This window comes from Corylus avellana, chromosome ca6 (genome assembly GCF_901000735.1).
Source record: "Corylus avellana chromosome ca6, CavTom2PMs-1.0".
NCBI classification, from domain to species: domain Eukaryota; kingdom Viridiplantae; phylum Streptophyta; class Magnoliopsida; order Fagales; family Betulaceae; genus Corylus; species Corylus avellana.
In genome coordinates this window covers 22,180,212-22,252,300 of record NC_081546.1, presented here as the reverse complement: position 1 = coordinate 22,252,300, position 72,089 = coordinate 22,180,212, and the positions used below count along the sequence as shown (strand labels likewise).

The 72,089-nt window shown below is 35.1% G+C and overlaps 4 protein-coding genes across 10 annotated transcripts in view; 1 reads left to right on the top strand and 3 right to left on the bottom strand.

Annotated features, from left to right (window-relative positions):
• Positions 1 to 15,027, bottom strand: part of LOC132183733 (probable serine/threonine-protein kinase SIS8) — a 17,396-nt gene extending 2,369 nt beyond the window's left edge. For 2 of the 4 annotated variants that reach the window (XM_059597132.1, XM_059597133.1), the window contains exons 1-10: positions 13,751 to 15,027; positions 11,817 to 12,254; positions 7,342 to 7,445; positions 5,405 to 6,675; positions 5,247 to 5,287; positions 3,671 to 3,739; positions 1,976 to 2,076; positions 990 to 1,068; positions 783 to 881; positions 622 to 690 (exon numbers count right to left, since the gene is read on the bottom strand). In XM_059597132.1, coding sequence (XP_059453115.1) covers positions 622 to 690; positions 783 to 881; positions 990 to 1,068; positions 1,976 to 2,076; positions 3,671 to 3,739; positions 5,247 to 5,287; positions 5,405 to 6,675; positions 7,342 to 7,445; positions 11,817 to 12,254; positions 13,751 to 14,248 — 2,769 coding nt within the window. In that variant the 5' untranslated portion in view covers positions 14,249 to 15,027. Of the gene's footprint in view, positions 1 to 621; positions 691 to 782; positions 882 to 989; positions 1,069 to 1,975; positions 2,077 to 3,670; positions 3,740 to 5,246; positions 5,288 to 5,404; positions 6,676 to 7,341; positions 7,446 to 11,816; positions 12,274 to 13,750 lie in introns of those variants that run through there. The other 2 variants (XM_059597134.1, XM_059597135.1) reach the window with 2 other exon arrangements.
• A 30,354-nt stretch (positions 15,028 to 45,381) lies between these two features.
• On the bottom strand, positions 45,382 to 49,053 carry LOC132185877 (histone H1). 3 transcript variants are annotated; one of them, XM_059599678.1, is made up of 4 exons: positions 48,767 to 49,051; positions 47,952 to 48,689; positions 47,148 to 47,234; positions 45,382 to 45,947 (listed from the first exon to the last, which is right to left on the bottom strand). In XM_059599678.1, exons 1-4 carry the CDS (start codon positions 48,920 to 48,922, stop codon positions 45,705 to 45,707), a joined length of 1,224 nt encoding a protein of 407 aa, XP_059455661.1. In that variant the 5' UTR covers positions 48,923 to 49,051; the 3' UTR covers positions 45,382 to 45,704. The 3 variants fall into 3 exon arrangements, with proteins under 3 accessions (XP_059455661.1, XP_059455662.1, XP_059455663.1); XM_059599679.1 differs by having other exon boundaries at positions 47,148 to 47,228; positions 48,767 to 49,050; XM_059599680.1 differs by lacking the exon at positions 47,148 to 47,234 and having other exon boundaries at positions 48,767 to 49,053.
• An 11,305-nt stretch (positions 49,054 to 60,358) lies between these two features.
• LOC132184076 (mitogen-activated protein kinase 9-like) lies at positions 60,359 to 70,372 on the top strand. 2 transcript variants are annotated; one of them, XM_059597561.1, is made up of 11 exons: positions 60,359 to 60,963; positions 62,185 to 62,593; positions 62,670 to 62,797; positions 62,971 to 63,030; positions 65,894 to 66,043; positions 66,326 to 66,481; positions 66,613 to 66,750; positions 66,836 to 66,909; positions 68,891 to 68,992; positions 69,359 to 69,599; positions 69,919 to 70,372. In XM_059597561.1, exons 1-11 carry the CDS (start codon positions 60,607 to 60,609, stop codon positions 69,991 to 69,993), a joined length of 1,890 nt encoding a protein of 629 aa, XP_059453544.1. In that variant the 5' UTR covers positions 60,359 to 60,606; the 3' UTR covers positions 69,994 to 70,372. The 2 variants fall into 2 exon arrangements, with proteins under 2 accessions (XP_059453544.1, XP_059453543.1); XM_059597560.1 differs by having other exon boundaries at positions 60,360 to 60,963; positions 69,916 to 70,372.
• Positions 70,373 to 72,025: 1,653 nt separating this feature from the next.
• Positions 72,026 to 72,089, bottom strand: part of LOC132185377 (pentatricopeptide repeat-containing protein At4g02750) — a 4,659-nt gene continuing 4,595 nt past the window's right edge. Inside the window, exon 2 of the mRNA XM_059599156.1 lies at positions 72,026 to 72,089. This exon is cut by the window's right edge and continues 1,557 nt beyond it. The gene's annotated coding sequence lies outside the window, so the exon portion shown is untranslated.

Sequence of the window (72,089 nt, the reverse complement as noted above, 5' to 3'; positions counted from 1 at the left end):
GCTTTTAATGATATTTCAATTACTTATCAAAAAAGAGAAGAGAATAGGCCTTGTGATTTTATCAGTCATGAATAAAAGAATGCTGTAAACAGTAAGTCCTGATAATCTTGCAGAATGAGTAACTTTTGGAATAGTTCTCTCCTTGTGATTTTGAAAGTTTGAGAGAACATATGCCAAGTTAATTGCAATGCATAGATCAAACTTGGCATCAACTAACAGTCAAAAGAAACACCAATTTTCTCTGCAATTTGTCCTGAGCCATTTGCCACATCAAAAAATATGTGTAGTTCTTTTTTTCCTCTTAATCACCACTAAAGGTCTACCAAATACCTAGGTCATGCAACCAACACCAACAGAACATAAAGCTCAAAACAAAAAAGAAATGAAACAGATGACAATACTATCATGAGAAGCACAAATGTAAGTAGTTCACTATTACTGGAAACATATAGAAGGTGCATAGATACCAGATATGATCATGAAAAGAATATATCCAGCATTGCGACATGAACATAATAGATCAGTAAATCAAAAACATGGAAGACCAAATAAGGTGGATGACCCAAAAGCAAATAAAAGGAAAAAGGGAAAGAAAAGAAAATGAAGTTGTTAATGGCTTACCGTCCCTGCAGTTGACCTTGAAGAGAGAAATGTGCTATTTTTCATCCGTGACAACCCAAAATCGCACACCTGAACAGGCAGAAAATTTTTCATCCTGTTGGGTTAAGCATGGAAGATACATTTAATATATTCAGAATCTCAGTAACAAGATAAGACACCACCTTCACAACCCAATTTTTATCAACAAGAAGATTTGGGGACTTCAAATCACGGTGTACTATTACGGGAGAGCAGTTGTGCAAATAATTCATTCCCCGAGCCTGAAAGTTTCATCATTCAAAAATGATCAATTATCTCCAGCAAAGTCAACAATTATAGTGAGTTGCTGAATGAGAGTGGAATGAACGGCAAGACAGACAGAATCATACAGCATCAAGGGCCATCCTCAACCGCCTTCTTTCATCTAATTGATTGTTAGGCCGGTGAATCAGCCTATACAAACTACCTCTGCCAAAAAAAATAAAAAAATAAAAAAAAAAGATTTGTGCTTTAACATTCCAAATTAACATAACTAATAAGACATGAGAAATAATTTATCAAACAGAAACATACTAGCAATGGAAGCACTTAATCGAGCAGAATCATCATAGCAGAGTAAGCTCTTTGCTCTTATTCAAATGGGAAATTTGATAGAGATTAATTAGATAAGCCTTAATAAGTCTTTTAATTCATAAGGGTTACCACTGTGTTGCTTAAGTCTTTATTTCTGAGGAAATTATATGACTGGATATCTTTTGTAGGTGGTGTCCCTTCTTTTCCTCAGATGGTTTATGCTTTATGGGATTCTCCAACCACATTCTGTGTACTTGCAAGTCTCTTTCATCATTAAATTATTTATCAAAAGATGTACAATCTTCTCTTTTTTGGGGACTGTGATAAAGCAAACATGGAAGAACAACAGCAACAACAACTATATAACTATAAATCTCAAGAAAAATTCCCAAATTGGGGAAATTGCTGAAAATTCAGTCAAAAAAAAAATTATAAGAAAGTTTATTTCAGGACAGTATTTGCATGTCAATCAATAATTTCTAAAAGCCCTACCATACAAGATCCTCTTTTGATGCCTCTCATTGGCTATGTGTTTGTGTGTGTATCGAATTCATGTAAATCAATGCATGAGAAGAAACATTAATCAAACAGAAGGAAAACAAAAAACAAAACAAAACAAAACAAAAAAAAAAAGAGGAATATTCTGAACAATTCCAAACTACCACAGGAAAATTATACTTGATATAGTCTTGTAATAATAAGAGCTTCTTGTGGTAAGTTAACATTATGGCACACATTGACTTCCATAAATCTGCGATTAGGCTATAACATGATTATGATCAGAAGTAGAGTGTTTAAATACCTGGGAAGAAATTCAGTGACAATTGAAAGATTTGGGGCACGTGTTACAGCTCCCATGAAGAGAACAACATTTGGATGCCTGAGTCTTTTCATTATCCGAACCTTGCAATTCAGACCACAAGTACAAAAAAATATTTCAAACTTTACATACTTAGAGATACCAATGACAGCCAAAAGTAGAAAAAGTTAAATCCTAAAGGATGGGATTGAGGCATGTAAATTAGATGGTGGAAGAAGTGGGGTGTAAAACAAAAGAGAGGTAATATTTTTCAATTTAGACCCAAGTAAATGTTCTTCACATACTTAGAAATGTTAAATTTAATCATTTAATTAATATTCTCATACTTTCCCTCACATGTGGATCTACCCCTCAATAAATGAAGCCAAACACTTCAAATATTTAACTGAAATAGAAGGTAATACTCATGTTTATAAATAAAATATAATAAATGATTACGGAATCAAAATTCAAACTCAAGATCGTTGCTCGAATACCATGTTAAATCACCAATTATCCTGAAAATTTAAGTTAATAGGAAATTGTGAATTTTATCATTTGATTAATATTCTAACAACAATGATAGCAAAACGTAGTAAAAGCTTAATTTAAGGAATAGGTTTAGGCATGCATATGAGATGGTGGAAAGAGTTTGGCATGAAAAAAGTAACAGTTACATTTTCCAAATTCTTTATCACAATCTTGACAAATATGTCCTTACATCTCATCCCATAAATTTTGACAAGTCAATCATATGCTCAATAAATAAGGCAATGTGGGGCAAGGACCATTTTTCACAGCACATGCGGCCTTATAAATGATCTCACCACAGAAATAACCCTCATTTGTCTCACTTTATCATGATGTCCTATGTGTTAATCAGAATGGATAACGAATTAACCAGAGTTAATGAGAGGGGTCAAGAATGGCCGTATTAGATACAAATGATGTTGTCGATTTATTGAAGTAACACCTCACTAGCACAAATTAAGCAAATAATTACATCATTTGAAAGCTTCAGGCACAAGCAAGACAAAATTAAAGAACTTCATTTTATTCTCTCTTGAAACAAGATCTAAGAAACCATAGTGATAAATGCACTAATTAAAAAATAAATATAACAAAATAAAGATTAACTCAAGGATGGATATCTCAAAGGATTTATCGTATCCAGATCTGATACAGTCTACAGACATGCAGGATAAGGCAGAATACCTAACCCATAAATAAAGAAATTAATTTTTTTAAGGGACACAACAAGATACAGGTTGGACACGGCATGGATATGGCAAGAATATCAGATATGTTAGGTAAAAAAATGATTTTTTTAAGAAAAAATGAGAGCTGAACATATATTAGAGAATAGAGAGAATAAATTGAATTTATTGTTTAAAAATCACAAGGAAATAAATTGAATGTTTAAAAACCGCAAGGAAATAAATTGAATTTACATTTTCCTATTATTTTAAGGACAATTGACAATTTATCATCATTATATGAGTTTGACGAACTTTCACATGGTTTAATATTCCATATATTGGACCACTATATAGAAGGGATTGTTAGAACCACATGTAAGGGGTAGTGTAGAGAAATATTTAATTGATCATTTCTTACTAACTTAAGCTTTGGGCACAATTGGTGATGCATTAAAAGAAAGTAAGCAAAGAGGGAAAGGAAGGGGCAAACAAATTGTACCTCACTTTTGAATTCCTCAAGTGATTCACCAGAAATATCTTGGTTTAGAAACTTCTTCACAGCCACTTCCTGTAAAAACGAAAGATGACAATAAGATCAAAATAAAAACTTCCCAAAAACAAGAATTTGACACAAAAACAAGCAACAAATCTCAAAACAAACAAGAAGCGGAGAGACATAGCTAGACAGTTGATTATCTAATTCCAAACTATACAAGTAGAGAAACATCCCAAAACAAAGAAGATATTGTTGTTACATTAAGCATTTCAGGAATAGGAAAATGGTGATAATGCTTTGGGCATCAAACATGTAAATAAGGTCTAAGAACATCTCAAATTATTCAATCAGGGGTAAACCTCCCAAAGACTTAATTCAGATTATTAAAGTAATGATTAAGTGATTAAATTTACCTCTTCCTATCAGCTTAAGTTTTTTGGGTAATTGGTAATTTAATACAGATAAACAAACACAATAGAAGGAGATAAAATAAGTAAAGTGTAGTCATCAGATTGATGCATGAATGCAGACATAATACTCTCTTCCCAATTTAAGTTGACAGCTCCTAGTGCAGGGTTGATGTTCAAGGGAACCATTTAAAGTATGCTCATATTGCTGTCATTACAACCAAAATAGAGCTTAATGCATCAACAAGGTCCTTAATTGCATCAGATAATGTTAAGCCCTGACCTGTTTTGGGCCTCATACAACATCCTGTAGAAGTTTTCAGCTCCAAGTGTAAAACCAACCAACATAATGTGCAGACTTGCAAAACATGCATTTGGTTGTAGGCTTTTGCCTAACATCTGAAAGAAACAATGATCAACATTGTTTTGAAAGTACCTAATGATATATTTCACATCATTAGGAGTCCTTTCCAAGTCATTTTATGAACTGTGCAAAAAATGATACTAATGGATTTTGAGCCATATAAACTCTTTATACCTGAAGTAAAACCAACTTCCTTCAGGACCAATATATATTGAAAAAAAGGGAATCTCTCCTACAATTTAAAGAATACCTATTTCTATTTACATATATTTTTTATCATTAAAGAAAAAAATACGTCTTTAATACATGTTCGTAAAAATTTGAAAGACTTTCTGATGCAGTTATGTTAATTAGGTATAATCCCCCACATTGAGGTTCTTTATATGCTTAATTAATTCAGTATATCTGTCTAGCGCAATTTATCATATGCTCTTGAGGTTTCCCTTATTGCCCAGTTTAGTAGGTGGAGCCTTCAGCCGACCTATATCGATCATAGTAAACCCTAAACACTAAATCAAAGGGCCATCCTACATCATTCCCATTGTCTGCAAACTCTTCTCTCTGATCACATCTAAGATATTTTGCAGCTACAACTTTGTCTCACGTTTTTCATGTTGCCATCCATTCACACTTTTTGAAAGGTTCCTAGAAGCCATACAGAGGGTTTCTAGCCACACAGAAACAATTGCAGCACAAGATACTAAACATCTCTGAAACCAAGTCAAAAGGAATAGATTACACCAATAGTAGACACCACAAAAACAACGGATACACCACAGTCATTCAGGGTCAGCAGGAGAAAACTTACAGTTCCATGCCAGTCTCCACGATATACCTCCCCATATGATCCTGTAGAACAAAGGACAACCAAAAAGATGAAATTACACATGTGAAAGCCATCTTAAGTATTCTTCTTTATAAGACAAGAAGTACATGAACTAGATGGCACAATGTACAGGTAAATACCAAGTCCGATACGCTCACCCAAGGTGATCTCCTCCCATTGAATCTCGAGTTCTCCAACTTCATCAAGTGTGACATCAGATTTTGTGCTATCATTACCTGCCGAGCTATCTGATATTCTCTCTCCTTCTGAAATGGCTCCAGAAGCATCGTGCTGTCGGTCACCACTACCCCGTGGCTCATAACCAGCACCATCTGCATCTCCATCACTTTTTGCGCCCTGCTCATACTGCTTACTGACGGCTGCAGTTGTTGCAACCACAGCTGCAGCAGTAGCAGTGGCAGCAGCTGCTACTGGAAGTTCAAAATTGGAGTCGCTACTTGACTTTGCTACAGCAACTACCATTGAAGATGCAACAACAGCTGCTGCAGCTGCCGCAGCAGCAGCAACAGGTACGTTTTTTGTATATTTTACAGGAGTTACTTCAAGCTGTGATGAGATAGGCTGTCTAGTTACTTCCACTGTATCAAGCGGAAGGTTAATCCCTAAGCCTTCCACAGATTTAAGATGCTCCAGTTGACCAGAAGAAATTCTTGCTTTAGAGTGCACTCTGTGGGGAGGCAAAGGAGGCAAAATTCGAGGATCAGCATCATCTTGACCTTTCATTTCTTGGGTTCCAATCCCATGCTTACCTTCATCTTTATCTTCAGTTGGGGACCTGGCCTCAACTGCTGACACATCTAACTGATCAGGATAAATTTCACTAAACAAGTTTGGTGGAGCGACAACACCACTCTCGAGTAGCACATCATGAAGTTTTTGAGCTAATTGTGGATTCTCCTTGGCAGCATCAATCATGTATTGTGAAACATCTTTCACTTTCATTCTACGTACAGCAGGTGAGGTAATACCTTCAGTCCAAGAAGGAGATCTTGTATGCATGTAAGGATAATTAGGCCTGCCAGGAGGCTCCCGCACAGGCACCTTCTCTACATGGGAGGGAGTTCTAAAATCGTCTAAGCATGACTTGTGCTCTTCATCACTTGAAGTTGGCCTGGTTATATTTGCAGAAGTGAAATCACTTCTGTCATCACATTCTTTTCCTAAAGCAGCTAAATTGCTGAACCGAGGCCTCTTGTCCAATGTCCCAAAGTCTGAATGTTCTTCAAATGAACTTCCAACCCCACTGCTTGAAGAGGCCATATGAGAGGAGTCGATATCTCTAGACAAAGGGCTTGCAGAAATGAACGACTCATCATATTCTATATGTGACCCAGCTGCATCAGATGGAATAAGTGTACCGGGATCTGCCATTAGGTCAACGATATACTCCCTGAAAGTCACGTTATCCGCATCTTAAAAACAGACAAGGCTTTGCAACCGCAAATTAAAAAAAGGAAAAATGTAAATTTAGTCCATGTGGTTTACCTGATTTGCACTTAGGTCCATGTGGTTTCAAAATGAATTCAGAGGTCTCTGAGGTATGCCCAAAAAAAAAAAAATTACTCCCTACAGTCAAATTTCCATTCATTGACTTAGCAAATTTTGATAGTGTGACATGTCAAAATCCATTAAAATTGTGACACGTGTCCTATTTAAGTCAATGTCACACTAATGAAATATGTTAAGTCAGTGAACGAAATTTGACTCTAAGGAGTAAACTTTTTTTTTGCATAACTCAGGGACCACTAAATTCATTTTGATACTAGAGGGAGTTAATTGTAAATCAAGTAAACCAAAAGAACTGATTTTGCATTTTTCCCTTTAAAAAAATTACCAAGATAAATGAGGCAATTTTCTGCTCTGACATCAATTTCAAAAACATTTGACAATAATGAAAATAAAAATGCAACATATGCAAATGCAATCCTAGGACACCAACTATAAGCACATCATATATGCATAGCAAAATCATGTTTCAGAAAACAGAAAATAAATAACTAAACTCTGAATCATCCAGCTGACTTGACTGCATTGCAAAACATAAACTTATAATTACCTTCCATCATCAATCTTTACAAAGTTCATTGCCGCAGCATCAGACCCCGTGTACTGCTGTCCTTTAACCAATCGGCATGGGAAACCCACACTATCAGCCAAAACCTACATAAGCAAACAAAATTTTGTAGAAAAGAACTACTAGTGGAAGACCAGAATTCCTCACTACAAGGAAAACTGATAAAACAAGAGTTAGTTAAAGACAGAGCCATATAACGCAAGATAATCAAAGAACATAATACGAAGAAAGACAAAGCTGTTGATTTTTACTGCAATATTGTAAAGCTGTCAAAAGAAAACTGGAAACATAAAAAATCTAATGGTTGAAGACGGCTGACTCACAGGTGACAGAGCAGCTTCTAAAAATATACCTGTTGAACACCTTGATAACATGATAACCTGGGTACTTATCACAATGCAGTTGTTGAGAACAGTTAATGTGGAGGCGCTAACTACCCTTCAATATCATAGTATTCTACTAGATATTAGACCAGTCAAATTCTAACGTACCAGAGAGGGTACACAGGACAGTGTTAGCCTAAAATGCGCCATCAAACTAACTATTCACCTTTACCTTCTGAAAGAGATGCTTTAAATTTCACTAGAAGTGAGAAAGAAAATTACCCAAGAACAGTTTTTCTGTCCCTATATATTGTGAAAGTGAAACGCCATATAGGAGGGCTGAGAGATAAAACTAATATTATCATCCAGAAAAGGAACCTTACAGCAGCTTTTATGAATCTCATGCTGGTATCAGCATGGTATGTACCATTATGTCATCTAGGAGTGTACAGGCGATGCAGTTATTAATTGCCAACAACTGCTATCCGCATAACAGCTAATACTGCAAATAACCACAACCGGTTAACTAGATAACTGCCTAGGCCAATTGCAATTACCGGTTCTAAGGATTGACGAAAGCAGTTAATAACCGGGTAACCGGTAACCGGTTTTAAAATATATATTAAATTATCCCCATTATTTTCATAGTCTCATGAACTCGTTTTAGGCTCTTTGTATATATGCTTTATCTTCGTAGTAGATGCTACTTTAGTTAGCTAAGCACGAAAGGGGGAAAAAAGATATATGGATATGTCATATGACAGGTTTTTACTTTTTACCGTTTGAAAAAGAAGTTGTTGAAGCATGAAAACAGAAACAAACTTCTTGAAGTCAGATCACTCCATGAGCCTGTTAATAAGGGGATTTTATTGTGCTTTTCAGTGTATGTATATATATATAAGTAATGTTTATATATCAAAAGCGTAGAGAGGCACAACCCTAATACACAGGGAGTATACAAGAGAAACGCCTAGCTAGAAGAAAAGAAAAGAACAAGGAAATCGAGATAGCTAATCACTAAGGGAGCGAGCCAAGCTGTTGTCCACGTGTAAAGAGTGTAGAAAAAGAAGGCCGTGAGTTCCTCCAAGGATCTCTCAGAATCCTCAAAGCATCTCTCGTTCCTTTCTAACCATAAACACCACACGATGCATAGAGGAACCATTTTCCAAACAACAACACTCTAAGAACGACCTCCCGACCACCAACAAGCAAACAAGCCCGCCACCTTGCTAGGCATGACCCATGATAATCCAAACCGACTGAATATAGCATACCATAAAGAATGAGCAATCTCACAGTGAAGAAGAAGATGATCAATAGTCTCCCCATCTGATTTGCACAAGCAACATTTATTGATCATAATAAAATTCCTTTTTCTAAGATTATCAATAGTGAGGATCTTCCCTAACAGCGTTGTCCAAGTAAAGAAAGCCACTCTCGAAGGTGCTTTGGTACGCCAAATACTCTTCCAAGAAAAGGAACTAGCCTCTTTACTTACCGAAATATTATAGAAAGATATAACGTTGAACTTCCCTTTGCTAGACGGAACCCACCAAATTTTATTCTCCCCTTCCCTTCTCATTCTATGAGAATACAACAAAGTATAGAATGAGGCTAGCATATCCAATTCACAATCATGGACCAACCGAAACAAGCTAAAATTCCATTGAAGGGTCCCACCCGTGAAGTCAAAATTGTCAGCAATAGCCGCATCTTTTGCACTAGCTATATTGTATAGGCCTGGAAAAGCTTCCTTGAGAGTCGTTTCTCCACACCAAACATCATCCCAAAATCTGATTTTAGACCCATCACTTGGATCGAGTCTAGTATGGCTAGAAAACAACCGCCACGCCTACTAATATACCTCCAAATTCCCACCCCATGAGGCCCAAGAGTATCAACAGAGTGCCAACCACCCCAATTAGAACCATACTTGGCATCTACGACAATTCTCCACCAAGCCTCTCTCTCATGCACATAACGCCACAGCCACTTCCTTAACAAAGCATGATTGAACACTCTCAACTTGTTGATCCATAGACCACCTTCAGAGATAGGAGAACACACCTTGTCCCAGTTAACCAAGTGATACTTAAACTCTTCGTTTAAACCACCACACAGAAAACCACACTGGAGCTTCTCTATACGCTTGGCCACAAAAGCAAGTATAGGGAAAAGGGGCAAGAAGTAAGTAGGAAGATTAGAAAGAATGCTCTTTATCAGAGTAACCCTACCTCCCTTGGAAAGATGCAACCTTTTCCAACTAGCCAACCTACACTCAACCTTTTCCAAAATATCATCCCTAATGCTTTTGGCCTTAAAACGAGAGCCCAAGGGGAGCCCCAAATATTTCATAGGCAAAGAAGCCGTTCCACAACCCAAAACACCAGCCAATTCTCCCACATTAACCACATCACCGACCGGGACCAAAGCTGATTTAGCCATATTCACCTTTAGACCAAAAACAGCGTCAAAACAAACAAGTAAAGCTTTAATGGAACGAATTAAAGCTTTACTTGTAAAGCTTCCAGTGTACATATTTTATTCAAGAGTTTGGGTCTGATCCTCTAGTTTTTTAACCCACTATTTTCATTTGGTCTCACAAACTTGCATTAGGTTCTTTGTTTATATGCTAATTCGGGAACTTCAGATCCTCCCGGAAGTCAAAGTTAATCTTAGATTTTCATATTCGTAAGGTTTCAAACTTGTGACTTGTAATATATGGTTAGAATCAAATTTGCTTTGCACATTAATTTTAAAGCTTACTTACATCTAACTGCGAACATAATGGTTCTAGGATAAGGCTACTTTGATTGCACAGGCTTGAATTTGATCAAAAGAATGACAGCATATTTGGGTGAAAACATTTTGAAAAATGTCCATCGAATGAGGCTTTTCTTTTGAAAAAAAAATAATAATAATAATTTTGGATTTTTATGAAAAGTAGTTAGCAATTAATAACCGGGCCTTCAATAACTGCATAACCATCGGTTGTGGTTTACCGCTAACCGGCCTAACAGTTGCGGTTGCTTATTTAAACCGCAACCGGCCTAACAGTTGCGGTTGCATTTATTTAAAAATTGATAATTGCCTAAAGTGGTTGTAGTTGCAATTAGGAGGGAATAACTACAACCGCTTGTACACCCCATTGTCATCCGTAGACATAGCAAGGGCTCATACTAGGATATTTCTACAAATCTTATCATTTTAAAAAAAGACTAAAATAGGGAGAACAAATTTTGGTGTGCTACAAATGAGTCAGAATTATTCAGTGAGGTAACCTCCAAAAAGATTCGCTCAGCAAAAGTGGTGAACAATGGTAAGTGGATGTAAAATCACTTGTGATCACCAGTTGCCTCAAAGCCATCTCTAACATGATTCATTTTTGAATGTATCTCTAAAAGAGGTACTGATATACTCTGAACCATGACACTTTTCTGGTGAGTACCTAAACAAATCTTATTGAAAGTATTATAGAGGCTCACCAATTTAGAAGCTACGCAAGCGTAGACTTATAACAATTAATCATATAAAATGGTTTCAACCAGAGGTTGCACACAGCAAATACACTCAAAAGTGACGCACTTGTCATTCTGAATACTTAGAGTTAAAGGTCATGAGCCCTGTCCAAAACTACGAAAGTGGTTTGGACAATCGTAACCATCAGACCTATAACAGGGCCTCCATAAGAAAAATCATCAGAGACTCAGCATTCTGAAGTGAACAAAAGAAGTGTGGGAATAAATTAGCAGGTGTATAAAGAAGAATGTGATCATGCAATTGCATATACCTCACACTTATTTAAATTCTTCTCGATTTAAATGCTTCTCAAACTACCTACACTAGCATTTCGAATCTGAGATACGTCCATCCAAAACAATGAAAACACCATTGTACATAACCAAGTGCCCCACACAAATTAGATCAAAAGCAGCCACGAACTTGGTATGATTATATTGCCAATGAGTGCAGTTGAAGGAAACCATGACTGAGCATCTTGCATAGACAATTTTGGCAAAAACACCAATACGAATTTCAAATGTGGTAGTCAAAGACTCCCACATAACATCAAAAGTGGCAGTCCCCTAGCAAATTGGGTTTTAAACCATAAAGGAAAAAAAGTCGAGCAGATACCTTGAACAGTAATGCACGGTGACGAGCCAATCCAATTGTCAGAGAACCAAGCGGCAAAACCATGCTACCAAGTGTTGCTTTCAACCTGTAACTGAGACTTTTCCATTCTCTCGACATGTTGTCAGGATCCCCAACTGGTCCACCCATATAGTCAGCAACTAAAATAGCAAGCGTTCGCACCAAATTACTACCTACAAAAACTAGAGAATTGGACCTTGATTCGACTGCCAGCTCTAGAGCCCTCTGTTCAAGTTTCAACAAATTAGCATCAGCGGCCCTATTGACTAAAACTGCTTCCCAGGTGATTGTGTCTGACACTGGTGTTCCTTGCAAATCAACAAGGGAAGGCATTCGTTCTGAGGTTGACTCAGTCATAACTCCATACAGGTCATAGAAACCATCCAAGATCTTGTCATCATAGCTAAGAGAATTGTAATTCTGTGAAGCATGCATAAATCTAGGATATGAGATAGGTTAGAAGGGAATAAACATATGACAAAGATTAGAAAAAAAGTTAAACAGAAGCAATCTTGTATAATAATATCAATCACCAATTAGTCTAAAAATAGATATATCAAGCACTCAGAAAATTTAGAAAATGGTTTTAAGGCTTTAATACAAAATAATATTGTATGCTTCACTTTACCCCATGTTATGCTGAAATATGACCTAATCAGGAAGGGAACAATTGGATTTTTAGTAAGTATGCTTTCAGAAAGAAGATAAATTCTTCTTTACTTATCAAAAAACAAGAAAGAAGATACACGAAGACACAAAGAAGTAAAATTAACCTTGTGATGCTACTTTTCAATTGTGAAACAAAGCAAGATGTGAGAAGCAGGGCTACTTGCCAGTTGTTCTCCATTGACAATGGAATATCAATATAAAGAACTAGTGGTGGAACATAGATTTCCAGATTTCAAGAACTTGTCATCTTCAATTGCAATTAGAATAAGAGAAACCTTGGAATGAAAAATGGAATTACAATTACAAAAACTAAAAAGCATGTGATCCAAAAAAGAATATATAGATGTACATACATATATGTATGTATAATATTTAAATATAAAATGAAGAAAAGACTATGTTACAGTTATTATGCCTTAAATGCTGAAAACGTTCACCAAGAAGCACAACAACATCCTAAGCATACAGCAAAACAAGTAGTAGAAGCCAATCTACTAGATATTGGTATACAGATATATAGTTCTGCCTATTCTGCCTAAGCTAACATTCTGTCACTGCAGAGAAGCTTTGATGGTAACTCTCAACAACATTGCTTGCGCTATCAGAATGCAACTAACATCAATTTGGATGATGTTCCTGACTTTCATCTCAGGTAATAGGATTAAAGGACAAGGATCACAGGAGCTATGAGGGTGCTAATGACACCTTCCTAGAATTCATTTCTATTTTCTGTTGACAGCTCCTCAAGTCTCATGCTTAAATATTATTATTAAATGAAAAGAAATGCAATTTAGTAGACTACTATATGACTACCGTACAATTGAGATGATATAACATTAAAAACTAGCCATTGATTTACTTTTTTACAAACTTCTGTTGATCCAAAGGCTGATTTTTACTATGACATCATCTCAGCTGTATCCAATCTTATAAAAGTCTACTAAATAGCATTACTCTTAAATGAAATACCATCCAATTCATGAACAATCAAATTCAAACTAAAGGAAGCATCATATGGATTTATTATTAGAAACAGAATTAAACTTGTTTTATCCATACATATTTTCTAGTATCATTTTATATACGACAAGAAGTTGACTATACCACAAAAAATTAACAAAATTATATAATTCATGGTTGGATGACAAGCATAGGTGCCCCTCCAAATGCTTACAATGTGTTGTGATCATAAGAATTCTGACTAACAACAAACTGAAATTAGTAAGCAGAAGAAGGGACAAACTTACCCAGTATCTATAGGCAACAACTTCAGCTGGAGTATTATCAAGAGCACAAGAGCCCAAACTGATCTGCTTTACAGCCTCTATCTGAACTGCCTCAGGATCCTCCTTGGCACTCAACTCCAAAGCCAGTTGTATCTGATACTCCTCCTCTACATCAGGATCCCTCGAGTTGCTAGAACCTGAATCACGCCTGGTCGCATCCATAACAACATCTAAACCACTAGTACTAGCCGAATCAGACGGTTCCATGTTCTCCCCTCTTACCACATTCGAAGAAGGTGGTGGACTGGGGCTGCGTCTACTAGTAACTTGATTCAACCAACCCGAAATCCCCGAAAGCCCAGAGAGGGGTTTATGCTCAGAATTATAATGGGACCGAGAGAGCAAAAGCCTATCAGGGGACGACCCTTCATTGGGCTTACTCCCCTTTGATGAAGTAGACCCTTCTGCATGTTCTGATTGATTGGACATGATATGAAGCTTCTTAAGAAAGTTCTTCATACTCTTTCACAAAAGCTAAAGTTTTGAAGGCTAAAGAAGTAAAAATCTGGCCATAAACCTCTCCATTGTCTTGGAGCAAGCATGAAATCACAACCGCTATTCCACCACAAAAGTAAAGTTGAAACTAATCCAAAAAGGCCCTCTTGCCCAACATCCCTTACACCCCACAAGGGGCACGTAACCAACTCTCAAATCCAAAAGCCACAGCAACCATCACAAGCAATAATACCCAGTAAAGCTTGCACAATACCAAGACGACCCAGATGCTTGAATTGAAAGCTAACACCCTCCTTTTCGCAGAACGGCGAAGACCAACTCTTGGAAGGCAATACAGAAACAAGTATCAAACAAAGAAGGCGGATAACTCAAAATACACCAATATCAGCACTTTGATCTATTACGACCTTCAAGAAGCAGAATAATAGGAATAAATGAATACCCAGATTGAGAAAACTGGATCTTACTTGATTTTGGAGAAGAAGAAGAAGAAGAGTACATAGAAAAGAGAGAAGCGTCTCTTGGGGAAGTTTGAAAAGGAGGCAGGTAACACAGGCAGAGACAGCAAAGACCGGCAAGTGGGAGAGTAGGACCTCATAGAAAATAATGACCCACTTGAGTTGAGACGCTGAAGGATTTCACGGCCCCAGGCAAAGGTTAAACTGGTGGGAAACACAACCAACTGGCTCTCGCTCTCTCTCTCTCATCTCAAAATCCAAGTGTGATGCCATGAGTTGTGGGCGAATTGCACAGAAATGGAATATTAAAATCAGCAACTTGGGAAAAATTCATTCTTTGCAACCCATATTTTGCTATTTCAAGCAAATTTTATTTTGTCCCATCTCATAAATCACCTCTTTGTAACTAGACGACAAAATTGTTTCAACTGGGAAGGGTTAAAACTTCGCTTCGGCTCCAACGGCTCATACCAATTGCTGCTATCCACTCGCCCTATAAACTCTCTTTAATAGTGGAGACTTCCATTCAATTTTCCCATTGAAAAAGCTGCGTCTTTTACGGCAACACCACAATTATTTTTTGTTTCTTAACGTAATTACTACGACCAATGTTACAAGCTGTCGCCTGAGCATTATGATTTATGGGGGACAGATATAAAATAAAAATACAATTTTTAGTATTCTTTTTAATTTTAAATTGTCTGCTTTATAATTTTTTAAAAAAATATATAAATTCTCAAATCATGTAAATTTAGATCGTTTTTTCTTATTAAAAATATGATATATTAGTAAAAATTGAGTATATTTTCATCAGATTTGCGCGCTTTATGTCGTAAAAAAGATTTGAGCAAAAAACTGTACTTTAATTTGAAGAAAAAATGTCTTTTTCGAAAGTTAAAAAAATAAATAAATAAATTTTTAACAAAAAAATTTTTCTGACTGTCTCAGTAACATTGCTCATTTTTTTTCAAATAGTTCAATGCAAGAAACGTCCTAAATTCAAATAATTTAAGAATCTACAATCTCTTTTAAAGTTATGAAAAATATTGATCCGATTTTATATTCCCTAAAAAGTAAACATAAAATTAGATTTGGATCCTCTTATCAATTACAAGATTATTCAGGCTTGAATCCTCATATATATATATATATTAAACAAAAAAAAAAAAAAAAGTAGATTATCTGTGTTGGCATAAGGGTAAACCTCAATTAATAAGCATTTGAACCATCTTTCACATCCAAACATTAATTTCGAACAATAATACGGAGAGCATATTCATCTACCATTTAAGACAGCCGCAGAAAACAGTACTCTTATTTGACCCTATCAAATTAATATTAATGCACATCTATAAAACAAGTTATAGGAATTATTGATTCAATAGAAAGCCGATTACAATAATAATAATAATGGATACGAGTTTGCTAGTATTTGGCTTAGGTACTGTAGTGTTTTATTTTCTAAAACTGGGGTTATCTTTCAACCAAGTTTCGAAAAGTGTCATGTATCTCTTAATATGTAAAAAATACTTTCTTTTTTTTAATCACATGCTTTTTAAATAGCATTTATTAAATAAAATTAAAAAAAAAAATGTGTTTTTCACATTCTCAAAGAACGCATGATTCTTTTAAATACTGGATTAAATGAATTCTTGCAACCCATATATCATTTTCGATAGAGATCTTCTAAAATTAAATTGCTAGAATTTTACTAAAATTTGGACAATATAAGAAATGGAGGCCGCAAAACTTACCTACTCAAAACGGATAGAACTCGTACTCTTGTCCGAGATAAATGAGTCGCCAAAACGCTCTTTATTGCCACCTAGCTAATTTTGAGAATCCCCATCCGTCAAGTTTTAGGTGTGTGTAGAACACAGAAGATTATTAGAGTGTAAATTTTACTAAAATTCGAACAACTTAAAAAGGGAGGCCGCAAAACTTACCTGGTCGGAACAAATAAAACTTATACTCTTGTCGGAAATAAATGAGACCTCACAACCCTCTTCGCTGCCTCCTAATTTTAAGAATTCGCTTCTGTCGAGTTTTAGGAGTAACAAGAATTCAAATATAAAAGATAAAACAAAACAAAAATAAAAAAGCAAGAAAAATAAAAATAAAAAGTTGCAATTAATGCTATTTTGTTGTTGACCATTGGTTGGATATGTTGGAGCTATCATGCTTGTATCTGGAAACACGAATCCTTCCAAATAAATGACAACGACTTTTTTTTTCTTTTATTAATTTTTAATAAATTGACAGTGACTTAAGATACACCTTTTCGAAGCCTTACTAGTTCTGATTCACTGAAAAAATGATTAGTTAGGGCATATTTTCATAAATTCTTGAATCCTTAAAACCAAATTTAAAGTTAAGGCCAATATTTCTGGAATATCCAAATTAGGATGACAAGAAGAAAAGGTATTGAGGATGAAAAAGAATACCAATTGGTATACTTTTTCCTTTTGTCCTATTAAGATGCCCTAATCAACAGGGATCATGGGGAGCTTTCTCAGCCTCTTGAAGCTACTTTTTTTTTCTTTTTCTATTATTTTCTTTTAATAATCACAATATTTTTGTGACTTTTCCCTAATTGATAGTGATGATAGGAAACTTCTCTGCCTATCAAAAAAAAAAATTAAAATATTTTTAATGGAAAACTTTGATTTTCTAGAATTGCAATGAAGGACTCAAAGTTTGGGAAAGTCAAATCAAAATGAAGAGATGATCTATACTTGAAGCAATGCCAAAAATATTAAAAGTAATTAAGTCTTCTTGCTATATATATGCTGGTAATTAATTTCAAATATTATTTTTTATTAACACATTTATCTTGAAAATTTTCCAAATAAATTTACCATATATATATATATATATAAACATATCTGTATGTTCTATTTTTTTGGCAAACCGTAAGTGTGGGCATTCCTCCTACATGAGCACAGTCTTACATTCGCACACACAAGAAGGATGGTCGATATCCGAATGACATAGTCAAGGAAAGATGTGTATGCTACTCATCTTTCATATATTGTTTTGCTTATATATGTATGATAATTTATTTGTGATTAACAGTTGTATGATGCACTAATAATTAATGTAACATACAGGAGAGGAAGGAGGAGCGTATACCCACTGACCTTGTAGCATCGTTGAGCATGGCAAAGGGGATGGTACGGTGAGCGCCAAACGACGCATACGCCCAAGCGATTGGAAATAAGCCTGAGTACGCTGGTAGGGTTCTGAAAGTTGGACCGAATGTTCTACCTGTGCAGGGCATCATACACTCATACTATACATCGTCATAGGCATAGTCACAGAACACCGGGCACTCCGCGGTCTCACAAGAACTTCTTGACAGAGCACTTGAGGCAGAGAGGGCACATCACAAGGCACAGATGGATGCGATGTTGGCCGCAAAGTAGGCGCAAACAGATGCGCGATTGGCCGCAGAGCGGGAGCGAACAACTGTGCGGAAACTTTGCAAGTGGTAGAGCAAGTGGCTGCACAGATGATTGTGAAAGATGCGCAATTGGCTAAAAAGGTGGCTCAAATAGCGGCGCATCTTGCGAAAAAAGGAAGCTCTGATGACAGCAATGTTTGAGGCCCGTTTTCGCCAGCTCGAGGAAATGATGCGGTCGAGCTCCGCGTCTGAGGTGACTCAATACAAGGGAGCGCCAGACAGAGCTTCCCCACCCTTTGCGATTGTGAGATCGTCGGTCATAGTGGATCAGGTAATGACATTTTTTAATGGTCAACGTGGTTTTAGAACTGTCCCTATATATATGTGCACTTCTAAATTTAAAATTTGGATATATTGTAGTAATTCTCATTAATAATGTTGCAAATCCGGTTAAATTTGGTTTATATCATGGTTGGTTTGGTGATGGATGTGGGTTAGAGCTTTGCATTTGAAGTGTTTTGTATCATGAGATGGACCACTATGATCCTTGTAGAATGTGACGTCCATTTGATTTGATCACGAAAATATGTTGGGGGTGTAGATATAAATTTGAATTTGTTGAGTATGATGACCTTTGTTTACATAATGACGTTGCTCAATGATTAAGACTTGATAATATTCTAGAATATTGTTTGGTGATTGTTTGTTTTATCATTTGCAGCTAGCAGCTATGGAGAGGATGCTATTGATATCGATGATGACTTGGATTGAACAAATGGTTGACCATTCACACTTGGTGTACATAAGTTATTTTGTTGATATAATTGTATTTGTGATAGTTTTCTAGATGTAATTAGGTATATATGATAATAGAGATAGTTTTATTGGTGTATATGTCTTTATTTGTGGTTGGTGTATAGTTTTTGTGGTTGGCCATTCGCACTTGGTGTATATGTCTTTATTTGTGATAACAGAGATAGTTTTATTGTGTCTTGAAGCTGGTTTTGGTTGATAGTTTGTTAGATGCACATCGAACTTGTATGTTTGTGATCGATGTTCATGGATATGTATTATGTTATTTGCATGGATCGATAGATAGTTCTGTTATAGTACATATGTAAATTGTATATGAGGTTAAATCCAAAATTCGGATAGAGCCCCAAAAAAATTCAAAATATATATAGGGGGAAAGCAAAAAAACAAATTTAAAAATAACCATTATTTGTGACATGTCAAGTTATGACACGTCACAATTTACTGACGTGTCATAAAATTTACTGACGTGTCATAGTGTTTGACACTTCAGTAAATTTTTGACGTGCCATTCTTGACATGTCAACCATTACTGATGTGTTAGTAGTAGCACGTCAGCAAAAATTTTGACATGGCAGGAGTGCCACGTTAAAATTTTTTTTAACGTGTCAGTACTGCCACATAAGAAATTTTATTGACGTGTTAAATTGCCACGTCAATAATTTGTTGACGTGGCAAATTTGACACGTCAATAAATTTTCTGACACGTCAAAAATTTTTGACGTGTCAAAAAATAACACGTCAATAAATTTTTTTGGCGTGCCACTTTTTGACTCGTCAAAAATTATTAACATGTTAAAGAGTGACACGTCAAAAAACCACCATTTTTGACACTCATAATTTTAACGCCTGGCACACATCAATAATGGCACGTCAATAAAGTTTAGTGACGTGTCAGACCACCTAACACGTCAAAAATAATCCGTAAAAAAAAAAAAAAAAAAATCATTTTTTGTAGTGAAATGAAATGGTTGTACAACTTGCTCACAAAAAAAAAAAAAAAAAAAAAATTAAAAGAAACCATTATTAAGATGAAGGGTGCGTTTGTGATTGAGATTTTGTAAGAATAATCTGTATTTTTAAAAGATATTGTAAAACGTAAGGCGTTTGATATTGCGATTTAAAAAGCATTTAATTTAATATAGGAAAAAAAAATTGCAATTTCAATAAGCAGGCTAGGAGGTGCTTATTTGAAAAAGTGCGAATTCAAACCAAAATCATGAATTCGCATAACAAATATTTAATAAAAAAATATTTTTTAACATGTTCTACCAAACGCCTTTATGATTTTAAAAACGCTATTTTTAAAATCGCACTTATTAAAACCGAAATTTCAAACGGACCCTAAGAAAAAAAAAAAAAAAACAAAAAATGCCTCATGTGTTTTACCGCCTAGTTTTTTCTTTTTCATTTTCCATCAGATTTTTGTTCTTCTTTTATTTCTTGGGTTTTTTTTTTTTTTTTTTTTGCTGGGGGGTATTTTTGTTTGAGAAGATTGGTTTGACCCGTTTTTGCAATTAAAAAGTGGATTCTCTGGGTTGTCTATATGTGAGGAATATGCTAAAAAGTGTTTTTTGCCCTGAAGATTCTTCACTATCTATCTCTTTTTTTCTTTGTTATTTTGAAGTTTTTTCTTTCTTCTTATTAAGGAAAATTCTATCATTTTTCAACACCCAAAATGGGAAAGAAGAGCAATAATATGATTATATAATGGCTTCTCATTTGTCAAAATTCTTTTCTTTTGAAATTTTTTTTTATATCTATTTTTAAATAAAAAGCATTAAAAACAACTCAAAATACCCAAAACTGTTTTTACATTTATATAATTTCAAACTAAAAATAAAATAAAAAATAAAAAAATACCCAACAAACATAACTAATACAAAATAAGGCTTCTTGTTTTCCACGTGGACTAGACCAACCCTTCTTCTCATCATATTTTCACCAAATCCTCTCAATCACGTCACAAGGAAACAATAAATATTAATAGTTTTATATATGCAAAAGAATATAATAATAATAATATGCTCTTAATAATTATAAGATAACCTGCAGAGGAAGGAAGAGATATATAAGAACGAGGAGAGGTGGAGGTGGAGGTGGAGGTCAGGAGGTGCATGCAACATATACTATAATGGGGTCCATTAAGTAAAAAGTAAAATTCTCTCTGTTTCTTTCTATCCTTGTGCTCTAATCATTCAGATAGGAGACGGTGGGTTCAAGGTTAAAGGTTTAGTTTATTGGTTTCTTCTGAAAAGCACAGTATAGGAAAATTATTACGGGCACTTTGCCTAGCCGATAGGATGGCTCTTCGAAGTAAGGAAGGTTCGTGTCTAACTATTTCATTACTTTTTAAAAAAAAATTAAAAAAAAAAAAAATTATTTAAAAAAAAAAATTGGTCTTTATTAAAGTACTACAATGTTTTGAGGAGCGATAAAATTGGTCATTAGATGATTTAGCGGAAGACCAAGTATATAACAACAATCAAAAGCGTACGTACGCGTCTTTTGACCAAAAAATAAAACAAGCTCATAGGCTAAAAGAAATATAAAATTCTACGGAGTATTTGAAAAAAAATTATTTGATTTAAGAATAATTCAAATGAGTCTTTTTTTATTATTATTACAAACTTATATATATAAAAGACAAATACTTTTAAAGAAAGTAAACCTAATCCTAGTAGTAGTAGTAAACCTAATCCTAATAAGGAAAAGAAAATAATTAAAGTAAATTCAATCCTAATAAGGAAATGAAATAAAGTTCTAATAAATAAATAAGATCTTAATAAAATAAAGGGTTAAATACTCCATACCCCCCTGGGGTTTCACAACTTTATTTTTTCCCCCCTGGGGTTTCATTTTTATCACAGGAGGTCCCTGTGGTTTTGATAAGTGACCAAATTAGTCCATCCGTTAGTTGACCGTTAGTTGACTGTACGGACTGACACGTGGACCAATCAGACGTCGACACGTGGCACATATATTAATTTTTTTAATTAAAAAAAATATTTTTTTTTAAAAAAATTTAAAAAAAAAAAAAAAAAAAAAACCGAAAACTCCTGGCCAATTCTAATTGCTGGCACAATTCCGCTCAGTCTGTTTTTTCTTTTTTTTTCTATTTTTTAATTTAAAAAAAAACATTTTTTTAATTAAAAAATAAAAAAAAATTAATATATATGCCACGTGTCGACGTCTGATTGGTCCACGTGTCAGTCTAACGGTCAACTAACGGATGGACTAATTTGGTCATTTATCAAAACCACAGGGACCTCCTGTGATAAAAATGAAACCCCAGGGAGGAAAAAATAAAGTTGGGAAACCCCAGGGGGTTTTGGAGTATTTAACCCTAAAATAAAATCCTAATAGAAAATAGAAAATTAAATATAATTGACAATCAGTTTGAATCGTGACAAATCTTTCTTTTGTACTTCCATTGTCTGAGAATGTGTAAAATTCTAATCAAACTGCGTTGCCCTAATATTATTTTTGATATTTTTCTTATTTTCGTTTTCACTAAAAATATAAGTAAATGCCATTCTACATTATTGGACTTTATATAAATTTATAAAATTAGTGTTTATGTCTATCTACCATCACTCGTAATGAAAGAAAGAAAAGAAACAAAGGGTATTGATGGAGAAAAATCCCTCGAAGGGTGATGGAGGGATTCTCCAGCAACCCACCCCATAGAGGTGGCTCGTAGGGAACCCTCACCCTACAGAGATGGTCGTGGGTCTCTAGGGTAGGGAGTCTCTTGCAATCCACCCTTACACAAAAGAGGGTGGATCACGGGAGACCCCCACCCTGTAAAGGCGGTCACAAGTGTGGAGGGTCCCTCCATCCTCGCAACTACTTCCATTAGGCAAGCCTGTCCTACCCTGCAAAGGCGGTGCCAAGAGGACCCCTCCATCCTCGCAACCACTTCCATTAGGCAAGCCTGTCCTACCCCGCAAAGGCGGTGGCAAGATGACCCCTCCATCCTCGCAACCACTTCCATTAAGCAAGTTTGTCCCACATCTGCAAGGTGGTCGACAACTCCAACTCTAAGCTCTCCTCCAACCTTGACGTCCTCTCTCTTGACTTCTCCAATCTCAACAATAACAACAATCCCAACTACGACCTTTCTCTAGGCAAAACTTGTGATTTTTTTATGGTATCAGCTCCATTGAAGAGCTTTTTGACTTCACCCTTACCTTGGAAGCCGAGGAAGAGGACGACAAGGTTGTAGAAGAGCTAAGAGTTGGAGTCGTTGACCACAAGACACAAGTGGGATTGTCCTACTCAGCAAAGGTGGTTACGGGGTGAGGGTCCTCGTGACCAGGGCTGGCCCAACCGCTAGGCGAGTTAGGCCGGCACCTAGAGCCCCAGATTTCTAAGCCTCAAAAAAAAAAATTTAAGGCCCAAAATATTTTTTAATAAGGCCAAAAAATTTTGCATAAAGGCCCTTAACATGCTTTAAGAAAAATACTATTATTTGTTTATAATATCAAGGTCCCAACATTCTTTCTTGAGGCCTTCAATATGCTTTAAAAAATAATATTATTTTTTTTTATAATATGGAGGCCTTCTGCACAGCGGCCACGAGGCCCTCAATAGTCAACATGTTTTAAAAAATATATATATTATTTGTTTATAATAGCGAGGCCTCTATAAAATAAGAATGAAAAAAAAAATCTGAGAATCCCACAGGGGTAACTATCATCTCTCTCTAATGCTTTTCCTTAAGATGTTATGCTAGCTTGTGTTTTACAATAGCATAGTTGCTAGAATCTATAAGTATAAGTCTTAATCTTGTTATAAGCATTTCCTTTCCATTAGACTTGTTATTGTTGCATAAAGATGTTGTTTTGAGTTAGGAAGTGTTAGAGAGCCTTTTGTAGCCATGGAACCCATTTAGAACTGCTTAGGAGAACATGGGACCAAATGAGATTGTACCTAAACCCTCTAGTCGAACGCTCGGCCTAGAGCCCGAGCGCTCGCCCAGAAGCAATTCAGGGGAATGCCATTTTGGCCAGTCGTTTAGTAGCCAATGTTTTCATGTTCTAGGTTCATTTTAGCTTGAACTTAGGACCAATATTAGGCTTTCCACAAATTTGGAGAAAACCGGACCCTTTGGAGGAATTTTCGGAGGACTTATACAACCCGAGTGAGTACGAACTCACATGATACTAGCCATTACTTTTTTCGGATTGCACAACTATTTTTGTGTACCAAATATGCATTGTACAACTATTATGAAATACATTTTAGTTGCATTATGAATTCTATTATTTGTGAAAATGTGCTACTAAACAAGATAAAGAGACGATGAAATTTGTAATAGCATGTATGTAAAATACGAATAAAACTAATTGCATCGTATGACATGGAACACCGGTACATGTAGGAATGTGTGTGTGATATATAAGCCTTGGATTCAATGGTTATTTCGTGACCAACGTAGCCTTAACGAGCGGGTCACTATAGGAGGTACATCATTAGTAGCGTGGGCCACCCAAGGTTGGACTCGATCGAGCTGTTAGTGTTATGGAAATAGTCGGGGCACCGGCACTATCTTACAGGTCTCTCAAGACAGCGCCAACCTTGCTGAAAAATGGTAATATCTTAGGTAGACCATACAGTTGAACTTTCATTGATTCACATAATTATAGGATGTACTATACCTATACTGCATTCATGAATGACTGTCATGTGTAAAATGTTGTATACTTTATCAAATGGAGTTCATCACTAAATGGCATAACTACCATCTGCATTTTTTCTCACTAAGTCTTTAGACTAACCCATTTATTTTCCCCCCTCCATTATGTATAATTGCGCGGTTTAGTTAGCATAGAGGATGATGGATACATACAGCCAGCTAGTGGTGGCCAATGACTTGATTCAGGTCATTTTTTATGACATGGACCCGGTTTGGCTCAAGTCCATGTGGGACGATGGAGGATCCATTCAGGCGGAGATAATTGAGATTGTCATTATGCTAGCACTACTTAAGATTAGGCGTTGATCATGTTATTTTCAAACAATTATTTTGGGTTTGCCATATATTTGATGATCGGTCCTTGACCAGCACATTGAGGATCTATTTATGATATGATGTTTATAATTATGGTATTTAGTTATTGCTTTCTTATTCTTGTGGTTGAAAGTCTTCATTTGTATTCTCTCTCTTAGGAGAGGTTACGATCCCTGAGTCTTGTTTCGTAAGGGACATGGCTGGGAGACGAACCATAGAATCAATTACAAGTTAATTGATTTTCGCGGAGCGTTTCACTAAGTCCCCCAAGACCCACCCTAGGGTGGGTCGTGGGGATCCCCACCCCGCAAAGGTGGGGGCGATCCCTCAAAACCCACCTAATGGAAGAGAGGAAGGGTCATAAAAGACTCCCCCCCCCCCCAAAATGGGAAAAGATGGGGACCTCCAAAAATCAAGGTGGGATGGGGTTTTGAGATTCGGAAAGCTTTAATAAAGCTTTATTAGCAAAACAATGTTTGAGAATCCTTTAGAATCCTTAAGCTCTATTTGCCAATATTTTCAAAGCCAAGTACTTTCAGCATGGTATGATTCTTGATGTTAAGTTGGGTAGTGACCGTCTCATATATGGCAAAGTATTTGGTCTGGGTGAGAATTCTTTAAGGCGGGACTACAGTTGATACTAACTAACGTAGTGGAAGACTAAATAACAACAATTATAAGCGTTTGTGTCTTCTGACAAAAAGATAAAAACAAGCCCATAGGCTTAAAAGAAAAATAACTCTGCAGAGTATTTGAGAAAAATTCTCTAACTTAATAACAATTCAATTGGGTGAGTTTTACATTATAAGCCAGCCAATTTATAGAAGATAAATACTTGTAAGAAGTAAACCTAATTCTAGTAGTGAAAGTAAATAGAATCTCAGTACGGAAAGTAAACATAATCGTAGTAGGGAAAGGAAATAAATTCTTAATTCAAAAAAAAAAAAAATCTTCTTTGGCTTTAGTGGAGGACACATTCTACATCACTCCCTATTGATTCCATCAATAATACTGATGTGCCAATTGGAGAGCCAGAGCAAATGGAGAGTTTACCATAAGAAAAGCCTACCATTTATAATAGGAGATTCTAGTTACAGATAAAGGTGAGTGTTCAAGTACAGGCCAGCGAAAGAGTTCTATGGAAAAAGATTTGGCAGATGAATATTCTTAATGTTGTGAAGGTGTTTATATGGAGAGCATGTCACAATGCCTTGGCTACTAAAGCAAATATTTTTAGAAGAAAAGTTACTGAGGATCCATTATGTGCCTTATGCGAAGTAAAGGCGGAGACTACGGGGCCTATTTTGTGGGGCTGTCCAAGGACAAAGGTTATATGGAGTATGTGCAGTAGCAAGATCCAAAAATGGTGTATTGAGCATGAGAAATTTGTGTTCATTTTTTAGGAGCTTCTTCGGCATTTGGACAAGGATGATATGGAGCATATGGTGGTGGTTGTAGTGACCCAAATAATTAAATAAGGTCAAGTAGCTTAGTTAGATGGTTAATTTAGGTTTTGGGTCACTAGGAACGGCTAGGAGGGCATTTTGGGGAATTTGAACTTTCTGACCATACGTACGCATGGGGACCACGCGGACGTACGCATGGGGGAACAACCCGGACGTACACTGACTTTTGGTTGACCACTGCTTAATGCTCATACATACGATGCAACCTTTGGTCTACTGGTTAAACAGTACGCAGACGTATACCCCAATAGTACCATACGTACGTTGCTTTTCAAAACAGTCCTGCAGCTCTCACAACTTTTTCCCACCTATAAATACCCTACCCCTTCGACCCTTATGCTCCATTTTCGCCATTGAACCCTCTAGAAATATTGTGTGAGTGATCTTGTGAGTTTGTGAGTTCTTGAAGGAGAAGAGGTTGTTTCTTGGAGGCTTTACTTCAAGGAGGCAACCTTCTATGCTTAAGCTTTCTCTTTAGTTGTTATATTGTTTCTCTAGACTAGCTTAGTTGTTAGTTTGAGCCTTTAGCTAGGTTATGTCTTTCATCTTTGTTTAAGTTTGGTTTAACGATTCATCTTTGTTGAGAGGATTTTCTTGTGCATGCAAGTACTATTTTGAGATATGAGTTCATAGAAATCCTTTTGGTAGCTTTAAAACCAGTTTGAGAGGATAGGAGGATGTTTGGAACAAATGAGGTTCTACCTGAACCTTCTAAGCGGACGTACGGCCAGGAGCCCGGACGTACGGCTAAAAGCATTCCAGGGAACGCCATTTTGACCAGTTGTCCGTAGCCTCTATTTCCATGTTCTAAGTTCGTTTTAGTTGGACTTACGACTAATAGAAGGTTTTCCATAGATTTGGAGAATCTGGATTGTTCTGAGGAGTACTCGGAGAAATTGTTCGACTCAGGTGAGTTTTAACTCACATAATGCTCGCCATTTATTTTCCCACATCGCACGATTATTTTGTGTACCAAAACATGCATATTTACAACTCTCACAATATACACTTTGTTACACATGAACTCTGTCATTTGTAAAAATGTGCTACTTAGTAAGATAATGACATTGAGATTTGTAAAAGCATGCATGTAAAATACAAACAAGACTAATTACATCGTATGACATAGTACACCGGTACATGCGGGATAACGGCCATGGGCTTACTATATATGTTAACTTTATAGTCAAATGTGTGTATTGTTATATGGGCTTTGGATCTAATGGTTGTTTCGTAATCGGCATAGCCTTAACAGGCGATCACTACAAGGTGTACATCATTAGTCACATGGGCAACTCGAGGTCATACTCAGTCGGCCTGCTAGTGTTATGGACGGTAGTGTACAATGGTCGGAGCACCGGAATTGTATTACAAGTCCCTTAGAACTGCGCCAACCCTGCTAAAAATGAGTAAAATCTCAAGTAGACTATACTGTTGAACTATCACTATTACTTATAATTATAAGTATGTATTATATCTATATTGTATCCACGGATAATTGTCACACCTAAACTGTTGCATTCTCAACCAAATAGAGTTCATCATTAAATGGCATGGGTATTGTGTGCATTATTACTCACTAAGTCTTCAAAGACTTACCCCTTTATTTTTTTTTTCCTTTATTATATATAAATTGTGCGGTCTAGCTAGCATAGAGTGAGATGCCTATGAACTAGACTTAGGTGATTTCTCAGGACTTGATTAGAGTCGTTTTTTGAAAATATGGATCCAGTGTGGCTGAAGTTCATATGGGATGATGGAGGAACCACATGGGCAGATATGACAGAGATCGTTATCGCTTTGGGATTACACAAGGTTAGGCGTTAATTTTATTACCTTATTTCCAGACATTTATATTTTGGGATGTAATATTTTGATGGTCAATCTTTAACCAGCACATTGGATAATTATTTATATTATGATGTTTCATCGTTACTCTGGTGATTGTATGTGTGGAATTTAGTTGTTGCTTTCTATTCCTGTAGTTAAAAAGTCTTTCGCCGTATTCTCTCGGTTAAGAGAAATAATGATCCCTAAGTCTCGTGAGTGATGTAGGCTGGGAGACGAGCCATAGAGTCAATTACCAGTTAATTGATTTCCACAGGGTGTTATAGTGGTGGCTAGGAACATGTGGTTAGGAAGGAAGGCCATGGTCCATGGGAATCCTGTTAGCCCTTCAACCACAGTGATAAGTCATGCCTTTGACTCTTTGCAGTCTTTTCGAGACACCAATGTGCGACAACATTTAGTGGTATGAGCAGCTGATAAGTACCAAATGTAGCACATTCAAGCCCCTTAACTCACATATGTTAATTCCTTAGCATTGTTATTTGTTTGATTTTGTGTTGTTTTAGTGTTTTTAGGTTTTTAGTAAAGATGCAAGAAATTCCATTGATTTTGGGCTCTACTCCCATGCACACACAGCATGACCCACGTTCATTTTGCTCTAGTCATATGCATCAATTGAATGACTGTCCTACTGCTGGAAAATTTTATGATATTCCTAATAAGCAGGTCAATGCAGCATTCTCAAGCCGGGTAATGATCCATATTCCAATACTTACAACTCGGGGTTCAATATAACCCTATCCTACAAGGATTCGTACTATTGTGAGTGGTATATTATTATTGATATATTTTTGTTTTAAAAATACCACATTAGCAACTAATACTAGTGTTCTCCAATGGCAAGCACCTATGGACAACTCTGCTAAGATCAATTGGGATGCGGTAGTGGATAAAAATAAAAAGGAAGATGGGTATTGGTGTTATAATCAGGGATAAGATGGGAGAGGATTCGTACTATTGTGAGTGGTATATTATTATTGATATATTTTTGCTTTAAAAATACCACATTAGCAAATAGTACTAGTGTTCTCCTATGGCATGCACCTATGGACAACTCTGTTAAGATCAATTGGGATGCGGTAGTGGATAAAAATAAAAAGGAAGATGGGTATTGGTGTTATAATCAGCGATAGGATGGGAGAGGTGTTGGCCACTTTGTCAACACCAAATAATTACATCATTGATCCTAATCTTGTAGAAGCCACGACAGCATTGAGGGCATCAACTTTTAGTTGTAAAATGGGGTATTCAAAGGTAGTCCTGGAAGGTGATGCTCTTCAAGATGTACATGCATTGAGAAAATATATTCTTGTGGTTAAAGATGGAAGAAATTGGGTGTAACAGCCCGTTCCAAGTGATATGATATTGTTCGCTTTGGGCCTCAGCTCGCATAATTTTTGTTATTGGGTTTACCCCCAAAGGCCTCATATCATTTAAAGAGAACATGCTCCTTATAAGCACATTTTATTTTCCTCACCAAAACAATGTGGGACCCCACAATTTCCCCTCTTGGGACCCAGCGTCCTTCTAGCGACCCTCATGGGCTTGTGCACATCCCCATCTCAGGTTGAGCGCCGACTCTAATACTATTTGTAATGACCCAGAAAAAAGCGCTAGCTATATCGGCACTATCACCCCAAAATGACTACTCAATTTGAAGTTTCATTAGAATTCCTTATAAAACCCAATTTCACATAGTAATGTCAAGCTAGGTGGTACTGGAGCACTGTATAATGTGGCCCTCACAAGCGGAGACGGGGGGGGGGGGCATTTCCTGAAAAAAAAAAAAAAAAAAAAAAAAAAAAAAAAAAAAAAAGTTAAAAATTAATTAATTATATGGTACAATCTATTTCCTTCATGGCTTGAATATTCACATGAGAAAGATGCAGCCTTTTGTCTACCTTGTTTGATCTTTAATAAGCCATCTAGGCATTTTACACAATGTGTATTAACTATAGATGGATTCAGGAATTGGAAGAAAGTTAGAAATGGAAAAGATTGTGCTCTTCTCAATCATATAGGAAAAGATCCTACTTCATTTCACAGAGTTGCTGAGAAATCATGTGAAGATTTGAAGAACCAATCTCAACATATACAGAATATGTTTGAAAAGCTTACTTCTGAACAAATTGCAAACAATCGACTGTAGTTGAAAGCCTCAATTGATGTTGTTCGAGTGCTTGCATTTCAAGGTGTTGCTTTTAGAGGTCGAGATGAAAGTGTGAGTTCTACAAATCGTGGAAATTTTCTTGAGATATTGGGTTTGACGATTTCATATAATGAACAGCTTGCTGAAGTGATCGCTAAAGCTCCCAAAAATGCCACTTACACATCACCAACGGTACAAAAACAAATTTTACATGTTTTTTCAACCAAAGTAAAGGAAATAATTCGTAATGAAATTGGTGATGCAAAGTTTTGCGTAATTGTTGATGAAGCTCATGATGAGTCAATGAAGGAGCAAATGGCTATAGTTTAAAGATTTGTTGATAAGAATGGCTTTGTGCGAGAACGCTTTTTTGGACTTGTTCATGTCTCTGACACTGCGGCATTAACCTTAAAAAAAGGTATATATTCTGTATTGTCTAAACATCAACTAGACATTCAAAATATTCGAGGGCAGGGATATGATAGCGCAAGTAATATGTGAGGGGGGTGGAATGGGTTGCAAGCTTTGGCTTCAAATGATTGTCCATATGCCTACTGCATTTATTGTTTCGCACATCATTTGCAATTGGCATTAGTGGCGGCATCAAAAGAAGTCATTTCTGTTAATCAATTTTTTACCAAATTGAATGTTGTTGTCAATTTTGTTTGTGCCTCATGCAATCGGTATGAAGAATTGCGGGTTGCCCAAGCTGCTGAAAATGCTGACATGATTGCAATTGATGAGATTAAGAGTGGAAAGGAACTTAATCAAATTAGTACGCTACAACGACCTGGAGATACGCATTGGAGTTCTCACTTGAGATTAGTTTCTAACTTGATCAAAATTTATAGTTCAGCTTGTGAAGTTATTGTTAAAATTATTGATGTGGGAACTTCTTCTTCCCAACGAGCAGAAGTTGATTCAGTTCATCAAGTAATGACTTCATTTGAATTTGTATTAATCTTACATCTCATGAAAAAAACTATGCAGATCACCGATCATCTATGTCAAGCATTGCAATCCAAATCTTAAGACATTTTAAGTGCCATGCATCTTGTTTCATCCACTAAATGGTGTATTCAACAATATAGAGATGATAAATGGGAAGTTTTACTTACCAAAGTGAAGTTGTTTTGCAATAAACGCAACATAGATGTTCCAGATATGAATGCCGACTATGTTGAGAGAAGAGGTCGAGCTCGCAATCAACAAGCTGACTTTACAATTGAGCATCATTATCGTGTAGATATTTTTTGTGCTGCAATAGAATCTCAATTGCAATAATTAAATTGCCAGTTTAGTGAGCATGCAGTGGAGTTGCTTATTCTAGGCTCGGCACTTGATCCTTGAGCTGCACATGAGTCTTTTAGAATTGATAATATTTGTCAGTTGGTAAATAAGTTTTATCCGCAAGACTTTACCGATCTTGAAAAAGAACAGTTGAAAATAGAACTTCACCATTATGAGCATAATATAGTTCAAGATTCAAGTTTCCAAGGATTGTTAAATATTTCTAAATTGTGCCAATGGTTGGTTAGAACCGGAAAATCAACTATCTACCAACTTGTTTTTCGAGTTGTTGTGCTTCTGCTTACTCTTCCTGTTTCTACCGCAACTACAGAACGAGCATTTTCAGCCATGTATATCATCAAAACTAGGCTTCGCAACAAAATTGAAGATGAGTTTCTGACGGATTCTCAGATGTTGTACATCGAAAAAGAAATTGCTGTGACACTTAGTAGAGATTAAATCATAGATAATTTTCGGGATATGCAAACACGACGGGTTCCATTTTGATAGGTGTTCGAGCTAAAATTTGAAATGTTTTATGACACAACTATCTATGTATCTTTTTCTTTGTATGTTTATCTTTTTATTAAAACTGAATTGAAGTTAATTTTTTTTGTATACATTACTTTATGTATTTTGAATTTATAACTCGGTCCACCCATCAAATTTTCTAAATCCGTCCCTGCTCACAAGGATGTTAGGAGTTTAAGAATGAGAGTTTGTAACATCCTAGTCTCATATTAGGAAGATGAGGAGTAACCCACATAGAGTGAGTGATTTATAAAGATAGTCATAAATACTAAGTCCCACATTACCTAGTTATTAAGTGAAGCTGAGCTTTATAAAGAATTTTAGGGAAGATCCACATTAACTAGTCATTTTGAAATGATAGCACAAATGTAGTTAGCGCTTTCCCTAAATCGTTACATTAGAGCAGGTATGGACATCTCATTGAAGAAACTAGAGGGGTTTTGAATGTTTGCATAAATGGAAGGTTAATCACGTCAGGCGAAATCTAAAAGGCGCGGCACACTGTCTTGCGAAAGAAGTGTTATCTATTAATGAAGAACATGGTCAGATTCAAGAAGTCCCCCAATGTATTTCGGATATTATCTTTGTAGAGCGTTGCGCTTAATTTGTTTTGCTAATAATATTGTCACTCGATTTCTCTAAAAAAAAAAAAAAAAAAAAAAAAAAGCCTAACAACCAATTTTAGCACTTTCTAAAACCAAAGAAGTATTTTAATAAACATAAAAGTCACATGAGCCATTTATATTTAACCCTTTTAATAATATAAAGTATAAACCATCTATATGACATTATCTGCATTGGTGTCTTTTCAGCTAATGTAATGCATGGACCACCCCTATATAAATTGTAAGTCCATTAAAATATTATCCCCGATTTGTATAGTCAAGATCACTTAATAATAATCCAGTGCAACTTTATTTTACTTTATTTATTTGTTTTGGTGCCTGATTATCGTTAATTGCCAAAAAAAAAAAAAGTCTTAATTGATTTTTAAGACGGACAGATTTTTTTTCAGCATTTCTTAAGGGAAAGTACTATATATTTTTGTTTATATATCTTCCTCTGAGAGATTATGGGAGCGTTTTTTTAATCCATCTTTAACAATATTGGTTGATTTGCTTTTTTTTTTTTTTTTTTTTGACATGTCCGTACAAGAGGGGGGAGGGAGATTCGAACTAGTGACCTCCACTTCATTAAGTGTGGTTCCAGCCAATTGAGCTATCTCTTGGGGACAATATTGGTTGATTTGCTAGGTCGTAGTAAATAACAAGAAAGTGATTGACTGATGAATAATCTATCTTTAACCATACTTATTACTTAACTATTTCAATCGTTTTCCCCAGCCATTCCAATTACTTGTTTTATTAGAAATACCTATAATATATATTGGGATGAGAAAGAAAAGATACAGTCCTCCGCCTGTGTTGCTGTGTCTTGATTTTATTTGCTATCTTTTATTTTTTTTTCTTGTATTTTATTGGTCTTTGTGTTTCTTTTTTGGGTTAAATACTCTTGTCCTTTAGAGTTTCAACACTTTATTTTTTCTCCTTAGGGTTTTATTTTTATCACATTAGGTACTTGTGGCTTTCATAAAGACCAAAATATATAGTACATCCGTTAAAATTCCGTTCAAAACTTAACGAAACGCCACGTTAGCACCAATGAAATGTCGTCATGTGTCATATAATTAATTAATTTTTTTAAAAAAATTATATATATTTAAATTTTTTTTTTAAAAAAAAAAATTACTATTGGCTACCGCAGCCACCCCCCTTTGGCCATGGGGGTGGCCATCTGGCCAGTCCACCCCCACAGCCGGATTGGGCTGGCTGGGCCACAGCCCAAAGAGCCCAAGGGGTGGCCGAAACCACCGCCGCTCCTTGGCGGTGGCTCCATCTGGCCGTGGGAGTGGCGAGCCACCCCCAATGGGGCTAGATAGGGGCCACCCCCATGGCCAAAAGGAGGGGGGAGGGGGGGTGGTTAGAATGGCCAAGAGCCACCACCAATTTTTTTTTTTCTTTATATATATATAAGTTTTTTAATCCTTTTAATTTTTTTTAAAAAAATATTTTTGAAAAAAATTAATTATATGACACGTGGCGACATTTGATTGGTGCTAACGTGGTGTTTTGTTAAATTTTGGACGAAATTTTAACGGAAGTACCATTTTGGTCTTTATGAAAACCACATGTACCTCTTGTGATAAAAATGAAACCCTAAGAGAGGAAAAAAAAATAAAGTGTTGAAACTTTAGGGAGCAAAACAGTATTTAACCCTTCTTTTTTTTGGATAGCTTTTTGTACTAACCTCTTTTTCTTTTTTGACAAAATTTTTCCTCTCTCTACCGGCTACTAATGGTCAAGTTTGATTTTTTCTATCGATTATTAATGATTGTGTCAGTAACTTTTATGGGTTTTATTCTGTTTACGAAACATTACCATATTTAACTACCTTCATTAGCTATATCAATTTCTTTGATAGGTGGGGGTGCACATTAATTTGGGTAAATTATGAGGTTTGATGGTGTTTTGTGTTTAACGCAATATAAGATGTCAAATCAACATGCAGATAAGAATGAAAGAAAAACACCATCTATTAACTTTAATGTCCAATAAAAAGAGGAAAAGAAGTCAACCTTGGATTCACATTAACGAAAGCAAAAGCACCCATTCCCCCTGTGACCAAAAATCAACTATATATAAAAATGAAAATGGCCACAATTACGTACACATTCCATGACCAATCTCACCCATTTATGTAATTATATATTCCATTCTCTTAAAAGATGTGCAATTAAATTAATATATCTTTACCAATTTATTGGTGATCCATATATTTTATGTCCAAGTTGAAAGGAAGTTGTCCCTTCCCCTATCCTTTGTATTCTTTAGAGATAAATAAATAGATCAAACGTTGAAAGGAAGATGAACTTCAACCCTTCAAACTTGAAGGGTTTAAAGACTCACTAAAATTACAAAAACAAAAAAAGAAAGGAAATAAACAACCTTTTTCACATTCAACGCACATGCCTAGTGCCTACCATTACACAGAAAGAGAAAAAAGATAAATAACTCAAATTTATCCTATGACATAATACCCATGTTAGAGTTAGAGATATTTAAAGTATTAATTTAAAAACAAAATATGTCACGCACTTCATTCAGTCACGCGTTACCTTATTTGGTCTATGAACTGCTGCATTTGCCTCTCTTTTGACATAGATCACCCTCACTATTCAACACGCGATTGTCGTCTTCGATCAATTACTCATAACTGCTCCAATTATTCTCATCATTCCATAATTTTAGGACTACACGGAGAGCATCACCTTCATGTTTCACCTTTTGTGGTCCCAATTCCCTAATGAAGACAACATCTCTTAAAGCAAGCCGCAATGGCTTCAACAACAACTGAATTAGTTATCTTTTTTCTTTTTCTTTTTTTCTTTTTTTTTTTTTTAAAGTTGATAACGTTGTCAAGACCTCTTCCATATGATCTCTCACAATCATACCAATACCTATCTGCTTATTGCCCTTGTCCACAATTGCATCACAATTGACCTTCACAAAATCGCATGTAGGAGCGTTCCATATATGCATCACTCCAATACTATCCTCATCTCTCCTTGCATACATACTTGTATTCGCACTTTTGAAATCCTCAATGGATTCACTTGTCTTCCTCACAATTTAGGTAGGGTAACCAAAAATTCCACCATGAATCAAGGTGTTCCTTCTAAACCATAAATTCCTTGTCACTAGTGTCATTAGATCAAAATTCTCATTGTTCAATGCATTATGAAGAACCTCCACAACGTGAAAAAACTCCTCATTCTCTATGCACATTCCAAAGTCTCTTCCAAATAATTTTTTGTCTCTCTGCATAGGAGCATTCTCATTTTCCATCCTTTAGAATCTGTTTGGTATTGGGTTTAAGAAATAGAGTTTTTAAGTCAAAAAACGCTTTTTGACAAAAGCTTTATTTTTAAGCTTTTATCAAAAGTGGGTTTTGGTCATTTTTACAATAAAAAGGAAAAAAGAAAAATTACTTTTGGAATTTTTTTACCAAATAGGCCAACTTTTTTACCAATTACTCAAGTACTAAAAATACTTTTTAAGCTATCTAACGCAATCTCAAACATACCTTTAATATCGCTTTTTGTAGATGATAATCACTTCTCACTGTATATTCAAAATTTTTTGTACATCTCCATACCTGCCTACCACTGCTTTCAAGAGTTAAGTGGAATATGGGAAATGATTTTTGCATTATTCTCTGGTATCCTTGTCAATCAGATCAGCCACCTTTGCCTCTTCATTTAGCATACTCCCTAACAAGTGGAGAATGTATGGAGATGGTTTAGCTAACCATCTACCCTTCCATATATTTAAAATATTACATACTTTTATAGAAATGTCACTCAATTTGTGTCTTAGATAGTTGAACATGCTTTTTAAAAAGTGTTTAGATATAATCTAAATGTAAGAAATGTCTTATATCTTGAGTTATTTGTTAATAATTTTGAAAAAAAAAAAAAAAAAATTAAACCGTTACGTGACTTATACTTTTACACACTAGATCCGGATCTCAAATAATTTGATATTCATATTATTAGTAATTCAAACAGTAAATCTGATAGAACATTTATGGAACTCACTTACCCCCACCGAGTAGAGAATGAACCAGTTAGTTGTTTTAAGAGGATAAAATTGTCTAAAAATAAAATAAAATGACAATTTTACCGTCCTCGAGTGAACTAATTGGCTCATTTCCATTTCAATCAAGTGAGTGGACTGTCCAAAACTTGTTAAGACAGGTAAAACTATCCCACAATTTTATTTTGTAAGTCAAACAGTAAAATTGCTGGGATATTTGTATCCCAAACAAAAGGAAGCACCTCTATTATTTGTTATTTAATATAGCACCAAGAGAAAATCTAATTAGTTTAATTATTAATTAATGTATTATTATCATAGCAAACACCAATAAGAATAAATTAATAAGGGAAAACGTCAAGGTCCGGAGTTAGTTGGCGTCCGATTACTATACATGGGGCGGCTTCGCTTGTCCGTAAGCTTTCGCCTTTCTGAGCGAAAAAAGTAATGTTGTTGTTGCTCGAAAAGCGTGGGGTTTCCCTTTCTTAGTTAATTACGTTAAACAGATTGGGGGGACATATTTCTGTCCCACGCGCTTCGCGACCAGCCAATAAGAAAAAGGATACTACAGGCACTGGAATGTGATTGGAGCGTGGGAAAGCGCGTTGATGTTATTGGAGTTGGACCTCCGGGCACCTAAATCTGGGGCCACCACTACCCAACCAAAAAGGAAATAAAAGTGGAATTGCCCATTGCTCAGATTGTGATTGGACCGTGACAAAGCGCGTGGCCTAGAATTGGTCTTATTTGTGGATGACTGATGGGCCACAATATATTTCTTTATGTTTCTTCTGTTGATTTTTCTTTTTCTTAATTTAAAAAGAAGATATGTCCCATACATTTCTGATTGGATTAGTTTTATATTTTTTAAATATCTCAATTTTTTATTTTTGTGTAATGCCACATTTTGGGGGCGGCCGAAACCCACCCCATAGGCTTAGGAATAGTTTGGCCACGACCTTGTTTCTTTGTTTTTTTACTTTTTAAAAAAAATTATTTTAGTTCATAGGCCCGGGAATAGTTCGGCCACCACCTTGTTTCTTTGTTTTTTACTTTTTTTTAAAAAAAAAATTGTTTTGAAACTCAAGTGGATAAAAAAAAAGTCCACAATACTGATGTTGCAGTCTCAACTAATAATTAAATCAGTTTTTGTCAATAATAAAAAGAATCCAACATAATTTTCTCTAAAGTTAATGGTAAAAGAACTTCTACTTGAAGAGTAACATAAAAACAGTGGAATTCAACACCTTCTCCTTGAAGTGGGAAAAAAAAATAGTAATGGTTTGACTACATTTACTATTTGATGGAGGATAGCAATGAGTGATAGCAAGGATGGGGAATGTTTTTACATCACATGGTAAAAGATAATGAGGATCCCTTTTGACTTTATTGAAACAAGAATGAGAATGCAAGTGTGATGCTGTAGGAAGTAACTTTTTGCTTAGACAAAGAGCAAATTCCACAAGGGAAGTTCGAAAGAATCAAGGGAATCTCTAGCTACAGCTCTTTTTTTATTGCTATAACTTTAGTTGTTGCTTGCTACTTGTTGTTAGGCCTAGTCCAAAGCCCAACCAGGGGCTTTTACTTGTTCTTTTAAGGTCTACTTGTTGTGTACTTGGCACAGTGATGGGTTAATGACTTGAGGGGAACAACCATTTTGAGCAACAAGTCTTTTTCTTCACCTACCTACCACTGACCCATAGCAGTGTTGACATCACTCATCCCTTTTGCATCGCTACTGAACAGACAGTTTCGTCACCTATAGAAGATTATAATATTAACTGTACTAATTAAAAGTTCCGTTGCATCGATGTATCTTTTTGTTTTTATGCATAAATTTTTCGCATTGATTATCTTTATGTATATTTTTCTATAAAGCTTCTTTGTAGCATACACCAATTTGAATTTGGGTTTGGGTTGAGATCCGAATATGTTTTCGTTTTGTTTGTTAAATTTTTGGTTTGAGTTGAGATCTGAATATGTTTCCGTTTTGTTTGTTAAATTTCTGATTGAAATGTTCCTCATTTGAATTTTTAAATACTAAAGAAATAATTAAGCATCGAATATGATATTAGACTATTGGACTTGATTGAATTAAATGTTGAGTGAAATGTTCATAATTATATGAGTTTTATTTAATTGAAATATAATAGGCGACATAATTATCTATGATTTAAACATGCATGATGCACGCAATGTTCTGTGTGTGATTGTGTCACTATATTTAAAGAAGTGTGATAGATTTTTCTTTTTTTATTTTTTTTTTACAACCTATAATTAAAAATACGATGAAACTACATTTAAGTTTTTAAATTAAATTATAATGGAGAATCCCGTGCTATGCGTGGGTTATGAGCTAGTTTTAATAATGACCCAAAGAAAATTCTAAGTTCATGGGAAATCATAAATTTAGACAAAAATACTCAATTATGGGGGAAATAATAATTAAAATAAAAACAAATAATAGAGGCTTTAAAATAAGGGCTTAAAACACTTATAATTTTAGGATTCTTGGATTCAAATGCACAGTTCAAACGCCTCAAATACCATCCACATCAGAGTGTGATAATTAATGATCCATATTAACAACCTAATATGGGTCGACTGTAATAGCAGTACATGAACCGTTTAAATAGTGACAGTTTCCATGCGAAAATAATACGTCTAAATCATTCCTCTCCCCCGGCCACTAAGCAGCCAAGAGAAGAAGTTTTGGAATTAAGGAGGAAGGATCAGAACACTATGTCCTAACTCTTATTTTGTGCTAATCTATGTGTCTAGGTGTATACTTTCTGTATGAGTGTGTTTAGAGTATTAACTTCAAAGTTTTTTGATGTAAAGGCTGAGTATTCTATTAAAAGAAAGGGATAAATCAATGAGAAGTAGAATAGTAGATGGAAACCTTGAAATACGCATATATAACAACACAAGCAAAAATTAGGCCAATCCATCTGAGGGAAGCCCCCAGAATGAATCTAAGTGCTCGAAGAGTTTTAAATGATAACAGTGCATGGGCAAGTAACTCAATAAATGATAACGTGGGCTCTTTATCTTACTTTGCGTCTGAACTTTCTGGACCTGAATATTGTGATGAGTGGATTGGAATCACCAGATGGGCTATCTTCCACTCTTCTCCTTCCTTCACCATGCCTTGCTTCTGCATGTGAAAACCAATAAAGTATATCATGCATGACGAAGATAGCCAGCCAACATAGAGAAACAGATATTTGATCATACAAAACCTATTTCCATAAATTCTCAGCTGTCATATGAAAGCTTGTACTCAATGGCAAGAACATTGATTGCATTATGAAAGGCATCCATTCATCACTATGGCTTACAGTATTCAACTAACTCTGATTTTCAACTTCTGAAGTAAAGCGAGGATGGTTCACTTAGCAGGGTTTGGAAGTGCAAAAAATCTTAAATTGCCTTTCCTACAGTAATGCCCTCCAATTTGAAAAGGTTGACATCATTCGTTACTCCCAAATCCCAATATCCTATCTAAATATGGATCCTTTCCAGGTTGAAATTGTGACCCAGAAAGCCAGATGCATCACAAACCCAACGATGAGGATAACTTTTTGGGTTTCAAAGAGAAACACAAATGAACATGTTGAACTGACAAATCCAACATACATTAATCCTGATTTCATTTAGCTAAAATTGAGCAGATCAGAACATCTCAGCCACTGCCAAAGTAAGAGTGCAAGTAATTTTCTTGTTAAAAACTTTACCTTTTTAGGTGGATTCATATTCCTTTTCAATCCAAACACTTGGTTAACACACCGAACAGAAAGTAGACCCCATTCATGACTTGCTAATCCAGTCAGTAATAAACTTACAGCTCTAATGTATTTTCACTCTGTCAAGAATAAACTTTTGCCAACAGAAAAATATAAGAGAATACAAACTGTACGCCTGCAGCATGGGAGCCCAATATGCAATATTGTATCATAAGATTCATAACCTCACATGCAAACAACATCATCATTGCATAGTGAGAAATTTAAGATCAGGGGGCACAAGAAACTTACTCATTTGTAAAAGCACATATGGTGTCAAAAGGTCGATAGTTGCTGTTGCTCAGTAGGATAGCCATGAAACCAGTTCTGGTGAAGACACAATTGAGGTTCCAAGAGTGTTAGACATTATGGTTGCATGGTAAGCAAATATCTTGCTCATATGGTTCTACAGAGAACAAAAAACTTCCAGTCAATATTCAGAGCTTATTTTCAAATTGATATTAAGGGGAGAATAGGGGGAGGGGGTGTTACAATGCAGATAGACTCGATGAAGCATCAAAATACATGAAAATTTATATGTTAAATAACCTTGAAGGCTTAACCAGATTAGGTGGCATTTCACCACATGATATGGTAGCTTCAGTCCGTAATGCAACTGTGTGCATGAATTTCACAGCTTTCAAAGGGAACCTGCACAGCATTAAGGTGTAAAAGTTTACACATAAACCATCTCCATTATTAAATCCCATAATGGCTTGTCGTCCATGTGATGTTACTTTGAGTGTTGCAACTACTCCACTCTGAACAAGCACATCTTTAGAGATCAAAATTAGATATGCAAGCATATCAAACCATCAAATCTATAGACTTTATTTTCCAGGGACATCAAATCTCTTTGTACGCAAGGAGTGATGAGAAATACATATATTCCTCAACTGGCTAAGCCTTTAGATACAGAAAGTATTAACTCAATGCTGCCATATGGTGAGTTCCGGCCAACTCCCAGATGTTTCTCAATGTGCATGATGCTCACAAAAAAAAAAAAAAAAAAATCATCCAGTCACATGACAAGCATGACGTGTATATCTACACCACAGCCAAATGGAAAACTAAATATAATTGGTGCTCTGGAGCATAACAAGCATGTTTCCCGATTTTTGTTTCTAAAATTAAGAAATCATCTCTGGATGTTCACTTTGCAGTAACTCTTCAATTCATGAACTACTTGTGCATCTTTAACAAAGGAAACAACATAAAAGTCAACTTTGTTGTGCACTCCAAATTTGATATCATCCTAATCCTCTCTGCAGCAAAGCAATATAGACAATTGTGTCCATTTGCAAAAGGAACCAATGATTCAAGGTCTAACCAGTAGGATATTATAGATGACATAATGATTCAAGGTCTAACCAGTGATGGAAGGCAGTGTTGCACTTTTTCCTCGAACATTTAAGTGACGCCTAGATTTAAGTTCAAAAATACAAGGGAACAACTACTCATAAATCAAAGTCCATACGGATGAAATTCGTAAGCTTAACTCATCTCATAAAACCGGTTCAATAAGAGAGGGTTGTCAATTCCTTATAAACATGTTCAAGATCTTGTCCACAAGTAATGTGAGATCATTTTTCAACACCCTCCCTCACGTGCAGGCTTTTCTTGATCCTTGTCACAGGGTAAGTAGTGTGGCCACATTCGTCACGTGGTAAGCTCTAATACCATGTAAGATTGCAAAGAAAAACTTGCTTTTGGGTGGAATACCTTCTTCTACTTTCTTATTGAACTTAAATAGAAAAGAGATACAAGTATAGTTGATCACATCAAGCTAACAAAATAAGCATTGATGTGATAAGGTAGCTATCTACAATCATTGATACAATAGGAGATTAATTACAGTCAACCACAAGAGATGTAGTGTAATGCAAACAGATTGCTTAATAGTTACCTGTTTGCATTACAAGATAGAAACAAGAGTTGCGCAATAGGAGTAGGAAGCTTATGGCAGCTGGTGACTATGCTCAAGAGCTTCAGTGACTGGGCTCGAGCCCACTCGGGATGTAAACTAGCCATTACTAGCTAGTCGTTGCTAGCGCTCGAGCTTTCTCGTGAGTACACTCGAGCGCATTGTTGAATTGTTACTGAAACAATGGACAGTTGATCTCCTTCCTTCATGGACAGTTAAACTTTTAGGATAACTGATAATTTTGACATGGTATCAGAGCCAAAAGGTCTTGAGAATTGGGATCGAACCTTGACTCTGTCAAATTACCTTCATTTAAATTAAACATTCCATGTGTTGGGCATCACCTATTAAAAAGGAGTTTGAGCCCACATGTGAGAATGAGTATTAAACTAATAATTAAATAATTAAATTTACCTCTTCTTATATGTTTAAACTTTTCGAATAACAGGTAGTTTAACACATATATACATCATTAGAAAAATTATTTATAAAAAATAAAAATAAAAAATAATAAAAAAAAAAAGAACCGCATGCAGGACTCCACAAAATCAATCTAGGAAACAAGCATATATCATGAAATGAATTGCATTTGATGAAAAAGAAAAAGAATAGGTCAAACTCGTACTGAAACATGCATGTGGATACTGGGTGATTCCGTTCCGAGTATGCACATGTTTCAGTACGAGTTTGAAACCTTTGTTAGAGCAAGCACATCTTCTAACCAACAATCAAATATCTGGACGACGCTCGTGTTCCGTTGCAGCGTCGCAGTTTTGTTTTTCTTTTGAGCCGTCCTCTTCAGAGCCCATTTATTTTGACCCATCTGTCCATTCATACTTCAACCAAGCCCAGCCCATCATCTTCCATCGCTTCCATCAATGTGTAGTTTATAGGTGATGCTAAACATCACGCTAATTTATTATTTTAAAATAATAAAATTTTAATATTTTATTATTTTAATTATTAAAGAAAAAAAAAAAAAAGAAGCATGGCGTGCATGACTACGCCAGCGTTCTTAATATCATGACCCGTAGTTTATATATACGGGAAAAGGGGAAAATAGAATTATAAAGAAAAGGTTCTCAAGAAATAGCTCAACCGGGTAGGGACCACGCCTCATAAAGCGAATGTCAATAGTTCGAATCCCTTTCCTCCCTCTTGTATGGATATGTCAAAAAAAAAAAAAAATACAAAGAAAATAAAAAACAAACGAGACAGTCATCCTTCAAAAGTTTGAGAATAGATCAAATAAATGACAGACCCATCAAAGTAATAGGTATAGCCAAAAAAAAAAAAAAAAAAAAACATTAAAGGTAGACAAAGTTCCGTAAATTAAACATAGCGGACCGCTAGACGGTCATGCCCCTTTCCTTTCCTTGCTGGTCCGCAGTTTATATATATGATTGAAGATGTTCGACAGTTTTTTGGCCAAGAGATATACATCAACTCTACTGATCTTGATCATCAATACTAGCTCATGAACAAATCTTCTTTGAATGAGACACGAGCTCCTCCATTTGTTCAAAGAAATAGAAAAAGAGCTACTATTGGTTACTCCATTTTACTCGGGAATTCCTTGATTTTTTGATCAAGTAAGAGAACAAAACATGTTGACATTGAAGTTAAGTGTTTCACAACTTTCCGAAACCACATTTGATTCGAGCCGATATGGCACTTAACGGCCGTGCATGAACTCATTTGTTATTTTTACATACCACAGTAAATTCCGAGCTAAATTTTATACCACAAGATACTTATTGCAAACTAGCATAACCAGAAGGACTAAGGACTGATTTTGCAATTTTTTTTCCTTAAATAAACAAGCATCCATGCTAAGATCATGTTGTTGAATTTATGTTCGAGGAAAAGAACGAGGATTAAAGTGTAGACCACAAGAAATTAGGAAAAGAGAAATAGTTGCTGGCAATGCCAAATACAACTAATTCCACTTCTTAAATTCAGAGCATACTTTCCCTGCTCAAGAGTGCTTCATATTTCGCATTCATGGTATCAAAACCATCCACATTTAAACCCCCACAACATTGTTAGACAAAAAAATATCTCTAGTCATGGAAATCTTGGATTATCTTCTACAATGGGAAAATAAGAGCAACATTGATAGAGAGAAGGAGATTGAATAGTAAAGATTTGCATCCTATAGTTGAAACTAGCAATACCATAGGACTGCTTTAATTTTTTTTTTTCCCGGAGGGAAAAGGAAAAAAAATAAGAGAAATGGTAGGAGTCAATATTTTTCCCATATTTTGCCCAACTCATCGTACAAATTGATCATTAGATTTGTGAACTTATGTGAACCCCACATAAATCAATGGTATACCCCACAAATCTAATGATTAATCTATTGAATTTATAAAAAAAAAATGAGCTAAATATAGAAGACTTATTAACCTTTAACATTTCTCAAAAAATAAATAAATAAATTGTCAAAAAACATAATCAGAAGAAAACTAGTACAAGTGCAAACCAAATGAATTCTCAAGCACTTGGCTAAATACAGGTATACTTCATAATAATGAAGTCAAACTCCATAATTGGAAGATGATGGCTCAAGTACAACTCCTTATGAAACAAGTAACCTCAAGCAACATGATGAAAACTATGTCATGTACCAATAAATTGGGTAGCATGCAAAAAAAAACTAATTACTTTACAAGTCAAACACAATTATGCTTCTTTTGGGAGTGGGGGGGATAAACATATAATAGCCAAATCTTAGAACAAACAATTGTGAGACTTAAAACTTTCTGTTTTGGGGGGACCAAATAAAGTTACAACACTTGAAAGAACAGAACACATTTTGCAGAGGCATTGAAGAAGGGCATGTCTGCCCATTTTACAACTACCAAAAAAACAAAAAGAAAGAAAGGGAGCGTCATGGTCATTCCGAAGTTAAAAAACAACAACATTAATGGACATGGTCCATCTTCACCATCAATGACAAATTAGTTTTGCTACTTCCTATTCCCTTTACAGATCATTTCCCTCTTGTTCTATGTTAAAACACTTAAAAGAAAAAAAAAAGGGACAGCTTATTGAATCCTCACAATGAGGCTCAATCTTGATCCTCGCAAACAAGGTCATGATTTTCACAGAATTCTTACTAATAATGGGGCGAAGGCTGTTGTTGGGGCTGCTGTTGCAGTTGTTGGGGATGTTGCAGCTGCTGGGGCTGTTGCAGCTGCTGGGGCTGTTGCAGCTGTTGGGGCTCAACTTGTAATGGTGCAGTAATAATGTCCATTGATGCAAGCCCTTCTAACTCTTCGATAGCTGCCACTACACTGATTGCGCTTTCGTTCGTAATCTGGGGCTTCAGCACACCAACAACTTCCTTGACTTTAGATTGCTGCAAATAAAATTGAAATACCATAATCACAAGTCTATAAGAAACTAAAATAAAAGTGCAGCAACGATAGGAGTAATGCTAGTTAGTAAATTGCTATATGACTATTATATACAACTAAGATGATGTGATAATGAAAATCAGTATTTATTTCTTTATTTAAGGGGAAACTTCAAAAACCCTCATAAACTTCTACTCGTAAGTTTAAAAATTCTCAATTAAGGATGTTAAACTTTCAATTTCTTTCAATTATTTCATTCCATTAGGATTTTCTTAAATTTTTGTCAAAATGCCCAAAATACCCCATTTTAATAAAAAAAATAAATAAATAAAATAAAAAAATAAAAAAAAATTGCAAAAAGACGCTCTTATATTAAAAAATAAAATAAAATAAATGCTTAAATCTTTACAATTTTTTATTTTATTTTTTTATAATAAAAATTTAGGACATTTTGAAAATTTTGAGATGATTTAACGGAAAATTCTAACGGAATATAATAATTGAAATAAATTAAAAGTTCGATACCTTTAATTGAGAGTTTTTAAACTTCGGGGTACTTTCAAAACGCATAAAAATTCATGAGAGTTTTGTAAAATTTCCCCCTTTTTTTAAACAAATACTTTAGTAAAAATAAATAAATAAATTGCAAAGATGTTCTTTTATTATAAAATAAAATAAAATAAAAGCTTAAATCTTTACAATTTTTTATTTTATTTTTTTATAATAAAAATTTAGGACATTTTGAAAATTTTGAGATGATTTAACGGAAACTTCTAACGGAATATAGTAATTGAAAAAAATTAAAAGTTCGATACCTTTAATTGAGAGTTTTTAAACTTCAGGGTACTTTCAAAACGCATGAAAATTTAAGAGAGTTTTGTGAAATTTTCCTTTTTTTAAACAAATACCAATCCAATGACTGATTTTCCTTCCACATCATCTTTTAAGTATAGCAGTCTACCAAAGAAAAATGCTAAGGGTCAATAAATTTATCATATTTGACCCATATTCTCTTACAAATTCAATAAATCAATCATTAAATTTGTAAAATTTACCATCGACTTATGTGGGTAGTCTACATAAATCCACAAATCTAATGAATGATTTGTAAAATGAGATTGACAAAATATGAAAAAAAATACCGACCCTAACATTTCTCGTCTACCAAATAGACTCACTCCAACGAGAATACTTTAACTTACAATATATTCAAGTTTCCTCTTCAGATCTACATAGGCAATCGGTTGCATTTCTGGTACTGCAGGCATGGCAAATGCCGCACTCTTTTCCTCAAAATGGTAAAAGCCCAAGTGAGAATAAACTAAATACAAGCAATTCAACAGAAAATAAATAAATAAAACGAAGATATAAAAATAAATAAATCAAGTCTTATTCCAAGCATAAACTTCACAAAATGAAAAGTAGTCTAACCAAAAAATTACTGTAAACAACTCAAGACATAAATTCATTCTCTATATACTTAAATTAGTCTAAAATTCAATCTTTTTTCATTTATTAGGTTCCATTTGATTCAAGGTAAAAGTAAAACGTTTTTCTTTGGTTTATAGTTTAACCCAAGTTAAAAAAATTTATCGTTAAAAAATTATAATTTGAATATATAGAAAAATATGATTTTTCGTTTTTTTATTTTAAATTATAATTTGAATATATAGAAGAAAGACATGATTTTTTAAAAGGAAAGTAAAGGTGCAAGTACCAAAATGATTTTGAAAGCCAATACTTCAACTTGCGTTGAAACAAGAGAGAATAAGGAAAAGAAACATATACACCCCCAAAATAAATCAAGTTTAAAGAACCCAATAAGGAAAAAGCTTTTTCCTTTATCATCAGAATTCGATATAAATAAAGTTGTCGGAAGTGTCAGAATAAAGGAAAACACTACCAGAGCAAACCCAAATCGAATACTATTCATGGGGTAATTTGTGCGACCAAATATCAAACATTAGTTTTGATGAAGTAAACCCTAGTCGAGAACAGGGGATTACCTTTTTGGGCCGGCCGACAGGCCTTCCGGTGGACTTCTTGGGTTTCAGGGGGACGCCAACAACATCAGCAACAACAGCCCCCGGAGCTGCCGCGTCCTTCTTGGGCCGGCCCCTAGGCTTCGGCAGATCTGCTACCGGCGCTACAGCTGGGAAATTGTTGGGAGCGAAAGGAATAACCATGGTCTGGAGCTGGGCCTTCGGAGGGCGCCCACGGCCTCTCTTCAGCCCATGAGGGCCCATCACAGCCGTCACTGACTTGGGCTTCGGAGTCCTCTTCGTCAACCTAGGCTTGACTCCCACGGCTCCAGGTGGACGCCCTCGGCCCCTCTTGGCGGGCCCCGCCTGCCCCACCGGCCCGCTCTTCCGCGGACGACCCGGGCCCCTCTTGGCCACCACCGGCTGCGCATTGGGCTCATCAACAAGCCCAAGAGCGACGAGAACCGGCTGGGCATTGGGCTCCAGATTGGGAGTGGGAGTGGGCTTGGGCTTGGGAGGACGTCCCCTGCCCCGGCCCGGCCCAGGAAGAGGAGCGGAAGAAGGCGCATCAGATCTAGGGAGCTTGTAGGATTTCTTGACCATGACGAGAAGACCGGCGTTCTTCAAGCGCTTGAGGTGGTGAGTCAACAAGGCCGAGTGGGTGGGCGGGAGGCCCGAGTAGACTCGCTCTATGTACTTGGCTATGGCCCTCTTGCTGGAGCCGTTCTTCTCCTTTAGAGCCGTTACCGCCGCGAAAATCATCTGCCACCCACACAGAAACAGAAAGGAAATTAGAAAAGGAATCATGGTTAGATGTAAGGGGGAGTAGTAATTGGTACCTCGGCGTAAGGCGGGTGGTTTGTTTGGTGAGGTATGTGGTTGTCAGCTTCAGTGACGGCGGTTGGGGGGATGGGTGTGGCGGTGGTGGTGGTGGCGGCGGTGGTGGAGGCGAGCATGTGCGGCTGAGGAAACGTCGCCGCCAGAACCGGGTCCATAGATTTAGAGAGAGAGAGAGAGAGAGATAGAGACGACAGAGCGGAGTGGGTGCTGAGGTGGGACTGTGAATGGGGAATTGGGAAGGGTTGTGGGGAGAAAATGGGGAACGGTGGTGTGCTTTACTGCCATATGATGATGATTGGGATGGGGTCAAATCGAACCGCTGAGGATGAGCACCCTCTTTTGATGACGTGGTCTTTACCTGTCTTTTTTATATATAATTAATATATAGTGTTTGTATTTGCCTTCTTACTTTTATTTAATCAATTAGGGATGCTTCTTGCTTTTTAACAAAATAATAATAATAATAAAAAATAGTATTAACATTTACTTCAAAAACAAAATAATCAAAAAAATTCAAAGAATATTTTTTTACTTTTTAGTTTTTTTAAAAAAAAAGTGTTATGCTAAGACATAAAAATAAAAGTATTTTTTTTTTATAAAAACATCTTAGACTTTAAAATAATTAAAAAGCATAATAATAAAAACAAATGTTATAATTAGGCAATGGGGTTTTAGATAATTATCCCCCCTCTCTATCAGACAACAGATAAAAAGGAGGGAAGATGAGGGGAAGACAATAGGCATCAAGCTAGTGGAGGATTTGAGCATTATTTTGACCATTCAACTCCATATGATCATACTTATCCATAGCTACTAAAACCTTTTGAAAAATATTTGATTATATTATAATTTATAAGCCATTAATTAGTCCAATGAAATACCTTAAGAGAATTAGATGCCCCATTTACACTGTAATCTAGGGAACAGCTTTGTTAGGGCTATTACACTACCTTTTTCTTTTTTTAATTGTTACGACTATTATACTTTTTACTACAAATATGTCTATAAACAGACATGACAGTTTATAATTAATTAAATCATTAAGCAAAAAGAAAAATTGGCTTACCAATTTAATTAGGAGTGTTTTAGAGGTAACATAACTTTTGCCACCAAAGCATTTACAAATTGAGGCAGCAATTTATAATTAGTGAAATGATTAAAAAAAAATTTAATTTCTCAACTTAATTTTCTTTTATTTTTTTAAAAAAAATTGAGATGTCAATCATATTCTCTTAATTATTTTACCAATTATAAACTATCATATTAGTTTATAAATAAACTTTGTAATAAAAGTTTATCATTTCATGAATTTATGGATTGTCACATCAATTTATATGTAAATTGTAGTACTCTAAACAATTTTTTTTTTTTTAATAAAATGATTAAGAGTGCAAGATTGGCGTGTCAACCACCAATAAATTAATTTAACAAATTAAATTGTTTGCTTAATCATTTTACCAAGTATTAACCACCACACAGTTTCTAAAAAAATTATATGAAAAATTATAGCGCCTGTAGCAACACTCTTTCATTAAGTATAAACTAACACCCTGGTTTATAAGAGAATTAGAGTAATGGTATATACTACTTTTTAATCTTATTAATTATTATCCTCCTAGTGAGCTTTTCAAACCTTTTTTTTTTTTTTTGACATGTCTGCACAAGAGAAAGAGGGGGATTCGAATTAGTAACTTTCGCTTCATTAAGCGCGGTCCCAGTCGATTGAATTACCTAGACGTTTTGGCTCCCAAAACTTGGAAAGGGTTTCTAACAAAAACTAAAATAGAGAAAGAAAAAAGAGCTTAATAATGGTTGTATTGTGAGTTTTCTCTAACTTTTAAAGAAAAGTTAGAAATAAAAAGTTACAAAGAATGCTCTCAGTTAAAATTATCACATTAGCATTATGAAATAATAATTTATAGCATTACTCATAAAATTATAATAAAAGTTGTTAAAAAATATTCATAATATACTTAAAAAAAATATAAGTCAATAATATAAATACCAGAACATATTCAAAATATATTCTCAATATATTCTAATAAAAGTTATGGCTCTCGATTTTTATTTTTTATTTTTGGAAATTGTTGGCATGCTTATAAAAGGTATATCTCATTTGACTAGTGGTAGTACACACAAGCAACTTCTAGAGTTGCTTTTGGAAGAGTCAACATGCAACGAATTCTTTTTAAAAATTCATAAATTTGTAAAACCATGACCATTTCTGGCTTTGTAGTCCTTTCCAGAATCTCAAAATTTGCACCACAAAATGGAAAGAAAAAGTAGAGAGAAGGAACCATGTGGCTGCAAAAAGTTCAAACTCTTAGATATATTAATAGCCTAATTGGAATTGTGTTTGAGTTGCTTAAAAATACTTTTAACATTTAAAAAGTTTGTTTAAAAAAAAAAATATTTGTTTGGTAAAAAAATTAAAAGTGCTTTTAAGGGTTAAAAAAACCTAAAAATTACCAAAACGCACTTTTGACAAAAGCTTAAAAATAAAGCTTTTGCCCAAAAACTCTTTTTAAATTAAAAGCTCTATTTCTCAAATGCAATCCCAAACAGGCTCTAAAATCCTAACCCAAGTACCTTAATTAGTAGGGGTGTCAATGCGGACGGTTAAAAACCGCCCGCTACCCGCTATAATCGCTAACTGCTAACCACTTAACCGTATTAACCGCTAACCGTCTAACCGCTATAACCGCCTAGCGGTTAGTGGTTAGCGGTTATTGGGTTTACTAACTGTAACCGCTCCGCCTTTTTATATAATATATTTTTATAATTATAATTATAAAACTATTTATACATATAACATAATCACTTGATCATTAAATCACAATTTTTTTAAAAAATAATTAAATCACAATTTGAGTATTAATATATTATTGCTATAATTTATATGATTATATCATATAATCACTTGATCATTAAATCACAATTTTTTTTAAAAATAATTAAATCTCAATTTGAGTATTAATATATTATTACTATAAATCTATATAAGTCTACATATGCATATGAATAAGTCTATATATGTTATAAGTCTATATAAGTCTACATATGCATATGAATAATATAAATGTATAATATAAATACTTAATCATATGATTCAATGACAATTCAAATACTTTATTCAAGACTTTAAGTGAATCATATTATTAATGTACAATGATGATATGATCCGTATAATATCAAATTAAGTAATTGACATTGGATTAAACAATGACCAATGTGTTACTTATAAACACAATTTAAGTATTAATGTATTATCATTATATGTTGTGACAGTTGTTTGAATTATGAACTTTTTTTTATATGTTGTGCTGAATTTTTTTTTTTAAAAAAAAAGTTAACCGGTTATGATTTAATATTTAAGGAAATTTTTTTAAAGTACAAGTAAATGTAAATTTTGGGTCAAATATTTTTGATTTTTCAATATGGACTCTTTTTATAGCAATTGGGCCCAAGAAGACACTAAAAAAAAAAGGCCCAAAAAACCCAAAAAAAAAAGCCTAAAAAGGCCCGGAAAGCCCTAAAGAAAGCCCAAAAAGGCCCAAAAAAAAAGCTCAATTTTGAAAAAGCGGTTAGCGGGCGATTATCTATTTCACTAACCGTTAACCGGCAGTTAGCGGTTGCGGTTAGTAAAATCTACTAACCGTTAAGGCGGTTACGGTTAGCGGTTATTGGTAATAACCGCTAACCGTAACCGCCTTGACACGCCTATTAATTAGGCTCCACTTGTATAACTTTTTATGGGAAAAAAATTCTTTCAAATTGAGGAAGAACAAGTTCATCCAATTCCATCCATAAAAATAGGAGAATGTTAGGTGTTTTCCTCATTTTTTTCTAGTGTTTTTTTGGTCCTAAGTAGTTTTTTTTTTTCTGTTTTTTAAAAGAAAAAAAAAGAAAGTGACCATTATTTCTCACTTGGTTTTTAGAAAATAATATACACCTAAGACTAGGAGTACACCAGAAGAGTACCTAGCATTTCTCATAAAAATAATATATTTTTAATAGCATATGATTTTTTTATAAAATATTTTTCTACTTTATCCCTTCTATTAATAAAGCAGACATATTTTTTCTCCAAACTAGGTTGGAAGAAGTATTTCCAAACTGGTCATTAGAAATGACATGTGTCTTTTGTATGTGAGAAACACATGTTTTTTCTAATTATAAGAACAAAGTTGAAAAAAATTTTATTCAAAAAACATGTTTCTCATATGTTATGAAAAATGGCACATGTCATTTTTATAGATAAGTTAGAAGAAAACTCTGTCCAAAAAAGCATATGATTTTTATATGCTCAAAAACACATTATTTTTATAGACGAAATTGAAATAAGTTCTTCTAACATAATTTAAAGGAATTCTTTATCCATTTGTAGAAGAGTACAAGATTTATTATTATTATTACTATTATAAAACTACTCCAAGTGAAAAGTTATCCAGGCACTAGTGGAAGAAAAAGAAAACAACTGCATAACCCTTCTAGAATTTGGAGAAAAGATTTAAAAAGTTAAAAAAGGAAAAAAATGTATGGAGAACATTAACACGCACCCAACTTTTGCATAGAAAAAGAGAGTAACAAATTGACCTTTCACTCTCTCCAAAATCTAAATCAAAGTAAAAATAATTTTGAAATTAATTAATTATTATTTTTTTTTTTTTTTGGGATGGGGAATTTTGAACTTGAGTTACCACTAGGAAGAATGGCACATGTATAAGACAGTCTACTTAACTCGCCAATCCTTTCATTTTCTTTGCTTGTCCATTTCACTTTTACCTCCCGGCTATCACAACTTGGAGTATAAGAGCTTTTGTATTATAAAGATTTTGTTAAAAAAATAATAGTAAATCATTTAAGAAATTATTTTAATAGAGTATATAATGATTTTAGATAAGCTATATATATAATTTTTTGGGGTAATTACCTCCCCATCAACTACAATACATTGTAACTTTGCCCTATGAACTAACAACTCTACTGCCCGACCCTATCAAACTACCATTTTGTGCCCAAAAATCCCCTTTCTGTTAGTCAAAGGCGTTAACTCAGACGATCAACCCGTCACGTGCGTCACACATGCCATCTTGAAATTTTTTATCACACTTTTGCCCACAGTAGGGTTATAAGTTGATGAGGGCAAAGTGACAATGCATTGTAGTTGATGGGGGTAAAGTGACAATGTGTTGTAGTTGATAGGGAGAAATGATCGGATATAAAATTTCAAGATGGCATGTGGGGCGCACGTGATGGGTTGACCGTCTGAGTCAACGCCTTTGATTGAAAGAATGGGGTTTTGGGCACAAAATAGTAGTTTGATAGGGTCAAGCAGTAGGGTTGTAAGTTCATTGGGGCAAAGTGACAATGCGTTGTAGTTGATGGGGAAAAAGGTAATTACCCCTGATGTTTTTGAAAAGTTAGTAACTAAAATAAAATAAAAAGGTGAAATTTTTAACTAAAAATTAAATAGAAAATGAAGCTGATATGAATGCTCTAAAATAGTTACTAAATTGATTTATAGGTTTCTTTTGTTCCTAATTAGACTTCTTTTTGGCAAGCCACAAGGGTTAAATCTTATGAATTCGTTTCCTTTCATGTAGTAGGTGGCAGATGAGCCTCTTTCATGAAGTTCTAAATGGCTGTCAACTAAGTGATTTGGGTTTCAAAGGCTCAATACTTACTTGGTGCAACAATAGAACCGACCACAATTTTACAAAAGAGAGGCTAAATACGACGATTGCAAACAACCGGTGGTGCGAGAAGTTTGGGATATTGGCAACCAAGAGTTTCGATCATTGCCTGCTACCAATTAATTTTGGGAGTGGGTCCGCTGATTACTGTTGGATCACGGATCAGCCATACTAGACCCAACAAAACAATCATTCGGCTCATAATACAAGCTCAGTTACTTACACCTACTTACCGAACTTAAGTTTGGTAATTTAATATCTACTTAAGTTCGGTATGTAGCATTCGGTTCAAAGACTCGGTTTACCGAGTCTAGCATATACTCCCGACGATTATCCTTGGGAGGCTTTATTCGCTTACGTGGCATTCTCCTATTATTCATCAATACAATATATGACACGTTGATCCTCGGGAGGACCACTATGCCAGATAAGCAGCTACTATCTGATGCCTATAAAAGGAGGTCTCATTTCAGTTTTTGGTAACCTCTCTTTCCTTAATCAGATATTCTCAACTCTCTTCATCTCATTTACAATCTTCAAAGTTTATATATTCTCCTAAACATAGTGATTGATTTAGGCATCGGAGCTATTTCCCGTCGGCAAACACCGGCAGCTTTGATCATTTTCTTACTATTTTGTAGTTAGGTGATCCTTCGGACATCACAACATTCACAGGGTTCATGTTACATCATCATTCGGAAAAAACTGTGTTTAAATAATTACTGAAGCAAAAAAATTTTATTTAAATTTGTAGCTAGCTGGATGGTAAATGATGCTTGTTCAAATTTAATCAAAACTGCATGGAGAGCTAAAGGAAGTAGAGACAAGCAGAAAAAATATTAAAGAGGGATTGGCAGAATGCAAACAACAACTAATGATATAGAGTAGTAAAATTGGAGGAAAGGAGAAGATGGTTGCTGTAAAAAAGAAATTAAAATGGGTTGAAAAGGCCTAAGGGAGCGAAGATCCAGAGATGATCAAGAAACTAAAAAATGTACAGATGGAGGTTGATGAAATCCTAGAAAAAGTAGAAATAAAGTGGAAACAACGGACAAAGGCGCACTAGTTTCAAAATGGTGGTCGAAATACAAAATTCTTCAATATTTGCGCTAATTAGAGGAGGAAGAAAAATCATATAGGTAAGGTGGAAGATGAGGGGGGTCGTTTGTTTACAACGCTCGATGATATTAGTAGAAAGTTCATTGATTTTTACCACCAACTCTTCTCCACTTCTAACCCTAGGGGAGTTGATGCTTGCGTCGAAGCTTTGGAGACATGGGTCTCCCTTGATATGAATGAGCAATTGATAAAGGAGTTTATTGCGAAGGAAGTGAGTTATGCATTATCATAGTTGTCTTCATCAAAACCCCTTGGACCTGATGGCTTTTCGGCTTGCTTTTGCGAAAAACATTGGTCTATTGTTGGTGACGAGGTCTTTGCTACGGTTCTTAGTTGTTTGAATTTGGGGAGGGCGATTGATGCAATCAACAACCCATATATTGTTTTGATTCCAGAAGTCAAACATCCATCATAGGTTACATATTTTTTCCTATGAGTTCGTGCAATGTGGTGTATAAATTGCGGTCAAAAGTCATAGGGAATCGACTCAAAAAAAAAAAAAAATCCCGTAGATTATCTCACCAACTCAAAGCGTGTTTATCTTTGGTCGACTGATTACAAATAATATTATAGCGGCATACGAGACTTTTCATACGATGAATACTCATTTGAAGGACAAAGTCGGGTACATGGCTTTGAAGTTGGATATGATGAGTAAGGCATATGATCGGGTTGAATAGTGTTTTTTGAAAGAGGTGATGAGGAAGGTGGGTTTTAATAGGCACTATATCAACTTGGTGATAAAATAATGCATTAGTTCTATGTCATATTCAATCTTGATCAATGGGGAGCCACAAGGAAAAATTATACCGACCTAAGGATTAAGACAATGAGATCCAATTTCTCCCTATTTATTTATCATTTGTACTGAGCCGTTAAGTGCATTGTTGCAGAAGGTGAAGCAAGATTAGGCACTTATAGGGGTTCCGATTGCGCTTGGGAGAGTGAAACTAAACTGCTTATTTTTTGCAGATGATATTCTCTTTTTTGCAAGGCGAATACAGCATAATGGGGTCGGCTCCAAGATGTGCTTGGAATCTATGAGCATGCATCGGGACAACTTTTGAATAAGGAGAAAACATACATCTTCTTCAGCAAAAATACTAGTGTTGCCAACCGTCATAGAATAATTGCAATCTTTGGTGTACAACCTACCCACTAATTTGACAAATATTTGGGCTTGCCAGCGATGGTTGGTAGATCACGAATGCGTACATTCAATACTGTACGCATATTGAATATGCGTACTCAATGACTCAATGAAAGGTCGTTGACTTCACAAATATCTAGATCTTCCCTCCTTTTGAAGTTTTGCAGCTTTCTCAGATATCTGTTTGTTCTTTTTCAATATCTGCTCTCTCACATCTAATTTCTTTGGTGGGACGACTCTCTTGAGCGCAAACAAAGAAGAAACCATTTTATTTTGAAAAATAGTTCAGTTGAAGTTTTGATACAAGATGCAGCTATTTCCATCTCAGAGATGAGTCGCATCAGTCTGCTATGCCATAAAGACACGTTTTTCAACGCAAAAATGAGTCAATTTCGTAACCATTTTTTCTTGATGTGGCAGTGCCACGTCAGTGCCACATCAGGGTGTAAAAAGATGGGAGTAAAAAATGGGTGTAAGTGTAGCATTTCTCATATGTGATTTTATTGGGGAGGTGCTGGCCACTTTGCAATCTCCAAAAGATGGGCATAAAAGTAATTATACGTGATTCTATGGGGGAGGTGCTAGCCACTTTACAATCTCCATAAGGTAATATTATTGATCTGGTTGTTGCAAAATCCATCCTTGTTTTAAGGGCATTAGTTTTTGCTAAAGAGATGGGGTGGCATAAGGTTGAATTGAAAGGATATGCATTACAGATAGTGCATGCATTAAGAAAGGATGACAACAAGTGGTGTCACTATGGCCAATTAATTGACGATGCCCATATTGTGTTGAATTCTTTTTGATAGTTGGGGGTGTATCATGTGAGAAGGGAGGCGAATAGAGTGGCTCATAGACTAGTAAATAATGCACTCTCATTTATGGATGAAGTGCATAGAGGAAGCCCCTTAGTGTGTTAACGATATTGTTATAGTTGAACGCGTTGGTTAAGATTTGTTTTCATCAATAATATGAATGAATGAATGGTTTCAAAAAAAAAAAGAAAAAAAAAAGTTTATTTTAATTATTATTTAAACATGCCTATTGAAGGCTGATGAATAACATGTTACGTAATTGAAAAACCTTTAATTTCAAAACTAAATGAAGTAAAGTAAGAGACATTAAATTCAAACAGTAAAAATTTGAACTTCAAACTACGAAACCCTGAATGTTGTTTGCTCTCGCTGATAATGTCTATGCCCCTTATGGGTGGTTGAGGGTGGGCAACCAGGTATCGACGAAAATTCTACCAGGTGTAACAAAAAATTTTGGAGGTGGAGAGGGGGCATTTGCCCCCTTTCAACCCCCCTGCACCCAGCTGTTTTGCAAAAACTATGTATTTTAACTCCCTTGGAGCATAGTCGCCCCATACTCCTCATTTCCCTCTTTCTTCATCCTCCTCCTCCTCCTCTCTTCCCTTTCTCTTCCTTCTTCATCTCTCTTTTCTTTCTTCCCTCTTTTATTTTCCTTCCATCCTCCTTTTCTTCCTTCTCTCTTATTCCTCTCTTTTCTTTTGTCCCCTCTCAGTCTCCCTCTTTTCTCATACTATCTGGTCTTATAGGACCGTCGGGTCCCTTGATGGGGGATACATATCCTGCATTGAGGGACCCATATCTTGCTAAGTCAAGTGGTAGGATTGGTGCCTGCTGCCTGCTGGGGTACTTGGCCCCAGTAGGGGTCCCACACCTTGTTAGCATTAAGATGACGTCACTTGACGCCACCCAACATGTTTGCGCTCATTCGAGCCATTTAGGCTCCTTCCCAACCTATGATCGATAAGGCTGGCAAAACGGGTTGTCATGTCAGGTTCAGGTTGACTTGCTTGACTCACCAACCCATTAAGGGTCAACCTTGACACGACTCGTTTAGCTAAACGAGTTAAACTCTTCGACCTTGACGCTACTCATTTAAATAACAGGTTGACACGAGAAGTCCAGATGTTGCTTTACTTGTTTTCGTGCGAGAATTGTGTGATGGAGGAATCTTCCTCCATTGTGCATGATTGTCTATGGCGACCGTGACTATTTGTACTAGAATTGATAGTGTCTTTCTCTGTCACAACTAGAACTCCCTCCATGTCCTAACTGCTCAAAGTGTAGGGGTGTACAAGTAGTTACGGTTAATGGTTATTGTCTTTAACTGCCAACTGCAACCGCTTTAGGCGGTTATCAAATTTTTGCACTTGTAGGCTTATAGCTGTTCTGTCTTAGGCAATTATTGATTTTAAAGTAACCACCAAATAGCAGTTATTGAAACTCATAACTGCTTTTTAGAATGGGCATTTTAAGCCTATTTTGGTGTTTTGAACATTTATTGAACCTCTTTTTATGGCTTATTTTAAATGATTTTGGGCTTTTTAAAAATAATTAGAAGGCTTCAAAATGTAACAAAGCTCAAGATTATTATTATTATCTTTATGAATAAAGATCAATTTCATTAAACTCAAAATGAAAACCCTAGATCAAAAGCATCGAAACAACGTCGTTTTGTACGTTATTATTTTTATATATAATATATATAAGGGTAAGCGGTTATTAATCGCCTCCCACCTGCACCAAAAATCGCTTACCACAAATCACCTATAGAAGCAGTTATATAGTTATGCGGTTAGCGGTTATTAGGCGGTTAATAACCATTCGCTTGTACACCCCTCCCAAAGTGTCATCTACTAGTGATTTGTTCAAGATGACAAGGTTCTTATATCATCTTAACTGGTACACGTGGATGGCATTTTACGCGGCTGTGTGGCATCAGAACATAAAAAAAAAGAAAGAAAAGAAAAACCCATCCCAAACCGTTAGATCCAATGCAAAGTATAATGGCCTATATGTGTCAAAATATGTCACGTGTAGATCAACGTCCAAGTTAACAAAAAATGTTAATGGAGGGGCAAACAGCAAACTAAAAATATTGAGTAGTGTAAAGAGTCAATTGTATTTTTTTTTTTTAAATTTAGTGAAGTAATTACAAATCAAGTGTCAAGTTTGGAGAGAGTTTTCTTCCAATCGAGTTGGAGGAACTCCTCTAATTCAGTCTATAAAAATAATATGTGTTATTTAATGATATGAGGTGCATATGTTTTTTTAATAGCAGAGATAAAATTGAAATAAATAATATTAAAAATTTATGTGCATCTCACATGTTATTAAAAAAAGGGACACATATCATTTTTATAGACTGAGTTGAAGAAAGTTCTTGTAACTCAATTTTTTTTTTTAAAAAAAACTCTTACTTTAGAGAGTAATATGCTTACCAATTTTTTTTTTTTTTTGTTTTTTTGTTTTTTTTTTGTTTTTTTTGTTTTCATATATAATACAAGTTTATCTTTCAAACGAAAATAAAAAAAATTCATGGAACTGTCACGTTGACTTTGTTGCTCATATATGATTTTTTAACACAATACATACTTTAATATTTGTGGATGTTAATAGACAATATTAAGTCAATAATTCACACTCCCTGAGATTAAGGGGGAAGGGTGTAGGCTTGGTAGTTGTAATAATAATAATAATAAGATGTTTTTTAAAATATAGTTGTTATTATAATTAATTAAAATAGGTATGTATCATGTTCAATCCCAAATGCTTGTCAAATGACAAAAAGACACAGATTATAAAATGGACATGTTCTGTCTCGTTGGAGCAGAGCATCATTAGCAGCATTTGCATTATTCACGGCCCATCTCCGAAAAGCAAGCGGGCAAGTCTCTCTGCCTCCGCACTCATCGCGCGCATCGGCCAGCAGCGCCAGAGGGACAATACTAGATGGCAAAATCTGCGAAATAATAGAGAGATAGATAAGAATCGGGGGAGAGACAGAGAGCGGGCAATGCTGAAGAAGTCGAGTGGCTGCGAAACAAAGTCGCTGAGAGTATATGGGGAGTGGAACACTGGTGGACGGGGTTCGTCGCTGGTTCCAACGTCGCGCTACTACTAATACTAATACCAGTATTATTATTGTTAATAATAATTCTAACAATTCCAATAATAATCACAATCGGAGACAAAGTAAAAGTACCCATGTCACTGATGAGACTTGTGGCCACGTTGCATCTGTGAGCGAGCTTCGCGCCCAGTCGTCGGGAATTCGTAAGCGCAAGGAGCTAAAAGAAGAAGAGCAAGAAGAAGAGAAAGAAGAAGAGGGGGAGTTTGATATCTCTGTCTTGAAGCTCATAAAGGTTCCCAAACGGAACACCCACTTCATATCTGGCACCATGGATTCCCAAAAGAAGGTTTCTTTCCTCTTTCCTTTTTTTTTCCCTCTCTTTTTGGAGATCTGGGTTTTTGATTTTTAGCGGAGATCTCTTCGCCATTTGGTTTAATTTTGGGTTTATTTTTCTGGGTGTTTATCTGATTTGGTTGTTTGTTTGATTTGACTTTTGTTTTTTTTTTGGTTTTTTTCTGTTATCCTAATGGTATTTTGTGTCGCTGTTAAAATGGCCTTTGTCTTTCAGTTTGTTATTATTATTACTAATATAATTTTGTTCTTTTGGATGCTTAAAACATTTAATATAAAGGAAGATATTGGATTGGTAAAGGATAATTCGAATTCAATCAGCAGGAGTTAATTGGTAAAAGATTGTTCTTTTCTTGGATTCCGTTTGTTTGATGGGAAAATGTACAAGTAAATCATGTTTTGAATTGCAAAATGATTTGAACTGGATAGGGACATTCCAGTGAAGCCTAATGTAGGACGTAATTGTATTGAATGTTCTATTTCTGGGAAACAAATATCAGAAAACAAAGGTTTCAAACTCGTTTTCGTAAGTTTCCTTTGTTTTCTCAGCTGCCAAGCGGTGGGATGTTAGTAGTAGTTCTCCGGTTAATGTTGAGCGACTGAATTTTTCAAATGTGTGATGCTTCCCTTTGATCTCTTGCTATCTATCATCATTTAAAGATAAATGCTTTTTAAGATAAATTTAAGTCTTGGATAAGTAGTGCATCGAGCATCGAGCATCTTTCAATTTCCTGCAATTTGTCCCTAATTAGGTTCCTCTGCATTTTTAACCGTTCTTATTTGAATTCTTGACTGGCTACCCTATTACATACTGAGTAAAATCTTGGACAGGATAGACTTCCATGCTATTGGAATAGATGTTTGTCCACATGATCACAATTGTTAGATGCTCTATGATTGAAGCATTGTTACATTTTCTATAAAACTAAGAAACAGGTATTACTTTCAAAGTAATGTAAGTTTAAAGATCCATTTATTGGATCTAGTTATTGACGAATAGTTTTATCCCATCAGTTCCTGTCCCCTACTTATGGCTCTTTGTTGAACTTATTATTTGCTACTGCACCAAAGACAAACAATTATGTTCTTTTTTTTGTTTTGTTTTGTTTTGTTTTTGTTTTTGTGTTTGTTTTTGTGTTTGTTTGTTTGTTTGTTTCTTTTCTTCCTGTACCATGTTTCATTTATTCATAAATAAGAACTGCTATTCCTTCTACAGGGTGGGTTAGAAACAGAATTCTTCACAGAGTATGGAGAGGCTAGCCGATACCAAATTCAAGAAGTTGTCGGGAAAGGAAGTTATGGTGTTGTTGGCTCTGCAATTGACACCCATACAGGAGAAAAGGTTGCAATCAAGAAAATTAATGATGTTTTTGAACATGTTTCTGATGCCACAAGGATCCTGAGAGAAATTAAGCTCCTTCGGTTGCTTCGTCATCCGGATATTGTGGAAATAAAGCATATTATGCTTCCTCCTTCACGGAGGGAATTTAGAGATATATATGTTGTTTTTGAGTTAATGGAATCTGATCTTCACCAAGTAATTAAGGCAAATGATGACCTTACTCCTGAGCATCATCAGTTTTTCCTGTACCAGCTTCTTCGTGGTCTGAAGTATATACATACAGGTTGGTTCTTTTCAGTAATTCCTATGGCTTTTATGGATTTAATGATAATTAATTAATTTCCCTGAGTTACTTGCAGCAAATGTATTTCATAGAGATTTAAAGCCAAAAAACATTCTTGCTAATGCTGACTGCAAATTAAAGATATGTGATTTTGGGCTTGCTCGTGTATCTTTCAATGATGCCCCATCAGCAATTTTCTGGACCGTAAGCTATTCTGTCTTGCCTACCATTTCACTGCATTCCTTACTAGCTCTGTTTTTTTTTATTTTTTTTATTTTTAAAATTTATTTATTTATATTTTAAATAAATTTAGTTTATTTAATTTCTAGTTGCCAGAATCCAACCACTGCTTTCTAACCTATTTACTGCTATTGAAGGATTATGTTGCAACTCGATGGTATCGCGCTCCTGAACTCTGTGGCTCTTTTTTCTCAAAAGTAAGCTGGTTTTTATATTATTGCCAATTGCTCTGTTTGATGGAGCTATATGAAATATATGATTTTTATCATTAGAAACTGGTTATATTACATATGTTTCTGCATACTGTACTTCTATTTTTCCCCGTTGTTTTTATAGTTAACTTTTCCTGAGATTTATTGGCAATGTTTAGTGCATGTTATTGCTCTTCTGTCACATGCATATATATATATATATATATTATTCACCTTGGTTGTGAACTCTAGGCTAATCTTGTTCTCTATGTATTTCACTATTAGAAAAATTCCTTTTTATTTTTATTTTTTATTTTATTTTATTTTTTTTATACATCTGCAGAATCCATGAAACGCTACTACTATGACTTGACATTGCAACAGAAGATTAATTGAACTGCAACTGTAAGAATAATACCAGAGCTTTAACTAAAACCATAATTATATTTATTCACATATCTCGTACAACTCTGTTCCATATGTACAACCTACTATTACATTCACATTGTTCATACTTTCTATACAACCAAAAGATGCCATTGCTAACTAAACCCAAACCTGATCAGTCCTTGGTTAATGCTTTGTTTGGATCACCAAAATACTAAGTCTGCCTCAAACTCTATAGGTAGCAATTCAGGTTGTTGTCAAGCACCCCAAAGTCCCTCTCCTCTATAGCTGTAAAATTTGACATTTTATAGGTGGAACTATGAGTCCACAGTTTAGTAACTAAATACAATCAACATGCTATGTATGTGTATACTAGAGCTCCTTTTTAAAATTCCTCTCTTTTATTATTGTAAATATCCTTTTTCCTGGACATCAGAAAATGAGAGAGACCTTTCTATTTTTCAAAACTTTCCAGCACATCTACATACTGATCTTTTCAAATCATTGTGCACTTACAAATGTATAAAAATCAATCATATATAATCATAACGCTAACAATGCATAAAGCTTTCTTTGGAAAGCCTAACATGTCACCGAAACCTTAAACAGCCTCCTTTCTCTAGAAAACCCTAATTTTCAGTTCTAGATTGCTTCGTTTGAACGAGATTCATCTTGTTCGATCGAGAATTTTTGGCTTGAAATTTTCAACGTAAAAATCATCTGGAAACCAATTTTCTCATTCACCAATCTCTCCTTCCATATCATATGACCATAAGTAACCAAATATGCATCCCAAAATACCCAATGCACCATCAAAATTTATTCATTTGAATCAAAACCCTAAATTTCCCGCTTTATTTACTGTTTAATAATTCCAGCATTATAACCTCTAATGTGCTAACCTAATCAACATTTAATACAACTTATTTATAAGTCAAAGAAAATTGGGTAGAACCTTACCTCTTGGAGTTTCTCCAAGCCTTTCTTCTTCTCAGATCCTTCCTTTAAACTTCTTTCTTTCTCTCACAATAACCACTATTTTCTGGAAGTTAGAAGACAAGGGAAGGAGGATTTTTGAAATTTCACCTTCTGAGCTCTTGTATGTATAGACAATTTTTTTGGGCTTGTTCGAACGAGATCAATCTCCTTCAAACATAACATGGCAGCCATGCGAGCTGCGAGTTCCAACTCAACTTTATTTTATGTTTGACAAGTGTTTATTTGAATGAACCTTGTCTCGTTTGAACGAGATTATTTCTTAGCCATTAAGAAGTTCTCCAGAGTGTTACATGTAGCATTCAATGCAGCTTTTGACCTACATGTGGCATTGGACGTGACACGTGGTGTGACATGGTATTGGGTGTGACATGCTGATGTGGCATCTGAACTGACATATGTCATGACATAGCATCGGACATGGTGTTGCTGACGTGGCATGTTGGCGTGGCATAAACACACATGACAAGCAATTTTGTTCGAATGAAGTACTCTTGTTTGAACAAAAAGCCTATTTTTTGAAATTTTCTAACTTTTAACTTGTTACTCTTATTTTCTCTAGTTCTTATTTTCTTGGGTATTATAGGTATATATGCTAAAACTTCCTATATCTACTATTTATCAATTCCTTTATCCAATTGCTATTTTAATATTTTGGTATTTGAAGTGGAATATGACAGTTAGCATGTCAATATAAAGTGAAAAGTGTCTTCTACAAAAGTTTAGTTTGTCATTCCTTGGTGAATGCTTCATACATTTTGATTCCATATTAGTTTCATCGTATTTTATTACATTCTATGGAGACACACGATTCATTTTAAGCGGATTTTACTTACTGGAGATTGAATACTTGCTGCACTTAGACTGCCTAATGGTAGCATAACCTTAGGCCCTGTCGAATTTGATTTGTTTCCTGAATTTGGATGCTGTTAAAAAGATTGCTTAAGGTTCATTCAGTAGTTTCTTAAATTAGTATTGTCTCTGAATTTCTTTTGTACGCATCAAATTTTGATAAGGTTCTTTAATCATTCATTATTTTTGAGAGGCTATATATTATACTATCTGCTACTTCAGCCCAACCCTGCGATTAACTACTAGGAATGATCAGAAGGCCTATTTTTACACCCATATCTTCACCAATGATGGACTTTCAAACAGTGAGCATTTTTATCATGTCTTTTTTTGGTACTTGACCCAAGATTCTGTGCTGGTTTTGGACGCACCCTGAATAAACTGAATGGTAGTATTTATAAATTTGTTTGCCCAGCATTGAATGGATTGTAGGTTACTTTTCATTTTAAACTATAGTCACTCTTGGAAATTCACAACGCTTTTCAATTCAATATATTCAAATTTTTCATTCTTTTCTATTTGCTGCATAAGCAGGTTACTATGTAAGCTTTCATATGTTTGATTTGTAAAATTTGTGTTCAAATTGTGATTATTGCACTAAGTTTAGTTTCTATGACCTTTTTTTGTTTTGCAGTACACCCCTGCAATTGATATTTGGAGCATAGGATGCATATTTGCAGAAATGCTTACAGGAAAACCGTTGTTTCCTGGAAAAAATGTGGTACACCAATTAGATCTCATGACTGATTTGCTTGGAACGCCTGCTTCTGAATCTACTGCAAGGGTTAGTTGTCTCATTCTAGTTACTGCTGCTTTAATCTTTCATTATCCAAGACAAATAATAAACTGTAAGAAAGTTGTTCCTTAATATCTATCGTTCTTGAAATTCTTACAACAAAGCATCTTCTACTCAAATAGCTCTGTACACCTTGTGAGCAAAAGAAACAAAAAAAAAAAAATGCTCGCATTACCTTTTACACTAAATTGTTTTCGGGCTTCCTTCTAGGTTTTCCATTTTCTTTTTTTTTCTTCTTTTTAACTGATTACTTTACCATCATACTTGCAGATTCGGAATGAAAAGGCTAGAAGGTATCTTCTTAGCATGCGGAGAAAACAACCAGTTCCTTTACCACAAAAGTTCCCTAATGCAGATCCGTTGGCTCTTCGCTTACTAGAACGCTTACTTGCATTTGATCCTAAAGATCGTCCTACAGCTGAAGAGGTAACTTGTAAACAGTACCTCAAAGAATTAACGAAGATTCCATTTGAAATAAATAGATATGAATAGAATTTCATTATCTAAATGTTTGATATCATACTACTTCCTAATGTCTCGCATGCTTATTCCTACAGGCATTGGCTGATCCTTACTTTAATGGTTTGGCTAATGTGGATCGTGAACCATCCACTCAAGCTATATCAAAACTCGAGTTTGAGTTTGAGAGGAGGAAATTGACAAAAGATGATGTTAGAGAGCTAATCTATAGAGAGGTATAGCCTTACAATTTGCTTGCATAGCATAATGGCTTCTATTTTTCATTATGGATATATTAAATTTTGTGTTTGAATCATACAGATTTTAGAGTATCATCCCCAGATGCTGCAGGAGTATCTTCGAGGTGGAGATCAGACTAGCTTTATGTACCCAAGGTTGGGGAATTGTCTATTATCTTTGGGTTGATGATGCTATTACTATTCTCATAAGGAGAGCTATTTCATTCATCTTCTTACATAAACTTAATGCTGCATTTGTTTACTTCTTGGAGAAATGTCAGGTTCTAAATTAACATCATTGTGTGGACTAATTAAATTCTAAATTTTTAATGTTTCAAACCTAAGATATAGAATGAAAAATCATTCTTTTCCATAATAGTTTTAGGATGACTTGGATTGTGTAATCATAATTTCTAAAAAGATTTTTCTCTGCATGCGTGTAGTTTGTGTGCTTTCAAATTTAGGTACTCGTTATAAGTTTCTTCAGCTGTTGAAGGGTTGTCCTAATTGATGGATCATGGAATTTAGTTATGGTTTAGTCCTTTCTTTGTCTTGCCTTGTAGCGTTATCAAAATATTGATTTCCTATGTCCTTATATCATGTTGTCCTATGCTATCATGTTTTTCCATAAAGAATAGCTGGTCATGGGAATTCCTTATCAAGACTTTCTATGATATTTTATTATCACTTTTATGTTGTTTAATCTGCTCTAAATTTATGGGCAACATCCTCTTGATTGTTGCCACATGCTTCATTAAGCAAATTTTAGACAAATATTCAGTTATTGGTAGTTTTTGGTTATCAATCTGAACACTTCCTCATTTATAATCATTAGTATTCTAAACTCTTACGCAGATCTCCCAAAAATCTTACTCGGCATTTTACTGCATCTGTTGGACCACTACTCCAGCTATTTTTGGATGTGTACCTAATGAGGGATTGCATTTTTTGACCCAGTGAATGTATGTTTAGCTTGATTAAAAAAGGTGTTCCAGAAATGGAATTTAAGGTTATACAGTCATGGACCTAATCAGAGGGATAGTGCGAAAACGCTTTCAAACTGTGATTATTTGAAATCTGTGGCCTATTTAACTTGATAGATTGCTTTTGGTTTGTTTTTGACTGATTGGTTTTCAAATACAGGAAAAAAGGCACTATTGAAATGATTTGATTGGCCCTCTATTTACAATCTTTTTTCTTTGGTTTTGGCTCAACCACATGATTCAGGACATCCTTTTTATGAAATTAGTTTCTTAATATGTTGTGTAAAGTCCATATGCATAATACCCCCCCCTCTCTCTCAAACTATCACCCAACTGACAATGCTCTCCTAAACTTTCAATTGAGACAATATCTCCCTTCAAACTACAAAAAATTGTCAATGACTCCCTAATAACGAAAATACCCTTAATAAAATATAATTTTTTTTTTAAAAAAAATAAAAAATAAAAAACTACGGTGTGGAAATTAAAAATTTTTTTTTCCTTTCGTTCTTAAAGAAAAGAAATTAATTAATTGTTTGTTTTTTGTTTAGAATTTATTGGCGTATTTTTGTCTTATTGAAAAACATTTAGGGTCATTTTTGTCTTTTTATTGGCCTTGGGGGGACATTGTTCCAATTAAAAGTTTGGACAGGACATTGTCAATTGGGTGGTAGTTTGAAGGGAGCATGTGGACTTTTTTCTAATACTTTAATTCCATTAGCATTACCAGAAACATGTTTCCTTGTTTTAATTTTTATATAAATTATCTTTTTTTTTTGGGGCTACACATAATGTTCCTTGTGTGTGAATTTTTTATGAAGTTAAAAAATGGAAGGACCCATACCCCTCTTAACTTGCATAAACTGAGTCATGGCACTGGTGGTTTAAATATTGATTTTTCTCTTCTTAGTGGAAATCATTATTATTCTTGTCTTGCTGCTGATTGGAAGAAATATTGAACTTTTGCAGCTGGAAATTTTGAATTCTTCTGCTACTTAGGCTCTCATAAATTTGGGAACCTTTAGACTATTTATTAGCATGTGGATTTTAGATTGCAAGTCAGCAAATCAAGTTAAATGCAAGAACATTAATTTCTATTTAAATATGTTTTATGATATGATTATCAGTCAGTAACCAGTATTTATGCAATTTAGTGGTGTAGATCGATTCAAACGACAGTTTGCACATCTTGAGGAGCATTATGGTAAAGGTGAAAGAAGCACTCCACTCCAAAGGCAGCATGCTTCCTTACCCAGGTATATGGTCAACTGAAAGATGGCATGTTCCCAATTTTTACTTCGTGATGTTCCTAAAGCTGCAAAATCAAGCCTGCTGATTCTTATTTCAGCCCTACTGTCTATTCTCTGTCCATCTCTGAGAGAGACCCATTTCAATCTCTTTTTGACTGGAGAACACTTCCCTTTTTGTGTCATTTTGTTCGGTTCTCTTTGAAAATCCTTAATTCATTTTAATGTAAATTGAACAATTTTATGCATTTTGATTCGGCTAGTAATGAGTCAATCGATATTTTTTGGCTGCTAAGCCCCAGTGACCAAAAGAAAAGAAAAGGAAGTCTGGTTAACATGTTTGATGGCTCATTCTATGTTTTATCCTTTTGCCAGAGAGCGGGTTTGTGCATCCAAGGAAGAGACTGCTGATGAACAAAATGAATTTGAAAGGCGTTCTGTTGCTTCGGGTCTTGAAAGTCCTCCAGGGTCACAGCAATCTGAGAATTTGGAAAATGGTAATATATATTCACAAAATGGACATAGCAAGCCAAACTACAGTGCTCGTAGTCTGTTAAAGAGTGCTAGTATTAGTGCTTCCAAGTGTGTGGTGGTGAAGCAAAGGAAAAATTCAGAGGTAAACATTGTTTTAAACATACTTTCCTGTTTGTTTATGTCATATTTCCTTGCATGGGAGTTGATGATGGATCTCCATTAATCGCCAAAGGCGGAATGATCCACTAATTTTGTATGGACGGTAAAAGTCTCTTGGAAACTAAACTAATCATTTCCCCCCAATTGGCATTTAAACTGTTTACTCTGTTGTTCATAGCCTTCAGAGGTTTCTTCCTTATCCTTTAGAGAATCATATTGAAACATTTGAAATGGCTTCACATTACCCTTCTGTTTAAAACTCTCATTTTGGTGATGACTACATCATGGCTTTTTAACAGCAGGAGGAACCAATTGCTGAAGTCAACGATGAGGCAATCGATGGCTTGTCGCAAAAGGTTGCAGACCTACATGCCTGATCCATGCTTCTAATCTATTTTGGAAAGAGATTTCAGAAGGTGTAGTTTTGTGCTTTGTCCATAACATTGAAGATCCTCAGGCTATTTCTGGTAGAAGCTAACACTAGGATTGCATCATAATTGTGTTGCTACAGTATAGGAAGAGATGTTCTCTTGTAGTTGAAGAAACCACAACAATGTATTTTGTTTGACCATGTACTGTGACACAATAGGGAGAAGATTTGGTATGAACGGCAAGGAATCTGTATTTTGTTTCTATTTCAATTACATAAAATAACCACTTCACTATGGTTGGTGATATTGGTGACTTCATCATCACAAGAGTAGCCAATACTTGATTGATTTATATAGCAAAGACAATACAATCTTTATCTACCAATGCATGATCCACTACTGTCTGTCCTTGTAATTTAGCAACTGTGGCCATAATTGTTGTTAGCTTTGGATGTTCCGAGGAACCAAAATTTATTAGAGAAGGGCATGCTTTTTTTTTTTTTTTTTTTTTTTGGGGAGTGGGGTTACTCTTTTAGAGAAAGACAGGGCTTTTGTACAATTTACATGAAAACCAGAGTGGTTTTTTTTTTTACAATCCACCTATTATAGAATGATGAATGATTGAATGCTACATTTCACACCTATTTATCACACGTTACACTAGCAGGTATGACGTATTTTAAGCGGCTTATACTTTTATTTGTTTAAGGGACATTCGGATTTATATGCTCTTCTTTGTGTCTACATTATATTTTATATTGAGCTAAATAGTAATTTCTGATTTTATTTTGAGTGATGGGATTGTAAATGGATAGGATGAATTTGGTGGTAATTATGAAATTTTGTGAATGAATTAGCTAAGGAATTGACTTAATTTGAGGTAGTCAGCCTTCAAGAAAGTAGAGAGAAGAAGATGGATTTCAAGACAATATTTTCTGCATACCTTCATTGATTGTCTTCAATGTATTTATACAACTCTACTCAACTCCCTAACTGCCTTACAAGTTACAGCCAAGCTCAACATCTTTACAGGATTGCTACCAACTGGCAGAGTAAATGGTCCATTAAGACTGATCTATTATAAGAAATGCCCACAAATTGCATTCCTATTGAGCTTTTTACATTTAGCTATTCTTTATAAATTTGAGAAACTCACAAAAAGAGCCATTTAACGAGCTCTCTTCTCTAGTTTAAATTTAACTCTTGTTAGATATGCTCTCTAAATATCAAGAGCCGAAAAGTGAAAATTAGTTAATTTTTTAAGCTTATGTATTCATTTCCATTTTCTCTCTTATCTACCAAGAATAAATAAAAAATTAAAAAAGAATATTTTACTAAAGTAAAAAAAGATGTAAAGAGTTTTAGATATTACCACCTCATTCTCAATGTCTCTCCCAAACTACCAAGTGTCGATGTTCCCCCTAAACTACCAACAAAATGTAAAAGTCTCCCATAAGGACAAAAATACCCTTCATAAAATTGAAAAACTCTTCAATTTTTTTTTTTTTGGAAAAAAAAAAAAAAACTAAAAATAAAAAAAAAACAATTTTAAAAACCCATGTAGGCATTATCATCTCCAATGGCAGAAAACTCTTCTCCTATTCTCTATTAAATCATTGTTTATCCCTAAAGTGCAAGTTGATAGGAAGTAATTGATTTAACAATTTAATTAACACTTTTCCTCACGTGTGAACTTAAATTTTAAATCACAAATTATCTCAAAAACTTAAGCCAAAAGAAAATAATTAATTTAATAATTTAATTAATATTTTTAACATTTCCTATGCTCGTGGTGGCATTACCCCATCCCATTAGCAAATCAGACTTTTTCAATAGCAATGGCATAGAATTTTGCTGGATTGGCCTTTTGCTTTTTTTTTTTTCAGCTCCAGCATATAGAGATTCGCAAGAGACAAATTTGGAGCATATCTACAAAAACAGAGTTAATTATTTATGAATGGCAAATTATACAACCTATAGCCATCTTAATCATGGCCGTGTTTTGTGAAGAGGGGCATGTATATTATTATGCTCACGATATTATTATTGCCTCAAAATGTTTGTTGAAGAGAAGAAACCAGAAGCCCAAGTACAAAGAAAAA

Excerpts from the sequence above, each read along its gene's own strand:
- LOC132185877 (XM_059599678.1), bottom strand. The coding sequence starts at position 48,922 with ATGGACCCGGTTCTGGCGGCGACGTTTCCTCAGCCGCACATGCTCGCC. Across the intron at positions 47,235-47,951 it reads CTGTCGGCCGGCCCAAAAAG|GAAAAGAGTGCGGCATTTGC; the intron begins GTAATCCCCTGT and ends TACCATTTTGAG. Across the intron at positions 45,948-47,147 it reads AGAGGAAACTTGAATATATT|CAATCTAAAGTCAAGGAAGT; the intron begins GTAAGTTAAAGT and ends TTTTATTTGCAG.
- LOC132184076 (XM_059597560.1), top strand. The coding sequence starts at position 60,607 with ATGGGGAGTGGAACACTGGTGGACGGGGTTCGTCGCTGGTTCCAACGT. Across the intron at positions 62,798-62,970 it reads CATCAGCAATTTTCTGGACC|GATTATGTTGCAACTCGATG; the intron begins GTAAGCTATTCT and ends CTGCTATTGAAG. Across the intron at positions 66,910-68,890 it reads ACTAGCTTTATGTACCCAAG|TGGTGTAGATCGATTCAAAC; the intron begins GTTGGGGAATTG and ends TATGCAATTTAG.